General features: G+C 48.5%; 1 protein-coding gene across 1 annotated transcript; it reads right to left on the bottom strand.

Moving 5' to 3' along the window:
- Positions 1-8,901: 8,901 nt before the first annotated feature.
- On the bottom strand, positions 8,902-48,962 carry MXRA8 (matrix remodeling associated 8). The gene is made up of 10 exons (XM_090024163.1): positions 48,738-48,962; positions 36,805-36,828; positions 35,613-35,921; positions 34,890-34,991; positions 33,008-33,460; positions 23,985-24,143; positions 23,349-23,379; positions 21,881-21,957; positions 20,203-20,280; positions 8,902-17,419 (listed from the first exon to the last, which is right to left on the bottom strand). Exons 1-10 carry the CDS (start codon positions 48,784-48,786, stop codon positions 17,394-17,396), a joined length of 1,308 nt encoding a protein of 435 aa, XP_089880289.1. The 5' UTR covers positions 48,787-48,962; the 3' UTR covers positions 8,902-17,393.
- Between the last annotated feature and the right edge of the window lie 20,666 nt (positions 48,963-69,628).

The following is a 69,628-nucleotide window of genomic DNA, read 5'->3' as shown; positions in this document are numbered from 1 at the left end:
CTGTTAATATTATTACTATTTATTATTTTGAAAGGAAAGGGATGGACTTTCCCAAAATGTTAGCATTATGGGGGAGATTTGCAAAAGCACGACCTGACTGCATTTCAGTGGTTGAATTGACATAACAAGGTTTTAGGCAAGTTTGATTTTTACAGCAAATCAGCAGCGTTTTGGCTTCCCCCTTTATTTTTAATTGTTGCAAGCAATTAATAACTAGATGCTCTTGTGCACAGTGTTCCAGAATGTAAGTTGTACATGGGCGGACTGGCACATATTTCAGTAGGGCTCACCATCCCATCAACTTTCACTGAGAACTGGGGCACCTAATTCCCTTAAGTGTTTTTGCAAATTCAACGTATAGGTCACATTGACACCGCACTTTTCACGTTGCTGTGTTTTAACCAACTAAGCACCTCATTCTTCAGATGCCACCTAACGTAAGACTTTCAGTTTTGATCAGCGGCAAATGTTTCTAGGGTCGGGCTCTGTCTCTATATCATCAAGCACAGAAATGAAGCTATCACTGGAAAGGAGAAGGGAGCCAAATAGCACACCGCGCAACAGCTTTTCAGAAGGGACAATGTTTAATGAAGCATTTCTGGGTGCACCTGTCAAAACTGGGCCAAAGTTTCTCAAAAGTTTGCAGATCAGTTAATGGTTGTTTCCAGCTTAACTGCCCATGTTCCTATTCAAAAAGAAGCCATCCCAGCAGAAAGTATCCTAAGTATCTTCTGTCACTAATGCACAGATCCTGAACGTCACTTGAGCATGTGGTGAATGAATGTGCTTCTGTGATTCAGTTTAGTAACACTTAGCATCATTATAACATGTACTGGGGAACCAAAACAACACCCCCAGCCTTCTGCTGGCATTCCTCATCGCCCAGAGTCATTATAAAATTGCATTCATTCATTTTCCATGCATCTGTTGGCATTTATATCACTCTTGCCACCATCAAACCTGAACCTTTTTTAAATCATACAACCAGATGTAGCAAAAGAAAAGTGTGGCCTGCCTTTCCAAACCTGATCGGCCACTTGCTGGTGTCTCCATTTTGAGATGTCCAGTTTGGCACACTGAAGGGGGAAGGTGGCATTTTCAGGGGAGGGCTGGGCCTTCTGACAATCCCATTTCTTTAAGGGCATCTTCTGTTGAGCATCCCCTATGCCCATCACTAGTCATTTTACAAAGTTTAGGCTGGTGTTTCCATTCTCCTAATATTGGCCTTGCTACACAAGAAGTCATAAACTAGTGAAGATTTCCAAAAGATTGCATCAATTGCTTCTCTCCTCCCCTCCTCCTCGCACAGACGCATGTGCATGCACACACAAGCTGGTTCTGAGGATACTGCTTGTACAGGAGATATGCCACAGATGCAGCAGTTCGACCACATATTAAAAGAAAAGGAGTAAAAGCAATTCCTTCTGGCAGGATGATGAGATGGCTCTAGCCCAAGCTGTAGCTTTCAGAGATATCGAGAGTCTTATACAGTCTTTGTAATAAAAAACCGCAGCAAACAAAATAATGACATTTCATGGCCTTGGTCTCTTCAGTGGGTACTTAATGACCTGCTGGATTGCGCAGAGCCTCAGGTGGTGCCAACACACAAAGAGCAGATCTGCAGTGAACTCTGTTCCTGCTCTACCAGCTTTGCTTTCACTTTTGACAACACAAAATGTAATGAGTTGTATAACTGTCAGGTGACTACGCCAGCCCAGATATGATGAGGTCGGCTTTGTGACTCACAAAAAGATTCCTGTTCCTGCCCACAATGCGTCTCCTCCTTGATGTGGCCCAGTTTTACATTACAATTAAGCCATAAACTAATTCAATTTCAGAATGGGTTTGGTACATAATTAGGAATGTAGAATATGCCATACTAGGTACCCACAGCGCCATCTGGGCTAATACCCTACTCCTTGCTGAGTACAATACCTGATACTTCAGAGGAAAGTAAAAATAAGGCATAATAGGCCTCGCTATTAGTTCAGTGCTGCACACAGTGGTAAAATAAGCCTTGCCAACCCCTGCAGAGGACCAGATAATGTCCTAGAGCATACGCATTGATTATTACTCCTGCCTTACCCTGTGGAACGGCATGCTTCATAACCGAATTATGCTGCCCTTTACAAAAATCTGACTTTCTAGAATAGCAAATGCTGCCTGCTTACTGCACTTCTATTCCTGCTAAACATTTGCACTTTGCAGCTCAGAACCAGTCCAAGCCAACCTGGGTATTTTTAAAAAGCCTCAGCAAGGGTATTTTTGCACAGAAAAAAAGCTTCTCCCCTCACGCTGCTGGAACGGGAAGCCAAGGGCAGGGATGCTTTTAGTCTTCAACTGTTGGAGGCTTCATTGAGGGTCTGTACAGAGCTGCGCACAGTGAAGCTCTGCTCCTTAACTGGGGTCATTTTATAATCAAGCATTAATAATGCTTGATAATTTTGCACCCTTGGCATCAGACTCCTGCCATTTAGAAATCTGTCCAGATTCAGCAAGTTTCCCTTGTTCTATACCAAGAAAACCGCTTTTTAATCTCTCAGCAGATCACACCTGTCATTCTGTCCCCACGTAAGGTCGGAGAATCACAAGGGAAGATGAACAGAACGCCCACTCAAATGACACCCCAGGCAAATGCCTTGCAAGAGCCGCACTGGGAACTCAGGAGGATTGATTTGTAAGGTAAAACCAACATCTTTCTTCCCTGAGGGCCAGTCAACAGCAGTTCTGTCGCTGAAATCAATGGCTCTGGGGTCTGACAATATGAACTTCTGTGTTGTTTCTCAGCCATGGGAAATTAAGACTTCTGCCTAGCAAGGGAATGGGAACAGCATGGGCAGAGTCAGTGCAAGCCTCCTCACCTCCAGAATCAATGCAGCCTGTCAGTGCTCTTACATACCTTGACCTGGACAGACAAAACTCTGTCCTGACTTGGTTCTTTGGCAGTCTCAGAGGATAAGTTAACAAGAGAGACAGTAAAAAAAAATACTTCACATCTATGGCTGCTTCTCCATTCATAACTGAGAGGAGACCACCAGTGGGCCAGCAGAGACTCTGTCCTGATTTAAGTCGTATTAATGCCGAGAGACAAAAGCCCCAAATGCACCGGGCTGTTGAATCTTGCCAGTATGACTAATCTTTAATATTCAGTCATTTAATGGACTGTTTTTATGTAAATAAATATTCACATGAGTCACTACTGGCACAAAAGAAAAGCAGAGATGGATTATGGCCATTTCCTTTGCAATGATTTATTAGAAGTTTGGGACTGGCCACCTGTACATGCCTGTGAACCAAACGAGCCATCCCTCCTCTTCATAGGTTATAAGTTACCCCATATAAATCTGTCTAATTGTACTGGGCATTGCAAATGGATTTCAGCTTGCCTTGGGGTTTCAGATTGAAGATATTCTGATATACAGACACTCTTTCCACCTCAGGAAGAAGCCAGTTCATAAAGCTGGGAAATGTTTCCATGAATGTAGAATGGGAGATGGCAGCTAGCCATGAAAAGTATCCTCAGAGATTTTTAAAAAGGAAATACAAGCCATGTATTAACCTTGCATCTACAGGATACAACTTGGATTTGTCTAAAATTAAGCAGCAGTGGCCAACTCCTAAGACGGTACAAATTAGCATGATGCCATTGATGTTAGTTTGCACCTCCTGCAGATTTGGCCCAGTGCATATTTGCTCCCCTGCCTCCTTTCTTTATGATTGACCTTGTGCAAAGCCAGGTCATTGTCGAATTCAGCTCTCCGCCGGTTCTGGTGGAAACAGCAACATCAGCCGCTAGAGGGAAGCAAAGGCATTGCGGTTCAGCAAGACAGCTCTTCAACCTCCCGGCAAGGATCCCTGCTGCTTTCTGCGGCCCAGGATTAGACAATAAATACTCTGGGGTGCATTATGATGCCAGGCATGTTGAAAGGCTTGTTGGAAGTAGTTCCTAACTGAGGAACGTGCGCTCGGTGCAGAGATACTTACCTTGTGGGTCCTTCCAGCTCCCAGTTAGGAGCTCTCTGTGAGGTCTGCAGGAGTGAGAGAAAATGTATTTTCCATGGAGAAGAAAATGAGGATTGATCCCACACCCTGGGATCCTCTGGAGCCTTTGAAGAGCAACAAGAGGCTTCTAATGGGAAAAATTATCAAACTTTGTTCATGCAAGCACGTGGTTCATACAAATGTTAATACAAATCATTGGAATGAAATGGCATCTCCAGCATCACATTCCTTTAGTTGAAGACTAGCCCAGCTCTGGAGTTGTTACTGTTTAGCCCAGGGATAGGATAACTGCTGTATAGTGGCTCCCATCTACAGCATGTCTGGTGGGTCTCGGTTCCCAGCAGACAGAGAAACCAGTACTGTAGTAGGTGCTATGTCCTGCTGGTCAGGGAACGAACAGACTGAGCCTGAGCTGCCCCCATGGCAAACCCAACCAGAAAAAACCCAGATAGTTTTGTAGACTTGTGGAAAAGTAGGACTGGACGAGTCCTCAGGAGGTTATCTAGTTGCACCCCTGCATGAGGCAGGAGCAACTCTGTCCAGCCTTTCATAGCATATGACGACGATAACTCAGGTTGAACACACACACTGTCTAGCTAATTTATAAGGTACAGGTCTACCCTGCCTTAAGCTGTCCCAGACAAGTGTTTGTCTAACCTGATTTTGAAGACTTTGTGACAAATATTCCACCACATCTTTAAATAACCTTCTCCAGTGCTTAACCATCCTCATGGTTAGACAGGTCTTCCTTGTACCCAACCTACCAGTAAATCTCTCCTGGCACAATTTCAGCCCATTAATTCTTCTCCTATCACTGTGGACACAGAAATCAGTTGACTGCTATCCTCGGTAAAATAGTCTCTTTTTTTGCATTTGAAGACTTATCAAATCTAGCTCCTTCCCCCCCGCCCCACACACACACATACACACCTGCTGAACCTTCTCTTCTCCAGGCCAAATAATCCCAATTCTTCCAAACTGTTCTCATAATGATATGCTTTTGCAGGCTCCCTCTTTCCATTACTGAAATGCAGACACATCTAAGGCAGAACCTGGCAGCTGGCAAACAGCTCATAGCAACAATACAAACAATTTAGAGGAGATGAAGAAGAAGCCTATATTGAACTGAGGCTGCAGGACATAATTTGGGTTGGCATAAAGTAAGCATGGAGTTTAGCCAGAGCCCTGGATGGAATCCCCTGCCTGTTCCAAAAGGTAGTATAGGATCCTTAATGACCTGATGAACAAAAATGCCTGGGGCCCCACTTTTCATTTCATCTGAGGCTAGGCGGTGCTTCTGAGCATTTCTACTGCATACATCACCATATGAAATTGCCATTTCCAGCCGGATAGCCGCCTGAGTGATGAAGCCCAACTCGGAAAGGATGTAATTTTGAGTTTTACAAGCCAGATGAATTGGAAACAGTGAGAGCATCAGGAAAACCCAACCCACCCCGATCCCTTAGCTGTGCATATGGCTGAACCAGCAGTTGTCATACAGAAAAGGCTCCTCTTGAAGTTGAGTCGCTTCAAGGCAGAGCTTTGGGAGAACACAGGTCATTCTCATTGTGGCTTTTTACCACCTCTTGCTTGTCATAATTGGGATCTCAAAACAGAAGGGTCAAATTGAAATCCTTTGCCTCCACAATGGAGTGGAGAGTTTGTCGAAAGAGGCAAGGATCTGTGGGACGTGGATACTACCACTCGCAATGTCAGGGTGACGTCAGAGCTGTCCTCTACCAGCACACCCACCCCGTCTACATTAAGAACCGCTTTGCTCATCCTCATCCCCCACTGCCCAGCAATAGCTCAGCTCACTCCTAGAAGCTCTGGCAATCCTTCATGCCCTCTCCTAATGCCACCCTCTTCTGCAGCATACCTCAAACCCACCTGCTCCATGAAGGTTGCAAGCAGAGGAAGTCAGCCAGCAGCAATCCTGTAACTCCCCATTTCTGATCCCAGGCTCTTCTGCACATCTTATCTCAATTGCCTGTAACTGGAGCCAAGCCACAGGAGAAACAAGATGTGATTGGACTGATTCCCAGAGGGCCCCCACTTGAGGAACAGGAAGCGTCCTGCAACTTGTGCAGCCTCCAAGAAATACGGTATATGTACAAAGATGGGCAGCTCACATGGCTCAGGCTACTTGAGGGATTCCTTAGAGTCAATCCCAAACACTAGTGTTGACATGTCTTCTCATTTCAAGTCAAAGTACAGTTTGGCACCCAGAACACTGGGGACTTGAACTCGGGTCCTCCAGGCCCAGGACCTGAGGCCTCTGCCAGCTGGCATGAAGGAGGCCTCCACCAGGGAAGTAAGCATGTTGTAAATAATCTCATGCACCCTCAGCTAGGCCAAGACAAGGGCTTTCCCACGGTCTCACTGAGGAAGGATGGCTGTCTCAGCTGTGAGATTGCTGGGACCCTTCTCTGTATGTATTCACCGTTACTCAATCCATCTCATGTTCAGCATCTCCTGGTTCTCCGCTACTCTGGATCATGCATCACCCCTCTGGCAGCTGCAGTGTTTGCTTAAACAAAAAAGTAAGGCTCGGAAAAATTCCCTGCATTTGTCCTAGTTCTAATCCGCTTAATCCACTGTGCTCCAGTGGGCTGCGTCCTATTTGGGAGCCTGGCCCGAAGAACTGGGTCTCGTTTGTTTAGGAAAGATAACCGCGTGATCTGGGCTGTCCTCTTTCACCTCCCTCTTCAGCTTCTCCCCGTCTTTCTTCACTGTTCACCCTCCTCCTCCTCTCTCTGTACAGGGTCTCTCCTCCAGGCATTTCTTCTCCCAATAAGTGGCAGCTCCGACCTCATTGGCAAAAACGACCCCTCCAGATCTTTCCTGTTTCCTTCCCTCCTCCCAATCCAGGCTTAACCGAAACCCAGCTGAAGACAACAGAAATATTTTCCTTGATTTCACTGGGCTTTGGATCAAACCCTGCAGCTGCTCCGCTGGCTTTCCCTAGTTCCTGGCTGCTTTTATGGGTCAGCAATGAACAGCCTCATCGCCTGTAGAAACAGAGAAACCTGGAGGAGAGGCCAATACCTCCAACCAGCAACGTGCTTGAGAACCTGGTGCTATGGGAGCAGGAACGGGCCCGACTCAACGTAGGGCCGTGATCTTACAGGAACTTTGCAATAACAGCTTCCCTCATTTGTGTATGGAGAACTTCCACGGCGGGGCTTCAGGTGAAGCTGTGGATACTGCATATACAAAGGAGAGCTTCAAGTGCGTGCAAAAGGGCACGCCTGCAAGCACTGCCGATGCATTTTTGGAGGCCTTCGGAAAACACGGTTTTGGCTCCGCGTCTCGTCAAGAAGGCAGAAATACAGAAATCCAATCTGTCACATGTCATCTCGGCCCAACAAATTGCTGGTTTCTTTGGCTTCCAGCCTCACCAGTCTAATCTGAAAGTATTTTCTCTTGCTGTGCTTTGCTTGAGGTGGCGGTGGGGGTTGCCAGGGGACCAGCGTTACATCTACAAATCTGCTGTCCAGCCCGATGCCTTCCCAGAGGGGCTGGGGCTGCTTCCAGGATGATCTCGGCTCCCCAGAGCCTCTCTCACTTTCCTTCCCTGCAGGCCCTGCAGTAAAAAACACGTGCTGCCACTAAACACCTGGTCTGGCCAGCACAGACCCACTGTGAGCCCAGGCAGCAGCAGCTACCTGCTTCCATGAGGCCCCTGGCTACACCACGTCATTAAAGCAAACTGAAGGTACCAGACATTCGTACAACCTGGTGCTGTCTTCTTTGGGGTACTCTAACCATCATCCCTTGATGGAGAAACTGGGCAGGAGGTAACTCTCTTCAAGGCAAGGCAGTTGTCCCAACCCTCCTCCCAGACTGCTGGCACCAAGGGGGTTTAGGGCGCTGCTCCAGCTCAACGCTGACCCCCTTTTTAACTTGGATTTATTCTGGCCAACTGGGAGAGGAAGGAAGGAGCCAGCACAGGCTCGTCCTGGAGAGGTGGCACAGGATGGCAAGGGACTGTTCTAATCCAAAGTCTGCGCAAGTGAGATGCCAGGCGTAGCCCCGAGCTGTCTGGGCTCCTCAAATGGCTCGGCCCGTGCACCGCTGCCTGTTCATTCAGCCTGCCCTCCTCCGATTCTCCCTCTTTCTTTGCCAGGGCCTGGACTGCCTATCCAAGGGGGAATGCAAGCTGTTTCCGGCCCGTCCTTGGAAGAACTATGTCACGCCAACCGGCAGATCACTCAGCTCTTGGTAGCTCTCCAAGAGCAGCACAGACTTTGGGACCTTGGCAATGTTATCTGGCAGCTGTGTCAGTGCAGCAGGGATTCTGGGAGGTGGGGAAGGGAACACAGACGTACCGAACAACCTTTAGAGAACTGCACTAAAACTCATGCAGCAGGTGGGTGGGAAAGGGCAAGGGCAGGCTCCTGACCCCTCCTCCCCATCTACAAGTGCTAGAAACCTTAGAAGTATGGTTAGCAATGCAGCCATGCAGTCACCCTAGCCTACCAACTTGGTCCCTCCCCAGCAGTTCCAATGGGAAACAGTAACTTCATTTCCTGGCCCACAGCACTGTGTGTTGCTTCATATACTGTGTTTCCCCTCCATGGTAAATGCAGTGATTTGGATATATGGTAGGAGGCCAGACCCTACAATCCTTATACAAACCTTCCCAGCAAGTCAAAGATTTAAGACTCCAGGAGTTCAAATTTAAAGACTTAATTCCCATATGGAAAAATTGCCAAAGCTGATGGGAGTCTCACCCCCACCCACAACTTGAAGGATCAGGGCCAGAGCCTACTGAGTAGTTTTGGGACACTGAGATGAAAGGTGCTGCCTGAGTATTAGGAGCACGATGCTGCTGCTAGACAGCTCCCGATATGGCATCTCAAAGAGCAAGGAATACAATCAAACTGCACTGGCAAGTCACTTACAGTCTCCTTTATTTCTTAAATGTAAGGAGAGGTACACAGTGGGTTGATAAATGAGGACAATTAAGCAACAATGATAGTATGGAAATGAATTATATTACAACAAAAAGTAAAGCCAGCTTTGTAGACCAAATTCTCTTCTCAGTCTGGAGGGGTGATGTGCTTAGCAGTCACACTGAGAAGCCAAAAATCTGGATTTTCACCCGATATGCCACTGATTTGCTTTGTCCTTTGGGCAAGTCAGCACAGCGCTGCACGACTCACCTGCCCCATCAAAAAGGGAAGAACATCCTACTCACACGTGTGCTTGAAAAACTTTGAGATGTCATGGGTGAAAGGCTTTCACCCACTGTTGAGTAGTGTCACTATAAGGAGTCACAGGAGTAACTAAGAGAAAAATGTGGCCCCATACATAGTTTTGGAGGCATTTACTATCGTGCTTATTGCTCTAGGCTTATTACAGTAACAGGTTTTTCTGGTTGATTAAACCATGTTTGACTTAAACGACGATGGTTTCCTATGAAGAATAAAAAAAATAATAAAAAATATGTGCAAAACCAACTCCACAAGAAGCTGAACACTGCACTATATGACCCCAAGGACGGGGGAGATGCCTAGTGGAAAAGTCACAGACTCCAAAGGCAGAAGAGACCATCCTCGGATGTCGATTTTCCTACACAACCCATGCCAGACAATGCTGCCTCTCACTCTTGTCTGAGTGAGAGCACTGCTTTAAAAGAAAATATCCAGTCTTGATGTAGAGAGCTGGTGTGATAGAGACTCCTCCATGTCTACAGGTAATTTGTCTAATGCTTAATTATTCAGCTTATCTCATAAACCAAGCCTTGGGCTTGTCACTTCTAATGCCTTTTGTGTTTTAGATTAAAATCTTAAAAGACACTTCCCTAACTTGCAGTTTCTCTCATATGATCAGGCTTCTCTTCTTTATTTTTTTTTAATAAAACCCCCTAAACATTGTAAATTAGATCTCAAAACAATCAAAGAGCATGAAGAAATTCAAAATAAACACATCGCTTTTCTCATGCTGACCATATTTTTTTTCCCCCTTACAGAATATCTCTAGTGTTGCATTTCTCTAGAGGGAAATACATCAGACAAACTCTAATTATTCTTTTTAAAGGGAAGGCAGTTTATAAATTACTTTGGTTTCAGATCTCTAGCACCGATTCACCTTGCTTTGGATTGCAGCTCCACACCTGATACTATAACGAGCAATGTCGTTAACTTAGGGCTTACCAAACTCACATTGAAGTAAATAGAAAGGCTTCAGTGGGAGTTAGCTCAAATCTTTCAGGTTTAGTCAAACATAGCTCTTGCGTAGGCTTTTATATGCCACACATTTCAGGAGTGTCGGTTGTAGCTGTGTTGGTCTAAGGACATAGGCAGACAAGGTTCTTTGGGTACATCCGATATCTTTTATTAGACCAGCTCACAAATTGAGTTGATCTAATAAAAGATATTGGATTTACCCAAAGAACCATGTCTGCATAAGCCAAGCATGGAATTTTTCCTCTCCCCGAAGTAATGAACAGTGCAGATGCAGCACCTCATTTCCGTGCACAAAAACACTGTGGGCCATATATTCAGCTGGCACAGATCGGCACTGAAATACAGGCAGCTTTGCTCCTTTATGCCAGCTGAGAAACTAGCTTCAGGTTCCTCCATGTTCTAGCAGCACGTTGCCTCCACCCGTCTGAATACTAACACATACTAAGAGAACTGAGGAACGAACACTGCCTGCCTTTGTGGGAAGACGATCCACATTTCACTGGTAGCCTCCTACCTGCTGAAAGCCACCTGGGCAAGACCTACATTACGGAGGAGTTTTATCATCCCACCTGTTAGGGTCTAGATGAGAACAGATCTCTGACATGGGACTCATCACCGGAGCAGCACCATTAATAGAAACATCCTAATCTACAGTTACACCAGGCAGCACATCTCAGCCACAAGAGTCAACTATGTAATTCCTGGTGAAAAATGTTAAGTTATAAATGAATCCAAACCCTGTTGTTTTAGCACCTGTAGAAGGACTGCTCAGCTGCTTCAGATTACTCCTTCTTGGAAGCGCCTATTCATGTTAAATTTGGCAACTCTTCAATTAAGATCTCACCAGCTCGTGCAAAAGTTAATCTCCCCTCCCACAAGAGCTTTTCTAGTCTCTTTCCCCCCCTTTCCAAATCACTGATCTCACCAGGTGCCTTATTCTTTTATCTGTATTCACTCTCCTTCCTATAGAAGAGACTCCCTGCTTTTTATGTCCAATTAAGATCATGACAATGTCATCTTCATTAGGCTAATCCCAGGATTTGTTCTCTCTTTCTCTGGTGCCAAATGACTATGCAGTGCTAGAAATAAAGAAAGAGAAGTCATTATAGGTCCCATAGCCTATAGAACCGTTAACAATAACAATCAGTCATTTATGAACACATTTCATAGGAGAAAATGCACTTGGGAGTAACAAGGGCAAAAGGACTCAATCAGCATGAATATTTGTGAACTAAAATACCCTTTATGGCAGCTTTCTTATCCAGGTGGAGATCATAAATCATGGGGGAAAGATTGTGCTTTCCCTGCTCCGAATGCAAAACTGCAAACAGCAGAAAACACGGATTCCAGGAATCAAAAATACAAGTCCTGTTTTTTGCATGAAGCCCTCTGGAAAATTCTTGCTTCCAAAAAATGGAGTCAATCTGGGACCAGCTGGCATTTACCATGACCCTTCTTTAAGGTCGCTGCTGTAAACTGCTTCTTTGTTTGGAAACAAAAGCTTACAGTCCATAAAAATTCTAATTACCCTAGCAGGGACTTCCATTTCTCTGCCACCAGATGACTGGAGAACTGGGAAGCATTCAGTATAAAAATATTAGGGTTATTATTATAACGAACTCAATGAGACATGCATTTCTCAGGATGCCAAGGGAATTGTAGGAGTGCAAAGCTTATCAAGGGTCTCTGAATCAAGGGGGAAACAGGTCCACTAAAGCTTCAATTCAGCATCTATTTAGTATAGTCCTGCCAGCACTTTGCATTCGTTCATGCCTGCAACACGCATTTAAGGATCAGTGAATTGTTATCCTGGGATGCAGAGACAACTACAGGGTCTGAGGTCAGACCTGGAGTCTGCAGCAAAGCTAGGAACACAACTTAGCTCTCCTGACACCCGGTCCAGTGTCTTAGTCACAACTTAGGATGTGATGAACTTAGGATGTGATGAGTCCTGTGTCAGAGAACCACTCTCCTGCCCTTGAAAAGTCACAATAACTTAAATTGCTCTCTTCCATTTCCAGCTACTGCCTTTCTGCAGAGTGTTTCATGTGCAAGAGCCAATGCATACACTTCATCGGGCCACTGACAGACAAAAGTGAATATGCAAAGGAGCTAAAGCAGCTAATGAGTTCCTCACTGGTGCCCAAGAGGAGAATGCCCTCGCGTGACTCCTGCTGCTGAAACCAGCACAAGAATGACCCCCGCCCCCACTGCCTATGGGGTGTAGATATGGCTATTTTTAATAGCACTTTGGCGACATTAAACAGGCTGTCCCACCTGGGTCTCTTTCTCTCTGGCCTTTGACTCAGTAAAAGCCACACCTGATGTGTGCTCTTGTAGCAGGACAGCAATACATGGCCCCATGGGCCCAGCTTTCTCACTGAATACAAATAAAGCTACCTTTCAGTCAACAGACATGCTGGATTTTAATGCTCCCCTTTCAGTCTCCTCCACCGTAGGGAGACGGCCTTGAGGAGAGGCTCATTATGAAGGTCTTCTGCTCTGCCAGCACTGGGGAACCTTTTTAGCGTTATTCAGTTCAACCGTGTGCTATGTTCAAGACCACGTACCGCTTCTGCCCCGAGATGCTGGTGGATCAAACATCACAGGAACAGGTCCAGCTGGCCACAGTGCCGTTCAGACCCAATGCTTCTTTCGCTACCGGGCAAGGGAGAAACTAGTTGGGAGCAGCACATCTCAGGAAAGCTCCTAGGACCAACAGATCCCCACATGGCAGTCCAGGCAGAGAGGAGAAACGTCCCTCCCTGTGCAGCCCTGCACAAGTCACTGAGGGTTTATTCCTTCCTCAGACGCATCAGGTGCCCACTAATGCCTGAGCTTGAGTCCCAGGCAATGGTTTGATCCCTTGTGACAAAACCACTACTTCTATGCTGTCTCCCTAGACTTCCAATCTGGCCCTTCCTTTCATTTTCTTTGTCTTTAAATGGACTGGAGGAATGCATTTTGAAATGGGCTCAGCCTGATCTCTCAAACTGCAGAGCAAAACTCCGTGTGGCCATGTTTTTGTACAAGCTTTCTCAACCAACTCTGTCCAGGCTGAAAGACTTCATTGTTTGCCTCCCCCCCAGACACTAGGAGGGCTGAAAAATGCCCTTTGCTTTGGGCACCTGCACACGGGGAGACGCAGCTGAGACACAGAAAGCAAAATTCTGCAAACTGTACAGATGCTTTTGCAGACGTGATCCTGAGTGTCAGGGCAAACAGGCACCGATGCCTCTTCTGAATCCATGCCCCTCTGGTTTCTCCTGGGGCATAATATGAACCTGGCACCCCATGCTGACCTGCCTGGGGTTACACACACAACGTCTTTTTTGCTCAAATTCAGATTGGCGCTCAGAGGAAAGGTGGGGAGCCCACAATGTCTTTTCTAGTCCCCGTATCAGAGCACAGATTCATTTCTTTCTCCTTAAGCTGTTTTGCAGCCCAGAAGTCAAATGAAATATTTAAGCTCCTCTGGAGTTTAAGAGGAAGTCACCCCTGCTCACACATGGGTCTGTACAAGCTGCATTAAGCAATTTGGATTGGCAAGTAAAAGTCCCAGCCTTTGACTCACACACACATGGAAGAGAGGGAGAAAGACATTAGCTGTGATTGCCTGAGACTCTGCCATTGTGATTGAAAAACCAGTGCTTCCTCCTGCACCTGTGAGGATGTGGCTTGGGTTTCCAATCAAGCTCAGCCAAAGGCAAGCTGATAATGGCTGGCTGCTTTCCCAGGGGAACCAGAGGCTCTGTCCCCACAGGCCCCGGGGTCTGCACACACGGAGCAGGCTGCAGGAGCAGAGTTCGTGTGAAAATAAGGGCAGTCATCACAGGTCCTTCTATGAGGCCAGGATGGGCTCTGCACAGGGGGCCAGGATGACTGACTGGAAGGTTAGACACTGCCCTGCTACATCACATCAAGGTGCATCCCCTCCCCACTTCTGCCATTCAGTTAATGCTTCAACTAAGATGCTGCATTTATTTCCCTGGGGAAATTATTCTGCTGTAATGAGACTGCCACCAGCAAAGAGAGGTGCAAACACTTTGAGCTGGCCATTTTCCTTTCCACCCTTATTTAGGCCTGAAAAACTTCTCCATCCTTGCTTCGATATCAATGCTCCCCTGGCACTGAACAGGGACTGCCACACAGCCACGGGGTCAATGCTCTGGGTGTGCGATTGGGGACTGCTTGAGTTGCTGCTAAACAGCAGCTCAGCAATAGAAAGCGAAGTCATTTGGGGGTGGAGGTAAATGGGGAGGGGGGCTCTTGGGCCTGATGACACTCCTATTAAAGTCTAGGAGCTTTACCACAGACATCTGCAGGTGGCTTTAGATCAGCCCGCAGTTAAGGTGTGCTACCGAGCCAGGCTGGCCTCTCACAGTGCATGGTTTTGCATGGGGCAGGACTTCATCCTTGTCCTACCTCAGCTTTTTTCTGGTTTTCCCAGTGACCTGGCAGCCCCTGCAGGCCATGCTCCCGCACCCCGAATCTGCAGCCAGGCTGGTTCTAGAGAGGCAAGAGCTATGACAGCAAGGCAATACCACATCGTGGTGAGGCAATACCGTATCATGACTCACGCTCCAATTGTCCTTCTGCAAGACCAAGTGCATAGCCCGTGACCCCTACTCCCACATAACCGCCAGCCACAGGCTTCAGAACCTCATACTGCAACTTCCCAGGGAAAACGCAACACACCGCCTATTAACCACAACCCCAGCCATGAAGCAGAGGCCAGAAGCCACATTACCACTCTTCATGACTGCCCCACACAACCCTTTGCACAATTCCCTGTCCACAATCTGCTAGACTCTTAGATGCTTGGGTCAGAAGGGACCTCAGTAGATCATTAAGTCCGACCTCCTGTCCTGGGCAGGAAAGAGTGCTGGGGTAAATACCCTGGGGTAGATATCCCAGCTCTACCCCATTCAAGCTCCCAGTGCTAGTGACTACATACACAGCATGCAACTCAGACAGGCCCCAAGGCTCCCGGTACACTACTCAGCTCCCCTGCCCCTGTGATAAGCCAGTAGGGTCAGGGCAGGTTACCTCCTCATACCTGCAACAGGGGAAGCCTGTTTCACGTGACAAGTGTCACGGTGCACGCACTGCTAAGGGGCAGAGAAGCACAGCTGCCGAGGTGAGAATGTCTTTGCAACGCAGAGGGATGGGCACACGGATGGATGTGAAGCAAGGGCAGAATTGAGGCAGCCGCCTCTAACATTCGCTGACTTCCCTGCCCTCACTCGCTTGGGTTTTAACACTGAGCACTTGACTTCCAAATACCTGTTTGCATTTTTAAATTTTCCAACTCACAGGCTTTTTTAGTAACTCCAGGGTTCTAAGCTGATTGCTTGAAATCAATAGCTCTCCATTTATCACTTCCTATCTCAGCCAAGGCTTCCTCAGGGATCTTTGCCGTTGGCAATACCTGGGTACACCACAGCACATGAAGACAAACCAAGCACCAGACCCACTCAGTGTGAACCTACTTAGCCCATTCTGTACCAATCCTGTGGCATGAGTTCCCTGGGAAACTTCTGCCAAAAGTCGGACTAGATGATCTCCTGAGGTTCCTTCCTCTGTGATTTCTATGAAACACACCCAGGACAGCAGCTGTCAAGTGATCTCCACCATGCAACAAGACCCAGCTTGAAACCTGAAATCCCAACCCAACAAGCTGTTTATTTGAAAAGGGTTTCTCTGCCCATATCCTCTGCTGGCTCAGGCATCTGCTTCTGAATGTGGAGCCAAAGTCCACTTCAGCTCCCTCAACTCTCCCCATTCCTGGTAACCAGCACAAAGAAATGTGCTGTAGCCCACTTGGGAAAGTGGCTCCCTATGCCCTGGAGCCCTTCAGAATCTGATCCCCCACCTACAGGACTGCCCAGTCTTGCAGAAAAGTAAGAAAAGCCCCCACTGGAGCAACAGCTTGATAACAATTCAGCAGGTTGAAGTTGCAGAAGTCTAAGTAACTTTCCAGCATAAGTTGCACGGACTGTCACCAGACACCAGGCTTCTCAGTCACACTGGTGCTTTTGCAAATCCCACCCAGAGAGTCCAAGTTTGGCCTCAATTGTTCATATTAAGCTTAATTCAGCCTCCATTGCTGCCCCTCTTACACCCAGAGGTCATGCCTTGGCCTGGAGTTGGTATTTCTCCTCCCTGATCCATCCTGCAGAGGTGAGACCTACTGCACTGAGCTCACTCCAGGGGCCTACACAGCAAAACCGAGGTGCACAAACACATCCATGACAGCCAGCATCAGCCACAACAGCAGCCAAAACACTGGGTTGAGCCAAAGCTCAGACCACGAGCACTTCACTGCTTTCATTCCCCAAACAGAGAACTACACTGCAGATCCCAGAGGACTGGCCTAGTACACGACAAGCTTTCTGGTTTCGCTCTGACTCATGCTGACTTCAAGGATCTCCAACCCCACTGATTTCAAAAGAAGCCATATCTGCTCATACCAGGGCTGGATTTAGTCTGCAGTAAAATAAAAGGGTGGGAGAGTGAGTGTAGTGGGATAAGTAGGGGGTTAAGCACAGGAATGTCCAGGAGAAAATCCCAGCACTGCCACTTGTCCCCTTGAAGACCCTGGGAATTGGCTGAGCCTTGTGCCTTAGTTTCCCTGTTTGCAAAATGAGGAGAGTACTCATTTAACTCCTGTTAGCGATGCCAGGCTGACTCAGCTGTGCGTACTCCCCCTCCCTTGTATAGTGTTGAGTGTCTTTGTTGTTTCTCCTGGTTTACGCCAGCGTAAGGGAGAGCAGAGAGTAAGGGAGGCCACAATCAGGTCCTCGGTTATTTGCTGTGAAACACACTGCATGGAAAAGTACCTGATACAACGATGGCTCGGGGCCGTGGTGCAGGTTGGATTTATTGAAAGCTGCTACACGTCTGCTGATTCAGCTCGTAAAGCCATTGATGCAAAGGAACAAAGAAATCAGGAAGAAGGTAGGAAAAGAAAAGAGAAAAAAAAAAAAGCCACCCAAATCCACCCTACAATCACCTACAAAACATGGCCTAACTCTTTCTGCAAGCATCTGCAAATGACTCTGTGCCCAACAGGGAAAAGCCTATATAAAAGCCCAACGGTAACTGGAAGGAGGTTGTAATAAGAAAATGCATCTCTTGTCTAGTTCTTTATTTTTGATTGCAGCTTCTGGTCCAGCCAGCAGCTCTGGGGTATCTTCATTTACAGTATTCCTTCCGGAAATCTGTGAGCAAAGAGGCATGGAGGTTACTGTCTGCACAGGGGTTTAATATCCGTCAAATAAGCCCACTGTGACACATAATGCAGATGTACACAGCTGCTACATACCCCCCCCCGCTCTGTAAACATCTGTTATAAGGCCCAGCTGTTTCTGGGGTGTATTTGTGGGTTTAGGAGAAGGAGCCTCAGCTGAAAAGGTGGCCGAGGATTAAGCCCAGAACATAGAGGCCTGTCTCCTAAAGCTGCATATCAGATCTTCAAAAGGAAATAACATGGTTTCTCCCTATCGTGATAACCTGATGAGGGCAAACACACAGTAATGAACCCTCCAGTGATGGAGACGTATAAAATGTCTACATGCAGTGAGCCAGGCTTCAGCTCTTTGTGAAAAAAGCTCAGAGCCTTGTCCAGACCGAGGAGTGAATGGAGAGCCTTTCATCCAGCCCCTTTTGAGCTGGCTTCTCCCTCACAGTCTTACTAGCTCAGGTCAGCGACATGATCCGATTCCAGGTGAAATGGATGCAGGTCAACCCTGTAGGAAAAGCCTATCCTCAGACAGATAGCCCATTGTTCCAGATAATGTACAGAGCCTCTTGCTATATGGGACGCAAGGTAGCCTTTATTTCCTTGGGAACACCCAGTGACTTCTTATCTTGGTGATACTGATACAATCAATTGTTATGCTGGTGTGACTGGAGCGAGACATAGTCCTGGCTGGTCCCTGCAGAATCCAGGCAGATCTAGCCTGGTGGCTCCACCCAGAGCAAAGGCAACCTGTGTGATCTCCTAGGCCAGGGGTAAGCAATGTTTTTTGGCTGGAGTGCTGAAAAAACTGTAATGTCTCTCCTTGGAAGATGCCAGAGTGCCGGCTTGCCAGAAAAACAAAATGGGGAGGTGGCATATGGCAGGACACGCTGCATATTAGTATATTTAATAATCATAAATGTTGCCTTTGTTGTTGTGTATTCCTTTTTTGTTGAGCATGTTGGAATGAGAGAGAAAAAAAAGAGACAAATAAGAGAAAGAGGAGAGAGAGAAAGAAAAAGAAAAAGGAGAGCAGAGAGAGAACCAGACACACGCACAACCACACAGAGAACCAGAAGACACCCAGAACAGACACGTGCACACACACACATCTGGAACCAGAAACACGCGTGCGCACACAGACACACAGGACCAGACAGAGGCAGACAAATGCACAGAACCAGCTGCGTGGGCGCATGGAGCCAGGCTCCTGGGCCACTGGACAAAGTCCGACCCAACAGTGCCCTGGTCCCGCCAGAGCCCCCGTGCTTCCCTGGGGAGCCAGCCTTCAGGCCGGGGTCCCAGCCCAGAGCCTGCCCATCAGCCCAACCACCCACCCACCCTGCACAGCTAAGCCCGCAAAAGGAGCAGTACTCCTGGCAAGGGGCAGTGCCAGCCTCATCCTGCTGGGTCAGGGCTGAGCTCAGAGCAGGTGGGAGTCAGGCGGGCTCAGCTGCAAGCCCTGCTGCAAGCAGCCCGGGCTCCGTGGTTGGCAGCAGCTACCAGGGCCTGGGTCGGCTGCAGCCGGGAGCCTACAAAGAGCTGCTCCGGGCTCCGGCCTCCGCTCCATACCGGCAGGTGCACGCACTCCTCAGAGTGGACAGTGGGGATAGGGCCTGAGGAAGCACAGCCCCCCCGCCGTCTGAGGTGCACGTGTAGTCTCCACCAGCATGGAGCTGATGCTAGGGCTGTGGAGCCCAGTGCAGCTGTTTGCAGTGCCCACTGCCTGCTGCAGATGCCCCAGGCTGGGTACAAACAGCTGCGCTGGGCTCCGGAGCCCAGTCATCAGCTCTGTACCAGCAGTGGGGAAGAGGCCGGGGTTGCACTGCCTCAGGCCCCTCCCAGACCATCCGCTCCAAGGCACCCGTGCACTCCCGGGTATGGAGCTAATGCCAGAGCCCAGAGCAGATGTTTGCAGCCTCCTGGCTGCAACTGGCCCAGGCTCGGGGTAGCTGCTGCCAACTACGGAGCCCGGTCTGCTTGCAGCAGGGCTTGCAGCTTCCCAGCCGCCTGCTGGGAGCAACCCGTGCTTCACGGCTGACAGCAGCTGCCTAGAGCCCAGGCTGGTGGTGGTGTGCTGAGCAAAATGGCCTCAAGTGCCGTGCTCGGCACACGTGCCGGGGGTTGCTGACCCCTGCCCTAGGCTATCACCATCTGAATCCCATCTCCATGGCACAGATAAGGTTCAAACACCAAATTACAGGAGAGACAGGGCCTGTTTCCCTTCTCACTTAGTGCCAGTTTTTCATCTGCGTAACTCCACAAAGTCACTCTGGATTTATATTGACCTACATGTCAGGAGAGTCATGCTCACAGGGGGTTGTTTGCTTTCTTTGGATGATGCAGATGACGACCATAAATGAAACTATCCCCTTGTGCAAGAAGTGATTCATTCCTCACCGCTATGGGGGCATATTTCTGCTGGGGCATCTGTGCTCAGAGAAGCATTCATCTCCGAGCCACTGTGTGTTGGGGGAAAGGACACAAGAGAGAGGATTTCCATCTCCATTACATAGTCCCCTCCAGAAAAGAAAATTCTACTCATGTGCTGCCAAAAGCTTTTAAGGAGCCTAATCACCACTTCTAGCTTGTGGCTTTCTGATGAAAGAAACCAAGCAGAACCAGCTCCTCATTCCTGCTGCCCTATGTCAGGATGTTTAGACATTCTTTCTCCAGCTGTGGCTTGGTCTGCTGGCATTATGGTGTGATGCTCCCCTCTCCCTCCCTCCCACCAAGACCATCCAGCCTACAGGTCATTATTACCTTTGTCTAAGTCGATGTTCTTTGCTGGGAGGGTCCTGGCTTGCTCGGCCTTCTCCTTCAGTATGTTATTTTTGTAATCTGCACGAGGAAGGAGTGCAAGTCAGATCCTGGCTTCCACCAAGGAAATGGGAGAAAACTAAGCTCTGCAGGGGGGACCATAGCATGATTTCTGCCCTGAAGAGCATCCTGCCTGCCTCTCTGGACCTGTCGTACCAGGAAGTTACTCAGCTGCTGGGCAAGGAGAAATCAGATACCCCAGCTCAATTACAAGTACTTTGGTTTCCTGCCTTTAATAATTGCCCCAGATGCCTCTGTCTGCAGCAGAAGGCTCTGGACAAACCAAGTGGAGGCCTTCCCTGACAGAGATATTTAAGGTATTTTGTTCACAGGGGAAGTTTCATAAGATGTGCCCGCAGGAAAATGCTGTCACCGTCACTGGAAGCTGCCCAGGGTGACTTATCCCAGATCTGAACTCCCATCCCAGACCCTGCCTGCTGCAAGGAATTCAGCCCAGAGCCTATTCTTCGGAGCACCTCAGTTCTTTGCTACTGCATTTCGTGCACCCTTTTGTTTTGGGGTCTTGCAGCAGGATCTCTCTAGTTCAGGCTGTAAGGCTGGGCAGTTGGTGATCTTACAGGCCCCATCTCTCCCTCTTTAGATTGTTCTTCCCGAAAGGTGTTAGTGAGTTAACTGGCATCCAGAGAATCACACCAGGGGTGCACTTGATCTCTTTGTGTCCTTAGGAATGTCAGCTGAGAACCAACCCTCCCTGAATGTGAAAGGTGAGCAGGCCACCTGATTAATCACCCAAAGGATCAAAACAGGGCTACAATTTCAAGCATCCACCTCCAGGTCTGTTAAGAGCCCCAGGGCATACACATGCAACCACACAATCACCCTTTTGTAAACTACCACTGGGTCTTACTTGCTTCCCTTCATTTCAGCATCTTTTGAGTGACCTTGAGCTCCACTGCAGAGATTCTGAATCTTTCCCCATCTACGACCCTCCCACTCCCTCCTCATAGGATACACCCTGTGTCCTCTTCCTCCACTTCCAAATAAGCGCCCCAGGATCAGCACGATGGTGCGCAAGATTTCATCACAAGCGGCTGAGTAAAATTTCCTAGTGTGGAAGACTGGAGGCAGGGATTGGAACTAGCTCATGGCTCTCCTTCCTCCCAGTCAACAGCTCCTCACACAGTCCCCTGGGACAGGTGCGGAGGTGTTGTAGACAGAGCTGGGAACTGCTGAACCAGGATGGGATGTCCTTCTCAGTGTACCCTTGGAGAAGCTACTCGGTTGGTTTATATGGCTTTTTGCCAGTCTCTGACATGGGGGTGATATTTCCCGTGACATCAAAATGCTTTGAGATTCTTGGGTGGGAGACCCAATAAAGTAGGACCATCATACTTCCAAACCCAAGAGTGAAACCACAGAGCTTCACCTGGTTTCCACCAAAAACCATAAAACACTTAAAATCCCCATCATCTCGAGCCCCTACCCTCACCCAAGCTTGTGGGTTGAGATTCCCAAAGCTGCCAGAAGATTTTGGAAGTTCAACCCTCACTGAAGTGAAGAAGAAGCTGGTGCCCAACCCCTGGGGAAAGCTCAGTTGTGATGAGTTTTGGCTCACGGGTTGAAAGGTGTTGCTTGAGATGCTTCCTGACCCAACACTTACCCAGCCTTATGTCTTCACCCTTGTATCGGGTCAGGTCCGTTGTGTCAGCCATAAATTCTTTGAGATTCACATCTTTCCTGATAAAGTGAGCAAGAAAGAAATTGTCACATACTTTCTATGTCTGGTGCCATGGGCTCTGTTCATGTTTGCAGGTCGTTTTTCTCTTCCCATCATCCCTCTCCCATCACCTCTAATTCCCATCTTCCAGCCATTTACAATTCTCTGGTGACTGCAGAGGATTTTAGCTGTACTACCCATACTGAAGGTAATGGGAGATCTGTGGTTCAATCAGTCTTTGTAATTTCACCTTTTAAAAATGACTGTTTTAATAGTTCTGTCATCATCTTAACTTTAGATGTGACCCACATGGAAAAGTCCTAAGAAATTTAATGGAAATGCTGCTTAAAACTTGTTGATACTATAATATTATAGAGTTCATCTCAAAATGTTGTGGCTGCTGCAGGACAGGTGGGAGATGACATGTTCCAGTGGTCAGGAAGCTCCCATACCAATCCTGTCCTTGCCACAGGCTTGTTGCATGACCTTCTGCAAGTCACTTTACCACTTAGTGCCTCCATTTCCCCTCTTCCTTTGTCTGTATTGTCTATTTAGGCTGCAAGATCTTTACAGCAGGCACTGTTTCTCTCCATGTGTATGTACATCACCCAGCATGATCAGCCATGGCATTCAAATGGGACCTCACAGTGCTATTCTAATGCAGTTAATAATTGAGAATAATATTCCTGTTAAATTCTATAACATCTTCCAAGGAGAGGACAAGACACAAGGTAATGGGTTCTTGATGAAAGTGTGCACCCTCCTGCTGAAGTCATCATTTCCTTCTCTGAGACCAATGGATGAGCCACCAGCTTCTCCCATCCCATATCATCTAAATGTCTGTTTTCCTTTACAGAGGACAAATAGATAATCATAAGCCATGGAAATGGGTCAAAATACGAAGAAAACCCAAGGCTAGCTCTGGGGCATGGAGTCAGGCCTGATTCTAGGATAACCAGGGGAGTACTTGCAGCAGATGTAAACAGTTTTGCCTCTACTTCATTGCTAATGAAGCATTATTCCCTGGTGGATCAGGCCCTAGTGTGTTAGGGCAGAAGAAATCCAGTTGCCAAGCCTGCTTCAACACCTCCTTTTATGCTTTGGAAAGATCAAAGCTACTTGCCAGGATGCACCATTATTTTCTGTGCACGCAGCCCCAAGTACACAGTAACAGTAACAATTATGGGACATTGCAGGCAAGTCAACTAGGAGGTAGTAGCAGTCCTATCAAATGATATGCTTATTATGTGGCTGCGCACATCACAGTCACATCCTCTAGTGATGCCAAGCTCTTCCAAAGTGAGTAGAAGTACCCCCACTGCACAGCAGCTGATGCTGGGACCACGTTCTTTAAGATGCAACCTTTCACCCCATTCAGTATTTTAGTCCCTTAAAGCAGATCCCAACTTACTCTCCGTGTTTCTTCACATTGTACTCGTAGCCTAGAGGGGGGAAGAAATGCACACAATGAGCAATTTTATGCAATCCACCCATTCTCATCCACTCCTGGCGCTGGTGGGGATGAAGAAAAACAATGACATCTAGCCCTTATGCAGCACTCCTAATCACAGTGCTCCCAAGAGACCCACATCTATCCCATCCCAATCACATTCCCTTCCTGAACACATCCCAGCCTCATCACTCCCGCGCACCATCCAACTTCCCCCTCATCTCTAGGGCTCCCAGGATGAGTAATGACTAGTCTTCAAGACCCTTACTCATCTCTGGTATTTAGTCCATGCAAGGCTGTGGATGCTACTAACACTTTGATTAGTCCTAAACATGTCTACACCACATCCCTGGTACTCCCTGCTCTCAAGTGCCAGCTGGCTGCCCGGGAGCTTTACATCGGGATGAGCAAAAAGTGGAATCAGACCCTGATGGTTTTTATAGCCAAGTCAATGAAGAGTCTCTCAGAGCCAGGTACCACACAAGACCTTGTTGCCCCCAGCACTAGGCTCAGCACCAGGGTGGGTTTGCTTGCTGGGACCCTGACCGTGGAAACACTCCTGCAGCTCTCGCCACTCCTTGCCGGTGCCATGCTCACCTCTCCGCCGGCGCTTACGGGTGATGAAGACAACAATGATGAGGAGGATGATGAAGAGGAATAGTGTGGCCAGGATGTAGCCCAGCTGCTGGATGAAGTGTGCCCGGCTCTCGGGGATGATAACATTTATCACATTATGGCTCTTGATGATGTTGGGGTCTAGGATTGGAGAGAGAAAGCAGGATAGACTAAGGCAACAGCAGGCATCACATGGAGCAAAGCAAAGTACTGACAGGTCCTGTCTGACACCCTGTTCAAAGGCCATTTTTTAAGGAGCTAAGAGTGTATTCAATGAGAGGAGTTATTCTTCACACCCTCTGGTAGATCCTGAGGGGTGCAGAGTGGCTACCACTGAAGTAGCTGCATTTCAGGGAGGAAGGGGCAGGTGATCCTCATGTATTCTTGGGTGCCTTCAGACAAAGGCAGCCCCTATTTCAACACCCTCTCATTTGAGATCTGCTTCCAGAGCTGACATTTTGGTGGCTTGCCCCCTTGGTACAAAGGGACAAACTAAAACCCAGGACTCAGCCTCAAAGCCCAGTGGGACAGCAATTAATACTTCTCTGTTCGGCAACGCTGGGAGGCACCGACTGAGATCAGGCCTCACTCTGCTAGGAGCTGTACATACCCCCATCTCACCTCTTTGGGCAGTTCACAAATGCGAGGATCGTTCTCCCCATTTGGCAGGGAGGAGCTGAGTTACCGAGAGATAACCAGGTCAGCCAGAGGTTGGAGCTGGCCCCCAACCCTGTGAGATCCACACCAACACACGCACTGCGAGACCTTCATCCCTCTCTGCCACACCACGTTTCAACAACCCTCTCAACATCTCCATGTGTTTAAAATTCCTGGGATTGCACAGGGAAGCAGGCTGCAGCTTGTGCTGCTGACTCCTGCGTTTGGCGCGCTGCTCCGACCGAGCGCACGAGGGGAGCCCAGCACGGGGCCTGGCAAGGCAACCAGGTGTTGCTGGGTGAGGCCGCAGCTACCCCTCCCGCTCCCTGCAGACACACGCACGGCACCGCTCTAGCTCCAGACAGCGCGAGTATGAGCAGCCCAGTCCTGCCAAGTGGCATAACTTATGGAGTGGAAGAAATGTCTGATGCCAAAGAATGAATTTTCTTTTAAGGGAAATAAAATACATATTAAATAGAAGACCAAGCCAGGAGTCTGTCCCGGTGCTGGGCATAGCAGTTTCCCAGGTCAGATTTCTCTTTCTCCATGCAGAGAAGGGGAAAAAAAAAATTAAGCCTCTGTATGTGGAAGGAGCTATGGGGCCATGCTTTCAAAAATTAAGCCTTTGTCAGCCTGGAGCTATGGGGCCATGCTTTCGAAAACAGACATAAAAACTCAGAGCCAAGTCTGCTTGCAAGAGTAAGGGGCACAATAGATCCCGCCAGGTCCTCCCTGTGCCAGGGGAGAGACAGCAAAGCCCCCATGCCCAGCGAGCTGGGGAGGGGGAAACTTCCCTTGCAAGCAGAGCTCAAAGGGAGACTTTCTCGTGGAGACGGGGGAGCCCACACATCACCAGGCAGGCAACCTAATTTACAGGCCTCTCTGGAGTCACCTCCCCAGACAGTGCAAGAGGAGCAGGGAAAAGGAAGGGAGAAACCTCCATACAGTGACTGTGCCTTTTAGTCTATCCAGGCTGAGTTTGTTAAGGGCTGACACAGGGACTTAGGAGCCAGGAATCCTGGATTTACCTTGGAGGCTACTGCCGCTGCATGGCAAGCTCCCTGTCTGCATGCTTGATAATTAGCTCAGGATCAAATTCTGGTCACTGCTGCCCCCCACCCCTGTTGAGGAGGGTACGTGGGCTGCCTAGCTTGGCATAGATAGCATGAGTGAGAGCAGAACATGGCTCAGAGTTTCCTCGGTAAGTCTGCTTGCGTGTGTGTGAGAACAGGAGCTAAAGGCACAGACAAATGAGCTCCCGGGAGCCATGCACACTTCCCCCTGCCCAGGAAGAAACTCCATCCTTCTGCTGACGCTTGCGGCCTGCATCTGTCCGAAGCAGGGGCTGTGCCAGATCGGGCAGCAACTGTGTGGCCCAGACTAAATGGTTCCCAGGATGATGCTGAAGCCCCCCCCACCCCAATTTGTTTTACTTAATGCACAACCCCCCGGGATCTGACCCAAGCTGCCCCAGCTTTGCCAGCACAGGTTGATTGCCCTGATGCCTTCTCAGTCGTTCTGCCTTAAGTGGAGTGCTGCCCCCAGTGTCCCTGATGGGCCGAGATGATCGCCTGCAACAAAAATGTCACTGCGGAGCCTCGCCAGTGAGTTCATCATAACTCCAACAGCTGGTTTTGCTTTTCAGGCCGTTTGGGAATGCTCTGAACTATTCAGCTCCATTGCAAACACAGTCAAGGTCCAGAAACTCCATATCCCCTACAATTAACGAACCACCGAGAGCGCGGACTGTGCCTGGCTCTGTCCAGAACCCCAATTACAGCAGGCCTAATTTAAATAGCCCACTGAGTCAATCAGCCAAACTTTAATTAAACACTCGAGAGATCCAGGGCTTCTGGGGACTGAGATGCACTAAACCAGAGTAAAATGGAAAATTAAGGCAGTGAGGAATCAGGTAACCTTATAGTTGTCTTTGGGTTAGATCTTGGGGGAGGCAGGGAATAGGTAAGAGGAACTTCTCTGGTGTTTGCTTGGTGAGAAACTCCTACTAAGAAGGAAGAACTTGGTGAGGTGGGGCCAGGTCGAGCACTACTCTGCTTCCCTGAGCATCAATGCAGGGTGTTTGGGTGGTGCTCCTAATGATGGTGGTAAGTGCGACTGGCAGCCAGACATAGCCCTAGCCCGCAGGCTGTGTCCTGCCGCGGCTGCGGTACACAGGCTGGCGAGTTAGACTAATGGGATCAGTGGGTTGCAGGGGACCTCAAGGTCCTTTCCTCGGATGTTAGCTGTTTTCCTCTCATGATGCTCTACAGGTTGCGGAAGGGATGAAGCTCCCCATCTCCTCCTGCCAGACCAGCCTGCCCAAGGTCAGATTCAGCCTTCATTTTCATCTTCTTGTCACAAGGCAAAAATCATTACGATCTGGGAAATAAATTGTGACTAATGTGTTGCTGAAAGTGGCAAAACGTTTTGGTACCTAGAGCAGGGGTTCCCAACCCTTCTCCCCAGAGAAGGGTTGGCTGCTGACTAGAAGTCCAGAAGTGACTGGCATACTGAGGACCGGCAGCCTTTTTTTTTTTTTATACCAAGTATAAAAGTATAATTATTTTATACTGAGTATAAAAAAGGGTTGGCTGCCTGCCTGCAGTATGCTGGTCACTTCTGGTCCACAGTTTGCCGGTCCGCAGCATAAAAAGTTTGGGATTCTGGGAACCCATGATCTAAGCAGGGCAAATTGGACAGACTCACAAGCACTTGTTAGTCTTCATTAAACTTTGTGAAAGAAATGTGGTTAGATGTGGGCCTAAAATTGTATATCCTGGACCTGCATGCACCTGAACCTCCCAGGAGAGATTCAGCTCCAAACTTCCTAAGACGGGCCTCTCGTTTCAGTGGGTCGGACCAGAGCAACAGATACCCTCCAGCTGCAGACAAGGTCAGCTCTGGTCCTCAACAAGGAATTCACTCTCGTGACAACTTTAGACACGGGGGACGGGTCTTCCATTCTTTTCATTCCTGGGAGAGGAGACACGCGGAGAAAGGACCTTTCAAATCATCTAAGACAAATATCATCTTTAAGCTGTTGTGCGTCTCAGTTTCCACAGTTCAAGGTGGGGGGGATGGCTAATTTTCTCTATAACTGCAAAGAATGTTACTTGAATACTGTGAAGCCCTAGCAAGCCTGGCATGAGAGGCACTGCTGAGATGCAGGCGGCTCTTGGCTATGGGACACGGGAGTTTGTTTTGTTTGTAAAAAAAGGAAAGAGAAGAAACATATTGTGGTAGATGGGGCCAAAAAGCTGCAAGCCAAACCTGGGCCTTGCTGATGCCAGCAGCAAGACTGGAAAAGCAAGAGGCTCAGCAAGTGCTGTCTGGTCGGATCGGCTTGCCCTTCCCTCTTTTACTGCTGTTGCTCGATGCTGCGCTGGCAGCTGCTGGCTGGCACTGCCGGGGATGGACTGAGTAGCTTTTGTCACCACAGTCAGGCCAAAAATAAAACACTTGCTTGAAGAGCTGTAAACATGCTAAACAGCAGTTGGGCTGTAACAAATCTTGGGATTATTAAAGGCTGCCGTAGCTGCTGTGCAGAGGCAGCAACCGTGTGGGCAGATGTTGGAGCCAGGTGCCAGCCTTTGTAAATGCGGCTGCCCTTGCCTTCCCATGCTGTCGCCCACTGGACAGGGGAGGGCTTCAGTTGTTGTCAACTCCAGGAATTGCAACCACCTAGCGAGTGATGGAGCCTCTCTGAAAGGGCTTTGGGCTTCCTGTGGTTTATATTATGAGGCTATACTAATTCCCATAGGTTATGCAGCACTTTTCTTCAACAGACTCAAAGCATTTTTCAGCAGGGAAACTGAGGCTGGCCAAGGTCACTTGGAAGCCCAGTGACAGAGCCAGGAACACGTCTCTATCTAGTTTCTAGTACATTTTCTTCTGTTGCTTAGTTTTGCACCTAGGTGTAAGCTTTGGTGATACAACTTTCTGCTAGGAGCAAGACCCAAACTTGCTGCAATATACAATCCAGTTCGTCATTCCCAAGCTCCCCAAAACATTCTGCACAGTTCATCCAAACAAGCCAATGCCAACGTAGCCAGCAGGGAAAGAGTCGCTAAGCTGGTGCTCTCACAAGTCAGACTAACTGATGGCGACACACGAGGCTCCAAACCCTGCCGTCCGATCCCTGTCGATGGATCCTTAACACATGTACAGCATATGACACACCGCTGATGTCCACTGGGAGTTTCATAAACCCAAGTTAAAGGACTTGGGGCCAGCCATGAATGTAACCTAGCATCCGTATCCAAAATGAAGTATCTGATGTCTACCGAATAATCTGCTTTAGCTGTTCCCCCACCCCAGAATTAACCTTTCTACTCTGTTTCAGCTGCTACCATCTCATAGCCATTTTGCCCAATGGATGTGGCTCTCCTTGCTGAAGTTCAGAGCACCACTCTGGACAAAAGAGTCTCACGATGGCTGTTAGCTTTTGTGCTCATTTCTCGGGGCTGCTATGGGGAGCTCTCAGCACTGATTTACCATGTGCTGAGTTTATGCTGATAAAAGGATGCATTTGAGTGTACTCCCAGAAACAAAACTCAGCATTTCTTGTCCCTCAGCAGTAGAGAAGTAACAGGAGGGAGAAAGAAGGATCCTTTTCCTTCCTTTGCTGTTGATTTGTTTAAACAACGCAGTATCCTGCCCCAAAATTACATTCTTCAACAGAAAACTTACGCAAACCCTGATGGGAACAGAAGAATTTCAAGGCAGCTTTTACAATTTCAATGAAAACAGCTTGTTACATGTAGTTCAACATCCCACATATACCCACAGGGAAAACTGAAACCGGAGGTTTTGCTCTCTCCAAAGGCAGAATATTCTTACTGGGCAAATTCCACAGCAGTCAGAATGGATAATCAGAAAGGTCCCTTCCAGCCTTCAAATCAGTGAAGCTGGCTGCTGCCGACTGCACTTTTCTAGCCTACTTACCTCAAAGTGAGGGTTAACAGAGAACTGATTTTAGCTGATAGCTGAATTCCTCTCTCTCCTGGAAATGGGATAAATGTTTAGGTTCAGATTAAAAGATGAGAGCCATCACTTGGCAAATCCCAAGCCAAGATGTGTGCCATAAGGGAATCGTCTGGTGATCCCAACTGAGCCAATTATTTTAGTATGGAACTGATGTGTAGAAACATGGGATCCAGATGCTTTTACTGCATGCAAACTTTGACCCCCTACTCTGCGATACTGAAGTACACATATAGATTTACCCATTCCAGCGTTTCCACTTGGAGGCACCTAATGTGATTAAAGTTCGGCAACTTATCATGGTAACTATCTGCAAGTTTAGGTTCTGAAGTCAACACTGCTACACCAAAGTGCAGCAGTTGAGGATCTGGCCTGATATTTCCAAATGCCAGAAGGGGAATGAGCATGAATCTGTGAACTATTCTGCAATGAGCAACAGAGATAAAAGACCCTGATTCTTCGCTCAGTTACATCAATGTAAATCCAGTGTTACACCACTGAAATTAATAGGCTTGCTCCAGACTTACACAAGTGTGACCCAGAGCAGAAGAGAGCCCAAGTTTATATTTAATAGGAAGATGAAGTTTGCTGCCTGGAAATGGCTCCAGGCCTTGGAGCAATGCCTGGGACCAGAGCTGTTCAATGAGAAAGATTACTGCTCTGGGTTTGTTATCTCCTAACGTTTAGGCTTATTTTGGGTCTCTTTTATTCCTCTGGCCCATCACAGAGCAGGGCTTTGGCGATGGCCTTTCCCTCTGCTCTGGAAGCAGGAGCAGCTCCGGCAAGCTGCTTAGCTGGAAAGGGCTTGGACCAGGCACATGAAACGTTTCAGCTTCCTTCAAATTCCCATGGACTCAGCAGAGACTCAGTGCAGCGCTGTCAGGCCGGATAAGCACTCCCTCCCAGGGGGCCCAAGCCCTTCTCACACAGCTCCCGCTCACCCCAGCCCAGGACAAACCCTACCGTAGGCAGTGGTCTTTGGATCAGGGCCTGTACACAAAGAAGCCATCAGGGAGCCTCCTCAGAGAGATGCTAAGCAAGGGCGCTGCACTAAGAACCTGCATTTACATGCTCTTATAATGGAGAGGAGGAACGGCACAATCTTAGGCCCGATTCTCCTTCTGCCGCAGTCACTGGGAATGGAGTGGGTTCAATCTGCTCTTTCTGGCACTGACCAGAACAGCCCAATGAATGAGTCAGGACCAATGTCTTCAAAAAGCTAGATGCCTCCTTCACCTGAGCCCTTGTCTGCTATTTCTCTGGGTCATGCTGCACACCCTTTACCTGAGATGTCAAAGTGCTTCAGGAGTATTAGCCAGCGAAAGATCACATTGCTTCTGCAAGGCAAGGAAATATTGCCTTCATTCCACACCGGCCCAGGGAAATCACCCCTGTCCCACAAGAGCAAGGGCTGCAAGGGTGACCCGAGTGATCTGTTTCAAGTGACAAAGCAAGTCGCTGTGGCATGGCCAGTAACAGAGCCCAGGTATCCTGATCCCCAGCTCCAAAGCTTAGACATCATTGCCGCTCGCATGACTGAAGTGCACTATAAGACCTATGAGCCCATCCCTCCATCTGGCTGCAGCCACCTGACATCATTCAAAACAAGGGAAGAAGAGCAGCTCTTTTGTATTCAGTGCCATGCACAGTAACAACACCTACAAGTGTCCTAAGAAAAAGCTCTGGTGATCCTATTTGCTGAAGTGAAATGAAAATCCATTTAACACTGGGCAGAAAGACAGTTTGTTGCTCCAGTCTGAATTAGGGCCTCTGTCTGTCTCCCCTTGGAATCATTCATTCATTCATGCTTCTTGCCCATCACAAACCCAAAAGTGGGGTTTCTTACCAATGCTATCGATACTACCTTGCGTACATGTAGCACCTTTCAGCCCGAAGTACATAACAGACTTACACTGAAATGCAAACTCTGCAGATACTACTTTACCAGCCTCTAGTGCTGGGGTGAGACCAGCAGCCACTGGACGGCATGCAGCAACGCTAAAGCAAGAGCTCGGAGGAACCGGAGCAGAAGATGCATTTGGTGTGACCACAGGACAGCAAAAGGAAGCATAATGTGATTACCCAGAGTCAGTCAGCAATTACACGTACTGGAATTACCATCAGGACAGCCAAGCCATCAACCAGTGCAATGTAATGAACACAGCTGGCCAAGGCACTGGTGATGAGCTTGCTGCTAGGGCCATGTTGGATCCCTGATGCAAGATGCAGGACTAGTGAGAGAGTCCTTCCACATGAAACAGGTTTTATCCACTCTCAAGGTTTCTCAAACACTTGCCCAGGCAGACCCTGTTCAGTACCAGACTAGTGCAAGTAACTACAGGAACACACCTTACTTCTTGTTGGACAGTCCCTCAGACTGATATCAGCTGGATGTGGCTCCCTGTGCCAAGAGATGGCAGCTTAAAGGGCACAGACAGAGAGACTGATGTATGAATGCCCAGCCTCTCTGTAAGCTGTGTCCCCCCAGCCATCTCTAGTTGATATGCCTGCATTTTCTGGACACTGGCCTGTGTCCCTGTGGAAAGGCTCAAGCCTTGGCAACTGGGGAAAGCCTATTGCTAATGCAGACTAGACCTGTTTAAAAATGGATGAAGCATGTTTAAATTCAGTATTAAGCAGCCAATAAATATTCAACCGTGATGAATATTTTACACTGTTAATAAGGAACTATACCCAGAAGGCTCAAATGTTATTAAACTCTGAGGTTGTATTGCTGGGGGGGAGAAAGAGGGAGGATTACCAGTGATGAGAGGGTTGGTTTGGGGGCTGGGAAAGCTGTCACATGGTGACTTGCTCCAGACAAACACATGGAAGTGCAAAAATGGTAAATGTGCTGAAGCAGGCATACCACAGCTCCCCAGGGTTTGCTGTAGTCTCTGCTCTGTGCAGAAGTGTCTTCCTCAAGCAGCAATGTTTGCCACCCACCAACATCAGGACATAGGGAGGGTTCTTCTCTGAAGCCAGGCATTGATAGAAGAGTGATAGTTTGAGCCTCACCTGCAAGGGCCTGCAGCCCCTGGTTCAGTCTGAGGAAGCCCTAAGGGATACATTAGGGGACACTTACGGGCCTTTTGCAGAGATGCTAAATTATGAGGGCAGAGATGTGCATTGGTCATACCCCTCCCTGTCTCTGGCCTGCCCAGGGAGGACCAAGGACTGCTGTGGGAGCAGAGACGACTTGGCAGAGTTATTTCTATGGCTGGTACAGAGTTATTTCTGTGGCTGTCCCTTTGAGCTGAAGGTACGCTGGGCCTTGCCTTCCCTTTTAGCTACCCTCACTGAATTCATGGCTTGTACAGTAGTCATGCCTGTGCAGAGGAACCTCCCCTTCCAAGGCCACCTACCTAGAGCTGGGGCTGTGTTGTGGTTAGTGAGGTTCACCACCTTCTTCACCGGCTCGCTCACAGAGACCCGGAAGATCCTGCGTTCGTGCAGGCCACAGTAGTGATGGTGGAGGTGGCAGGAGTACGTGCCCTCGTCCGCATTCTCCAGGGCTGAGATCCTCAGCGAGAAGTCGCCCAGGGCAAAGGCAGTCTCGGTGATGTTCATCCTCTGTTGGATGAAGAGTGGCCCATAGGAACGGCCCTCGCCGGAGGCGTACAGGTCAATGAGGCGGTCGGCTCGGTCATGTGGGACCCCCGGGGGCTGCCTGTCCCAGTGGACAACCTGCTGCTCCTCCTCGCTGTGTCGCTCGGTCCAGATATGGTCCCGGTTGACGCAGGAGAGCACCACTGTGCTGCCCCGCAGGGCCACAAGCACCTCCTTCTCACCATCCCAATAATTCTTCACTGCCTTGGCTGCAGGAACAACATAGGGGGCAGCCAGGTGAATACACTGCAGCTCTACTTCACCTACACGCAGCCCTGCATGTGCGCCCTCACTTTCATTTTATCCCCCTGCCCCCAGTAATACGGCAGCCTCCCTGTCATCCAGTGCACTCTTATAGCACCTTCCCACCAAGGATCTCAATGGGCTTCACAAGCTCAGAGGCAAAATGACTCTCTCAAAGTCAGACCAGGTTGGGTGTGGGTGTGGAAGTGCTAGGAGCTGAAGCCAGGTTGCCTACTAGGCCAGTGGACTATCCTCGGGGCCATCCTACCTCCCTTGTAGCTAGCAATCCATGCCTAGCTCTACAAAGACAGAGGGCTGTTCTCCCTCCAGAGACCAAGCATGGGTTAAGAATAATAGCCTTCAGCCTCAATGTGCTGCATCCCAATTCTCCAAATGCCTTATGCAGTTTCCTTCCAGGAAATGCTTTGCTGCCCACAAATGCCCTAATTACTGGAGAAGCTGCAGGATCACTGCTTTGTGCTCTGTTCTTACTGATAAGCAGATGGGGGCTCATGGAGGCAGACTGAAATCAAGAAAAACTTGGGTACTGAACATAAGAAATGATGCAACCCCTTCTGTATCCCATCCCCTTGCCTCTTGTAAGGTTGATAAAAGCACTAAGTGCTTTGCTGCCTCCTTATCATAGGCAGGTTCATCTTTCCTGCTGCTCTATCCTGACAAGGTAGAGGCTAGCAGGAAAGGAGGGTGGGCATCTCCATCTCAACCACTGAGGTCAAGCAAGGTCCTGTCAGCGACCGCTCCCAGGAACTTTGCTGTCTAGCCTGGATGCAAGGCACGCTCGCTAGCGGGGGGTTCCCTCGTCACAGCGGAGTGGTAACTTTGGAGACCATGGTGCCAGACAGGTCTTTTGGGCCAGACTTGCTGTTGCTGAGGAGGTTTCTCTAATGGTGGGTTGGGGCAGAAACAGGCCAGGGAGTTAATCCGGGGTGGGGTGGGCAGCAGGCAGGGGGTCCATCATAAGCATTTAATATAATAGGTTACTTTCATGGTTTGGTGTGAGCCCAGTAAGCCAGGAGATGGGCTCATGGATAAATGCTTCTAATAAAATGGAAGGCTGGGACATAGGAAGATGCTGCAGTGAGCAAGGATGGCTCCTGATGTACAGCAATATGTTCACTTGCTGCAAGGATGTCCCAATCCAGCAGGGCCTGCCACATGGGTAGAACCCTGCCTCTTGTGTGGATCCCTGCTCCTCATGTCAATGACACAGCAGCAGGAGCAGAGATCCCCCTGCCCAAAGTGCTGGGCTGGACTGGTACTAAGTGGGCAATACACATGGCATAGGCCTCTTGGTACCCAGAGTTTTTGCCGGACCAAGGCCCCCTGCAGCAAGGAAACAAAACCCGTCTCCTACATCAGTATATGCACCTTTACCTTTCTTGGTGATGTCCAGCTGGATTTTCACAGTCTTATACAGGTGGCAGTAGTGATGGTGGAGGTTGCAGGAGTAGATGCCTTTGTCACTCTCAGCGAGATCTAGCACAGAAGGATGGGAAAACAACTGTTACCGTCAAGCTGACAGTTGGTTTAGGTTGTTTATGCACACTAACTTAAATTAGGTTAAACAGGGTCTGGTACAATGAACTGTTCTTGTCAGGCGCACTAACGGTCACCTGTATTTGAGTGACAATTGTGGAGGAAGTGGTACAGAGTGACTAAGGCCTCATACTGCAGCTCCAGAGGCCTGAAAGCCCCTGCAAGAAACCAAGTGCACGTGGTAGCATAGATGGGCCAACTGGTACTGTCAGTCCACAAAGCTAGTTAGCTCACTGGAATGGTACAGACTAAACTGCCCTGCTTTGGTTCAGGATTAGTGCATGTGGTGCAGCACGGCAGGTTTGAGGGCCTCACTGCCAGGCAGGGAAAGTCTGCAGAGTGCACGTAGCCTAAGACTCTCAGAGCGGTTGCAAGAGGAGTTTCTGTTTTAAAATCCTTCACGTGTGGTCTAGAAACCTATGTCTCAAATGATATCATCAGGCTGACATCCCTATTGGAGAGGCTCAGCGAAACAACAGCTCTCATGGACAGACCCATTCGCTCATGGAGCTGAGCTCTTGCAGAAGCAAAAGGGAAAGAGATGGCTTTGGTTCCTGGTACCTTTGATCACCAGTGAGAAGTTGCCATCTGTGAACGCGTTCTCAGGCATGAATATCCTCCCTTTGTTGTAGGAGCTGTACACTCGCTGCTCCCCAGCTGAGTACATATCACACAGCCTCTCTGACTTGTAATCTCCATAATAGTTGCTGTACAGGTCCCAGTGGACCACGCGCTGGCGGTCGTTCAGACGGTCCTGGGTCCAGACCATGCGGTAACTCTTGCAAGGCAGGACAGTCTGGGACCCCGCTGGGGCACTGATGTTTGTCACAGAGACCACAACGCTTTCTGGGTTTGATAAGTCAGCCGGGACTGTGAGGCAGGATAGGAGAAAGAGAAAGAGGTGTGATAGGATCATAGGAAAGCAGGGCTGGAAGGGACCTCACAAGGTCACATAGTTCCCCCTACTCAAGGCAGGATCATCCCTTACGGGGTATTTGTTTTAGGGTGGGGAAGCAGGATGTCCTTTACAGATTTTAAGGCAACATCAGTCTTAGCAAAGTAGGCTTCTGATGCACTGAGGTGCTTCTAAAGCCCCTCCTGACTCCATATTTGCCTCTCCCCTATTCCCTTGTTTGTTCTAATTCTCTCTTTGCCGACTTAACTTCCCTGCTTGTTATCTTCAGTAAGCAGGGCCCTCTTCCACCACAGCCTGCCATACAGCTTAACATCAGGCCCACGGTCTGAAGAACTGCATGCTTACATTTGTGCCTGCTAATTCCCACTTGAGTGCTTCAACAAAGGCCCCGACTTTCGGAAGTGCTGAGCATTTGCAGATCTTCCCCATTCCCTTCCTCCTCCCCCACTGGAAGGCATGATTTTCAAATGGCGTCTAAATTTAGCCCAAAGCATTCTGCCAGCTTCCCAATACCAGAAGGTTCAGAGATCCTTAATGAGAACTGTCTGAACAACATCTAAATGAATCGCAGTAAAAATCAAGCCCCGGTCTGGTCCCCCGTTGTAGGGAAGCACAGATGCTTCACAGAGAGAACTCTAGCCCACGGTTTACACCTATGACTTATCTGATTTCTCTGCCCTTCTTACTCCTAACCTCCAGTTGTACAAAGTGGCCTTTCCTCTGCATGGGGCTGAGATCCTGCTCCCGATGAAGTCCACAGTAAAACCCCAATGCAGAGTTGGTCCCAACACTTCTAATGATCAAAACCATAAGGCGGAATAGAAGGATGTCACTTACCGGAGTACAAATGAACAACCGACCCTGTTTAAAAGAGAAGAAAAACTGTTATTCACAAAACAAATAGCTGAAACGTCTTATCCAGAAGCCATCACTCCTCCTTATTACAACCTCCCTTCATTTCTTCTTCATTCGTACTGTAAAGTAATGCGTGGCACCAAAGCTCTCCCAGCCAGGCTGGGCCACCCTGTGCCGTGTGCTATACACGTGAATCGATGACAGTCCTGGACCCAAAAGAACTAAGACAAGACAAGAGCAACAAAAGAATCAGCAAGTTGCAGTAAATGCATGAGACAAGATCACAACGATGAGAGAATTTGGCCTTGATTTTCCCAAATAACAGGACACGCCAGAGTAAACGAGGAGGGAGTTTACCATATTCCTACACTTTGCTCATAGCACATGAAGCCCCAGCAATCTCCTGCCTTCCCATCTTGTTCATTTCCTGTATGCCCTTTTGTTCAATATACCCATCCCCTGGTCTCTGTGCTAGTCAAAAGGAATAAAATAAACTGGAAGTGTACTACCGACCTGCTCACCTGGTTTGTGGCCACACTGTTCCCACCAGATGCCCGCTAGGCCATTTGCTCAGTAGAAGAGAAACAGGGATTGATTCCTGTTCATTCATTCACCTCTTAAAGCCCACCCTTCATAATCCAGCTAACTCTTCCCCTTGAACAGTCGTACAGAAAGAGGTACTCACTTACCTGCATACCTTAATTCTGTAGATTAAAAAAGAAATCTAATCAGGAAGACACACAATCATTATTAATTACAGCAGGTTACTTTGGATCACCCTGAACCGATGCAACTGTTCCATCTGCTCACTTCTTTACAGTATTAGTGGAGCTAAACGGCTGAAACGTTGTACCTTTTCTTCCAGCAGTTACACCAGCTCAACTCTATTCGCACTGGCATAGGAATGGACAGACAAAACACATCCATTCAGCGGATGCAGGCTACTAAGCAGTAAGTCATAGACCCCGACCCTTCTAAAATGCTCTGTTGGTATATTTGTTCACAGCCCATATAAGCAGTGAACCAATGCATCTCAAAGGGAATCAACAGGTGCAGCGCAGCCGCTGAGGTCTAATCCTCTGAGGTGAAGGCACTGGGATGAGAGAACATTCATGATCAGGCCCTAAATGTGCATCTAAGTTAGGGTGAAGTTACGCGTTACACTTAGATCATATTAAATCTGTGAAACGTGAAGCAGTGGTAAAATTAGTCTGTGCTACAAGCAGCTCCATGTTAAGGGTTATTCCTGTTTCTTGCCTTCACTGTTCTGACTTGCCACTACGGGGGAGGGCAAGGGTGTGGGTAGGAGCCAAGACACCTGGGCTCTACCCCTGCTCTGGGTATAGGGAGCCCTGGGAACAGTGCATTCTGGGATGCTGGAGGACTGCAGATTGCTTGTTTTATCTCTATGGAGCTGACCCTAACACGAGCAGGGTAGCATGGCCCAGAGTTAACCCTCCCCTCAAGTGGCATAACTCTGAGATACTCAGAGGGTGCTAAGCATGAGTTAATGAGCTTCCATGTGCAGATGTTTGCATTTTTAATGCCCTTGGTATGGCCTAGGTGTAATGGGGAACTTCATCCTTCCTTACTTCTATTTCTGCAACTTAGAGAAAAGATATGACTTCAGAGATGACCTGCAGTGATTCTCCTTTAGCTCAAAAGATGGAGACCAAGGTGTTCAGAGTGGAATGGCTAGGGATCGTGATCTCACAGGATCATCGGCTTTTCTGAAGCATTTACTAGGCCTTGCATCCTGGGGCAGCCGCAGGCGCCCTTTCAGCTGTAGTCTGCTCAAGTGTTGTTTCCCAGCTGTAGATTTACATAATGAAAGCCTCACAGCTCAGGGCTATAATCAGTCCCTTCCTGGGACTATCCCCTGGGCCCTCACACCACAAAGAACTGCTTTAGACAGCAGAAAAAGACCATCCCCTGAAAAAGTTCCTCTACTGGTACCAAGACAGCAGCTCCATCACCAAAAGCAGTGGCAGGAAAACCAGCAAAGGCAAGCTGCTGGTAGTTGCTGGCATAGCTGTCAGTGCAGTGCACAGACCTGCTCTGCACAGGGTTAGACAAGACAGCAGTTGAAAGCTCCCACCGATGGGAGGTCTCAGGAAAAGGTGCCAGGAGAAGGCATGTCCAAGGCATGTCTGGCAAGAGAGGGATCATAACAGAACTGGAATACGACTACCAGCTGGGGATTTCTCCACTCGTTCCAGATGTTTAGGGTACTCTGCAGTGCCACACTCGCTATGTAATAGATAATGAGGCCTTTGGTTATGGTAAGAATGTAGTCTGCTTGGGTGCGGCCCTTGCGGCCGATCATTTGGAGCTGGAGAGGTCCCTGGGATCACACATGAGGCACCCAATGTCCTCATTGGTCTCAATGTCCTTACTGATCCCCATTCTCTGATGTGAGGGGGAAAAGTCCCACCCTTCTCACAAGCGGTCAGTAGGAGTGTGCGACTCAACCATGGCCCTATGGGCCAGGTTCAGCAAGGGGCTCCACTGGAAAAGTGGATTAGCAAAGGCATTTAGCAGCCAGGAGGTGCTGGGTGGCTCGTGGAATTAGCAGTAGAGTATGGAGCCTTTGCTTCCTAGGACACCAGTTTAAATCCTTCTCAGGACTGTGCTCTTTGCTGGCTGTGTGAAAAGTTCGATAATTTCACATTTATTCCTTCCTAGCAGGCCCCCCACTTTGTTCTCCCAGCTGAGACGCATGAACTTGGACACTCAACTCCCATCCCGTTTCCTTCAGGTCAGAGTTGATCCAGGGAAGGCTGCATAGCCACCGTACTGGGCACGGGGTCAAAAGATGCCTGGCCTCCCAGACTATGAATCTGGCCCCTCTCAGGAGAGCTAGCAGCACCAGTGCTCGAGTCGACTCGATTAGACGACTCCTGTGAGTCCACAGAAGGCAAAGCTGATATTAAGGAGAGCAAGGATCCTCTGGACAAGCACCATATCCATAGTGCAGACACCTGTCCCACTTCAGACTTAGTGGCTGCCACCATTCAGGGAACAAACCTTCCCAAATTGGGAGCATGCCCTTGAAAATCTCCACCCCCTCCCCCTTGTATATCCAGTACTGATGCAGCACAGACTTTCAGAGCATGGGCAGCCTTCTCAGCCCACACGACTCAGACCCACAGGATCTGAGATATGAACTTCTTGAGATATGAACGCATGCTTTGCTGACGGGCCCAAAACCTCCTGCCTTTTACGTAGGATGGCCCAGGGAGGTCTACAGACATTGTAAATTGAAAGTAGGATTCAGGCTGAGAACACAATATCATTCTTTGTAACCATCTGTTAATCATTCAACCCCAGAATGGGTTACAGCAAAAAAATCGCTTGCTTTGTCCTACTCATGCCATGGGCACAATACCCACCGGACAAAAGCTGCATTTTTCTCTTCAGCCCTGGAATTTACTCTTTGCAACAGGGAATACATTAATTCCAAAATGACACTTTTTTAATCACGCCCACAGAATATATGTTTATTAAAATAAACCGCTCTTACGCCTTCCATCATCCAACAAAGGACTGGCAATGATATCATGGCAGAAAAATGGTCAGATGTTTGCATGGCAACTGTTGACTCGGAAAGTCTCCAAGTGGAAGTCATCCTGCTACACTTACAGCTGCAGTTTTACAGAGAGGACAAACCCCTTGGAAAAGTGTTGGTGTATCCTGACGCACTAGAAAAGAAAAGGACACCACATTCCCAAAAAGAAAGAGCAGCCCCTTCACTGGAGGCCCAAAGCCATGGATTATGAAGCACCTGATGATACCCAAGATAAGACTATGGCTCTTCATTTTGGGCAGCCAGGGCACAAACACAGCTTAAGGCAAGAACTATATGACACTTCAGAGCACCTTCTGCCTGAGCTTCTCAACTTGCTCTCAAGACATGGATAAAGTAAACCTCATTCTCCCTGCAAGGATCATTTTCACCAAACTGAGGCACAAAGGTTAAATCCTCAATCCACGTTCACTCTGTGGACTGGGCAAATCTCTTAAGCCCTAGGTCTATGCTGCATGACTGGACCACACTCTAATTAGTGTGACGGTCCTAAATTTACATCACAACCTCACCATAAGTCTGGGTGAACTGACGGGCTGAACAGAAGTTAGACCTAGATAGACTTCAGCCATGCACTGCAACGGCCACCATTGATCTTGGTCCTTGTGAGAGAGACCGGGTGCAGCACTGGGAGAGACCAGTGCTCCCAGAGTTGCGATGAGTGGCCAGCCATTGAAGCCAACAGGGTTGACATATAACATGCAATGGGGCAACTGGGTTCTGCCACAGCAGGTGCGAGGGGGCATCATGGCATCCCACTGTGTCACGAGGTGATACTCTCAGGTACTGGGGGGCACTGCAAGGCTGGTGTATCGGGATGCACTGCTGCTCACACCACGGCAAGAGAAGTGACCTCACGCCAGGGCGGCGCAGGAATGCGTGTCTCTGGGGAGAAGGGCTACAAGTTGGCTCGCTGTGTAACCAGGGCTTTTCGCACCTCATTTTACTGCTCATTAACTGGGATTGATTGGGTGCCGCAGGAATATCCTTTCATGGCCGAGCAACAGGAATGCATTTACTTTTCCCTTTTCCTCTTTCAACTTAATGTAAAAAACATGGAGGCCAAATGCAGCTCTATAAATCTGACAGCTGACAAAGACATCCAGCTAAGCTTTCCAAACCAGGAAAACCTCCCTGTGCTCCAGCCAGTGGCCTGCCCCATGCCTGAGCTAAGAATAGCGCAGCCCCCCAGCTCTGGATTATTTTATTATGCCGGGTTTACCTACTGGCATGATAAGGACCACCCAAGCCCTGACTCTCAGCTCTATCCACAAGGGCCTTTTGCCAGGACGGGCTCTTAGTCTTGTCAGCAGGCCACGTGCATTTCTGCAGCACGCTTCAGAACGTGGCTGTTCTGTGAAACAAGGCTGCGGTGTCCTGGTGTCTGTAATGCGAGAGCAACAGCTTCTGGGGGAAAAGTCCCCATCAGCTTCCCTTTAGTTCCCCTACTAAAGCCCCTTAGGAGCACTCCTTAGAGGGAAGGCAGCAGCCAGGGCTAGTGCTTGCATAGGACTCCCCGGTCCACTCCCCAGCTCTATCACTCACGCACTCAAGTCATTTCACCTCTGTGCCTCAGTTTCCCCATCTGCAAAGCAGACACTCGTGCCTTGGTAGCATCACTTTTAACCTTATTTATACTGATTTGCTGGGAGGGGGGACCACTGACACCAAGTTCCAGCCACTGAGTACAGATGCAGTCAAAGACATTAGGCTAAATTAAGGTACCTGTGCTGAGCTCAGCACCAGATATAGGACAGAAAAAGAGAAGGGTGACTTCATGCCAGCTTTGCATTCCCAGTCTGATTTTGGGGGGTGGTTCTGGACTGCCCTCACCACGTGAAAAGCTAGAGCAGCACGAGTGTCTTCCTTAACCAATCCCTGGTGCCAGGCAGCCATTGAGACAGGTGACAATCACTGAAGAACATCTGGGGAAATGGGGAATACAGAGCTTTTACTTTAGCTTTATGGTGAGCCAGTCCCCAGGGACTAGTGACGGCTACAGTGCAACCCCTTTCCACTGAGAGAGTTTGCATGCTGGAGGCCACTGTCCTGTGACATCCAGGGCCAAGCTGGCTACTGACTCCGGGAGATGGAAGAGCAGAGCCGATTGCACTGGCTTCCCTCGATGCCTTGCGGACCTAACACAGACATCAAGTTATTGTCGAGCACAAATGTAGAGGAGGCTCAGCTGTAAACCAGAGTTTGGCTTAGAAACCCACAGAATCTGGAAAGTCTCTGGACCATCATTTGTCAGGAAGAGACAAGAATTCAAGCAACTGAGCTCCAAGCGTCCTGGACACAAATTGGCAGTTAAAGGGAGGAAAAAAACCCAGCCCTTTTCTCTCCTCTGGGTCTTCTGCCTCCAGACCTCGCTCTGCTGTGTGTGACCTCAATTGCACTCAGCAAATGGGCTCTCTCCCCAAATCCTGCTTTCTCCAGTTATTGTTTATTTAGCACAGAAGATGTCAAGTACAATCTGGTAAATCACGGCACGGGTGAAGCCAGCAGCCCTTGGAATCAGACAGGCTACAGACTCAGGACATTTACACACATTCAGGGAGCCTGCTCTGACACACCATGTTGGAGCAGATTCAATTAACTGAGTCTGCAGGAGCACACAAATTGTCACGCTCCGGCAGCCTCGTGCATCACGTGTATCCGTGGCGCAGCGCATCTCTGCACTGAGAAAATGGCAGCGGTGAGCTCTGAAATAAAACATGTTTGATGTGCTTCAGTTCAAAGCGCCCCACCACCATTTTATCAGAACGGGGATGCGCTGCACTGCTGGTACGCATGACACATGAGCACTTTTAATTAGCGTGGCTTGCTAATTAAAAGTGCTCAGTGCCGCATCGGGACCACATGTAAAAATGCCCAGCCTAGGAACGCAAGCCAGGCCAGCAAAGGGCAGAGCCCAGTGTGTAGGCATGCCCTGTCTTTAGAAAACAAAGATTTCCCAAGCTGGCCTGGGGCACAAGCCACAATATCCAGAGCCCCAGGAGAGATCAGGGGTGTTTGGATTTCAGTATAATCCATTTGCAAAGTGCAGGCTGGGATGGAGTTGTGGACCCTGATGCTTTCCATCCTTTCCAAAAAGACAAACAATACAGAGTTGATTTTTCTTTTAGTCTCTAGTATTTAGCAATGATTTGAAAGAGGCTTTTTTACACAGTAATGAAGAGTTCTAGGTCCCAGATCCAGGTTGAGAGGGCAGTGTGAAAGGAGGCAGGAAGCCAAAAACAGGAGGAAACTAGAACAGGCAGTGAGGACAGACATGTGGGCAGGATACAATGAGAACAGCAAGGCCAAATGAGACAAGGGTGTAAGCAAGAACAGCGCTGTTCTTCATGGTACAGCACCCCCTACCCAAGGTAGTCCAAAATCATGAGCCACACTCTTGAAAGTCATGAGATTGTCTTAGAGTCAGGGGTTTTGGGGATGGGGGGTAGTATTTTGCCTTGTACCTTCTGACCCCTTAGGGAGCATTTAGGTTACCTTTACCAGCTCTTTCCTAAAGCCATGGAAGCCAGAAACTTACTTTTAAAACATGAAAGCTGAGACTTATCGTGAGTCCTATCGTATGAACCTCAAGGAGCTGGGGCTCTAAGGACACCACTAAATATCGTGAGTGTTGGTAACCTACACGAGAGCAACAGAAGCTGGAACTTAATGAGGTTTGTTTAGCAATTCTGGAAAGCAGAGATATTCTGCAAGTACAGCCTGCTAATCCAGCATCACCCACTCCAGCCATCCAACTCGCACGAGAAAGGCGCACACATTTATGAAGCTGGCTTCTAAACAAGCAAAATAATAAATGTACAGGTCTTTATACTCACTCTGGCTTGAAGGGGTCATGTTTCCCAGCTTTGCTCTGTAACTGTGGGTCTAGAAACATGTTTTCCTTTTGGAACATTAATATTCTGCTATAAATGCAGGACTCCAGAAGCTAAGGGCCGAAGCCACGCAGCGTGAGAATAGGCAACAGTGGATATACTACAGTCTGCAATTTGGAATCTGACCTTTCACGAATGAGGGCAACCCCTGGGACCCCTGCAGCTATACCTCGTGTCCTAACATAACAGGGGCAGTCCCAAAAATGAGGGGCAACTGGCTGGGAGGCCTATATGGTGCTTCTACTCTTAGGCCAAGAAGAAACCGGGCAAACAAGGAGCAAGAGGCTAAGTCTCTGAAACACATGCCTTGCCCTCTTCTCTTTTGCGGGGGGGTAAGTAAGGTTGCTATTGTTTCACCTACCTGATTGCATAAAGAAGCTTAATAGTTTCTCTAAATCTTTACTGAAAGCATGGGGCAGTTATAGGTTGGTTTAATAAGAATATTAAACCAATCTGTAACAAGACAGGCGACATTTAGGTTGGAGATTAGGAAGACCTTTCTGACTATGAGACTGGTCAAGCAGCTGAACAGGCGACCTAGAGTAGTTTTGGAATCTCCCCCCCCGGAAATGGCCAAGGGCAGGTTAGACAGACATTTGCCTGGGATGGTAGAGAAGTAGTCAGCTGTGTTAGTCTAAAGTCAGTCAAAAGGCACCTTTATAGACTACCTAAGATATGCATATAAATAGAGAGTGCGCTAGCTTTCATGAACCCAAGTTCACTTCCACAGACGCTGTCTGGAATGGTTTAGTCAGGAACCGTCCTGCCTTGAGCAGGGAGCTGGACTAGATAGCCGCGTGGCGTCCCCTCTTCCAGCCCTACTTTCCTATGACCCCACCTCCCCACGGCTCACTCAGCTCTGCCCTCTGAGCAGCCAAAATAGGAGACCATCCTTCTCGCCTCCCCTCATTGAACGGCATCTCGGTGCATGCTGAAGGTGACTGCAATGCTGAGAAGGGGACGCTGCCCTGACTGAGAGCCTGTCTCAAAGCTCATCAGCACACCAGGGGCTCTTCTGCATCAGAGACTAACAACAGGGGATAAAAGACACTGGCAGGCGGTATTAGAGCGACACAAGAAACCTGGCTAGCAGCAGGGTGTGTAGTCTTCGCAAGGGGGTTTGCCGGCAAACAGATGTATATCCATGACCTGTCACAACAAGCGAGGACATGGTTCTGCCTTCTCTATTCACACTGCTTCTGAGCCTGTTCCACCGAGGTCCACAGAAACTTTGCCAGTGACCCCAGGAGGTGAAGGATGAGGCATACAGCCTTGTACAGCCAGCGGCACCACCGTTCTGCCAGAGAAACCCAGCTCCCATCAGCTCAGCCTCCAGCTCCCAGCTGCTCCTACTTTCCTCCAGTCCCTTTCTCCTTGACCATCTCACTGCCCATTTTCCAGGCCACAGAGCTGGGTCCTGGGTAGCGTAACTATCTGAATGCCACGGCAGCCCAGCCAATGAACAAGGGACACAGGAATACGCATGATCTACTGCACAGGGCTTTACCGCTTCAAAGCACAGTGCAACGCCCTTGGGAATGAAGTGTTGATCAGAGCCACACAGATGTTAAGGCCCAGGCTTCTGGAAACAGATACTGATTTTAGCTGCCTCGTCGTGGGGTGTCCAACTTGGAACCCCCCCCGGGCACGATTAGCAAAGGAGATGGCCCCAGGGCTTGCCGTGATTTCACCCCAGGCTCTGAAGAAAACCTCAGCATGGGTGACATGCCCAGGATGACACAGGTGACAGCACAGCCAGGACCAAAACCTGGGAGCCTCCCTTCCTGGTCTCTGCTTTAACCATCCCCGCATGCCCCTTCTGAGCACTGCTTGCTAGACACCTGTGCACGGACCCACTGTGAACCCTCTGCCCTAAGCCTTTAAGCCCCTTTCCAAAATGGAGACTGCATCTTCCTTGTGTCAGGGAGGGAGAGTTACAGTCCGGCAGGTGCTGAAAGAAACTAGTGGAAACCCCAAATTCCTCACTTTCCTCATCACGGCCCCCCACCAAGCCTTTAAAGAGGCTCTTTAGGGCTGTTACAAAGTCAGTGCAAAAGGCAGATACTGCTGCTGAGTTAATCTCATGCTTCCCTGGAAAACAGTAGCAGCTTCGCGCTGGCTCTGCTGGGACCTGACAGGGTGTCAGCAGGGCTACTATGGGTTATGGCACTGTGGGAGCAATTGCAACACCAGTGAGCTCAGCTCAGGTTGGGCAAGAGCTCTATTAACCAGCTGACGCAGCAGAGGGAAGTGACTTTTGCCCGTGTTTTAGGACAGCCAGTTGGGGTCAACAGTGAGCGATGCAAAATGCTGGATCCCTGAAGCCAAAGCAAGCATCATCCGCTCGGCTCCTTTCTCTGAATGGCCTGGAGTGCAAGCGCTAGACTGGCTCTCGGATTAAGATCCTCCATGCATTGACGCTTGATGTCAAACCAGGGCTTGGTCTGGTGCTCTGAAGTCTCCAACTGAGAGGGCCTCTTCCCTTCCCTAAATAGCTCCTGGATTCTAATTTCTCAAGAGCAGGTTTTGCTCCTGCTTTTGGAGAGCGAGTTTGGGACTCCTGAAGCCTTCCCCACCCATCCGCCTCTAACTTCCAGCACCTTCCCGCAAGCGGGAATGTGCCTGCCCATCGGAGAGAGACAAAAATGTGCAGCCTCGGCAGAACGTGGAAGCTCTTCGCCGGCCCAGGGAGCCGGCCAAGCCCTTGCCAATGGCCATCTTGGCTGCGCTGCGCGCCGGATCCCTCGCAGACGTAGAGGGGCTTCTCGCACGCAGCTCAGATACTCGCTTTGCTTTGTAAACACTCCTCAGCCCTCTGCGCTTTACACTGGCAAGCAGCCCGGGGAACGCTGCGCGGAGCCGTGCCGGATGGGGCTCGCCTTTCCCCGTGCGAGATTAACACTTGAGGGTGGAGTTCCTCTTCGGAGCCTCATCTCACAAACCGAAGGAAGGGGCTGCATTCCCCGCTGCTTCTTCAATGAGGCTTTAATGGGAGCTTGGTGGTTATGGCCTCCTGAAGGGGAACTAGCTGTGGAGGCAGCCTGGCTGGCCCCCCGCACGGGCACCTCTCCAAGCTGCATCCACACACCGCTGCCAGAGCCCCTCCATCCTGACCGGTGGCCCTGTTCCCCCAGGGCTGAGCCCCCGCACAGCTCTGCCGGCGAGGAACAGCAGTGCGACCTGCTATTGCCTCAGGCTTTGCCAGTGCACCTGAATCTCCTGGCTAGCAATGCGGCTGGTTCACCCTCCTCAGACATACCTCTGCCCTTCCTGCTCACCAGCACCTCAGGCCTGATCTGCCCCGCACCCTTTCATGCCTGTGCTGAATCCACTGCAGCTCTGCTCATGCCCTGATGTTCTCGCCCACCTACAGCCTTTCCATTTGTTCCAGTCCTGAGGTGCTGCAAACTAGGGATGACTTGCCGAGATTGAAAGCCATCCTCCAGGGGTTGAGCTGAGAACAATCCAACCCATTGCATCTGTGACTTGAGGGACATAGTAATATCTGGTCTGGTTAACCACAGGCACTGTGTAATGGGCTCTATGGGGGGTTGTGAATAGCAAGGGGGTGCTCTGGTCCTGAAAGATCTTGTACTCATCCTTTCCAGGTGCCAGGTGCTGTCTGGCAGTAACTGAGTGCTTCTGTGCTTTCCTCAAAGAGATGACCAATGCTCACTCACGCCTGGCTTTTCTCAGCCCGAAGTGTTGCTAGTGCCAGTCTGGGCTCTGGGGTATGAGGCCCTGCTATTTCCCCGTGAGCCATTTCACATCAGTATGACCGTACTGGGGTTTCCCAACTGCCCAGGCTCTTAGAGAGCACTGGGGCAGCTCATGCCCTCTCCGGAAAAATACTTTGAGGGAAGGCACGAAGAATTTAGCGCATCTCCCCGTGACCCTCATCATTCATCTTCGCCTATTTCCTGCAAAGCAAATCCTTAGCGAACCACTCTTACCTGCACAGAGCACGCACTGTTTTCATATTGCTCTGCTGAGCACCCAAAATTACCACTGGATTGCTCCTGCCTTACCCAGGAAGTACAATGCTGCCTCGGAGCAAACAATTCTAACTCCTTTCAAGCCCCAGAGCAAAACCCTGGAGGTTTTCTTTTTAATTCACTGCCCTTTCCTCCACAGGTCAGGACATTTGGTTGTAAAACAAACTTCAGAGGGAGTGACCCTGGACAGTCCCTCAATAGTACTTAGATAACTCTGGCCTCCCCTCCCAGCAAACATTTCTCCCCACAAAAGCCAGGAGCAATCCCTCTACCCCATCTGAGCCTTCCCCTGCCCTGCACCCCAGAAACAGAGAACAAGATAAGTCTGAACCAAACCACTGACTTGACAGTTTGAGCTCTCCCAAGTAAACTCCAACCCCCTGTCCTCTCCAGGTGCAATAAAAGACAAGCAAGAAAGATGCTGAGCACCTATACACCTACTTTGCAGAAGCAAAAGCTGCCACAGGAGGAGTTTTGCAAGTTGCTCCATTCTTCAGCCTCTGCGCGTTTCTCTCTCTCCCGAAAACAAGTCGTCAAAGTCTTCTTTTTTCTTTCTTTTTTTTTTTTTTTTGCTAACTTGAAAACACTATGACCTCATCAGTTTACAGCCACGGACCCAAGGACAGCAGCTCGTATTCCACAGAATTACTCCACCTACAACTTACAACTCCCACCTCCTCCTACATCCCCCCCCCACTCCACCTCCTTCCTCTCCCTAATGCTGGTTGCTCAATTCCTCCGAACACGCTCTCCACCCACTCCCCCCCCCCACTTCTCCTCTGAAGTCTTCTGCTCTGCTCCCTGACTTTGTTTGATGTACCAGTTTTATCTGGTGGTGTTAGCTGGTCCCACTCTGCTCTGAAAACAAGCCCCCACCGTCCCCGTCCTCCCTTCGGAGTCTGGAACTAATTTTCCTGGTGTTTTTACTGGATCCAGCTGTTCCTTCCTTTGTTTGACACTCATCCAGCAGTCTGCCTGCGATCTGATTCTTTCCTGCCCTCTGTGGGTTTTGATCCTTCCCTCCTCACATGGTTTTACTTTAAAAATCAAGTCTTAGAAGTTGACTTAGAAAACAAGGTTTACTTTCAGGCCCATGATTAGCAGGCAATCACTGAATAGCAGCAATCCTAGCAAGAGGATATTAATGTCAATGCTCTTGAACCACCATTAAGACACTTGATTTCCGGACAGTGTACACAAAAGAGCCCAGGCGATGATGATGTCCTAAACTAACAGACCACTCAGCAGTCTTTCTTGCAAGTCACCCTGCCTCAGATGCATTGATGGGAGAGACCTGAGAAGTCTAAACCTCCACATTCACATCCCCTGTATGAAAACAAACTTGAATGACCAGTGGGGGCCAAACTTTTTTGATAGGCATGCCAAAAATTTGGTAGGCATGCCATCTCCTCCTCAAGTGCCACTCTGATCCCCTCCTCCTGCCCAATCGGTTGCTCTGCTTTCTGCTCCATGCCTGATCTGCATTGCATGGAGCTGCCCAGTGCTCCCTGCCTGATCTGTGACTCTGCTTTCTACGTCCTACCTTACCTGTTGCTATATTCCCCATCTTCTCCCCAATCTGCTGCATGCCACATGCGGAGGATGCCCACGCCACAAGTTGGCCATCACTGAACTATGCTACGGACTCTCTGACTGCCATTCAGTGGAACAACAGGCACCTTACACAACTGACCTTGCAAGGTCCAATATTATATTCTCTATTTCCTTTCTCTGCTCCCAGGCTTTTAGAAATGAGACTAATAGTTGAATGCTTAATGGTGTTTCCTGTATCCACTGCTCTGGCAGTCGGTACAGAGCAAAAAAACCACGTACCTATGAAGAATCAGAATTCTCAAGGGCCCGGGGGCAGCGAGAAGGTAAATGCCACCGAAGACGAGTTACCGGAAGTAGCAGAGAAGCCTCCACAGAAAGACGAGTTGGGTCAAGAAGCGCTGATGCCAAAGAGAGAAACCCTACTGCCAGGGCCAGCATGCTTTATGAGCACCTGCCGGCTCCGACTGGCAGGGTGAAACTCAAGCAGCTAGATAAAAGCTGCTCAGGAGACCACAGGAGGGGGACCAGAAGTGAGTTCCTGGAGCCACGAAGAGCAGTGTCCTGGCATGAATTGCCCTGGCAGGAGCGATTGGTTGGAGCCAGTGCGGCAGCCCACAGATGTAGGCTCAGAGGAGCCTGTTTACTTACCGGGGGAACTTGCATGGAAGCCTCATTGCAATGAGTGGGTCCGGGACAACGAGGTTCCTGTGGAAAGAGGATAACTGAGCATTAGAAGTGTGAATAAAAATGGAATTAGCGAGCAATTATTGCCACCCCCCCAATCCCTCTCTTAAAGGGAATTCACGGACTATTCTGACACTGGGCAAGTGATAAGGAGTAAAGGACTGAGTGAGTAGCCCCAAGAATGTGACGGTATTTTTGGGGGGAAACTGTTGAAGACAATATTGCACTAGGGCCGTGAGCCTCTACTTACATGACTGTGACACTGGGTTGGCAGCAGGTGGGGTGCAGGGGAGGCAGAGCCCCAGGAGATAGTGCCTGATCTGGCCAAGTGTTTGTGCCGGGAGACTGAAGACCTTCCTCACATTCACAAGAAATTTTAAGATCAAGTCATGGCAGGTAAGAGAGCATTTGGCACTAGCAAAGTTAAGTCAACAGGCCGAACTGTCTACCTGTAAAGACACAGATGCAGGGAGCCGTGCTGAAAGAGGTAAGCGTCCAGCCAAGGAACAGCATGGACGGTTACAGGCCCCTACAAAAGAAGAAAAAGACTGATAAATTAATCTTGTTCTACACAAAACTGTACTACTATAGTTAAAAGTGTGATTTCATATCAGATTAGTTAAACCAAGGCATCTTGGTACATGGATGCTCTTACATTAGTTTAAGATGGGCTCATATTAGTTTAGCCTGCCTCAGTAAATGCACAGACACATGCTAAACCAATAAATAAAACTGATGTAACTTGTGTGTAGACAAGCCGTTATAGTCAATCGAGTGGAATATCTGGGAAATATCCACAGATAATTCTCTTTTCCTTCCAAGAAAAAAAAGCTGGCCACCAAATAACTCCCAAGTCCAACACCAATCTGAGTTTTCCTCCAGTTCAAACAGTTCTTGCTTTCAAAATCAGACAGACGTGTTTTCAGTTCCCAAAGTTTTTCACTCTCCAGAGGCGAATGTTACCCTGCAGAATACCAGCTCATTGTGCACCATAAACAGGAGCTTCAGAGCCAAGAAAGTCAAGGAGGTAGAGGGTACAGGAAACAGAAAGCAAGAGCTCCTGATCCTAGACAGGTTTCCTAACTCTCCCAGGAGGAAAATGAATGAAAACAGTCGGAAGTAACAGTAGAGTCTAGGTCTGAAATTTATAAGCCCTTCATTGTGAGCTGAGACTTTTGCTTCGTCTCCACTATGTTTCAGCCCACACCACATCCTGAAATAAATACTCAGTGCACCAAAGACAATTCCTGCTGCTATCAGTTTCTACACTGAGGAGATCATAAAAGAAGTAAGAGCAATTTGTTTTCAAACAAGAAAACAAATTATGGTGGGAGTTCCTCGAGGGAGTGATCCTGCAGGCACAAAGGGGTACCATCCCAGTACACACAAAGAGAAACAGAAAAGCCAAGAAACCCTCTTGGCTGGGCAGGGAAATCTAGGAAAGCCTACAAGGGAAAAGAGAGGCTTACAGGTGATGGAAGCAGGGAGCAGCCACCAAGGAGGAGTATACCTGCTTGGCTCACACTTGCAGGGAAGCAGTGAGGAAGGCCAAAGCAGAAACTCAGGCTGGCAACGAAGATTAAGGTTAACAAAAAGGTCTTCTTTAAGTATGTACGAAGCGAGAAGGTGGCGCAGGGTAGCATGGACTAGGGCAACTTGTAACAGATAGGATGGACAAAGCTGAGCTCTTAAACAATTTCTTTGCATCTGTATTCCTGGAAACAGATACAAACATACCTCCCAGAGAGACTAGTCTGGCTTGAGAGAGATACCAATCCACCAACAGTTAGCACTGACCTGGTGAAGGGGCACTTGGGGGGGTTGGATGTATTTAAGTTGGCAGGCCCCAATGATCTTCACCCAAGGGTACTAAAGGAATTAGCCAGTGTCATAAAACCACTTACACAACTGTTTGAGAGCACGTGGTGCTCAGGGCAGGTCCCAGATGACTAGAAAAAGGCCAACGTGGTCGCTATTTTCAAGAAGGGGAGGAAGGAGGCCCCAGATAATTATAGGCCAGTTAGCCTCACCTCTATTCTTGGCAAGATCTTAGAAAAATCATTTAAAAAACCCCACATTTGTGGGGGGCCAGCAGGCAATACAATGTTAAGGGGAAACCAGCATGGGTCGCACCCAATTCTTACTAGTAAACCAAGTAGCTGTGACGTGGATTTTTTCACAGGTGGGTGGAAAACTGGCTCACGGGATGCACCCAGAGTGGTGGTGGATGGGCTGGTTTCTACCTTGGAGATTTGGGCAGTGGTGTCCCCCAAGGCTCTGTCCTTGGCCAGTGCTGTTCAATATCTTCATCAACAATCTGGATGAGGGTGTAGAAAGCACTGCGTCGAAATTCGCAGACGACACCAAACTATGGGGTACAGTAAACACGCAAGAGGGTAGCGAATGAATTGGATAGAGATAGATTTGGATAGAGTGGGCAAGTGGGCAGATCAGAATAGAGTGCAGTTTAACAAAGGTAAGTGCCAAGTCCTACACCTGGGGAGAAGAATTCACCAATACACCTACAGACTGGGAAGTGCCATTCTATGCAGTAGGCCTGTGCAAAGCAGCTAGTATTTGCTTCAGATTCAGATTCGGCCGATTCGGGGGACAGTGATCAATTCAGTGATTCGAATCACTATCCCGATTTGATTTGGTCGAATCTGATTCAGAGATGTGGCTACAGTGGTAAGAGATCTTGGAGTCGTAGTCGATGCAAAAATGAACATGTGTAGCCAATGTGACAAGGTAATAGGTAAAGCCAACCACGCGCTGTCTCGCATTAGCAAATGCATCACGAGCAGGTCTAGGGAGGTGATGCTTACCCTCTATGCGGTATTATTGAGGCCCCAACTGGAGTACTGCATCCAGTTTTGGGTGCTGGATTTCAAGAGGGATGCGGATAACCTGGAAAGGTTTCAGAGGGCTACTCGTATGGTTGAGGGCCTGCAGGCAAGATCCTATGAAGACAGACTGAGGGATATGAATCTCTTCAGCCTCCACAAGAGAAGGCTGAGAGGTGATCTTGTGGCTGCCTACAAACTTATCGGTGGGGTCGGGTCAGGTCAGCAGGGAATAGGGGATACTCTGTTTTACCAGGGCGCCCCTCAGCGTTACTAGAAACAATGGCCATAAACTGAAGAAGCGTAGATTTAGATTGGTCATCGGGATGAAATTCTTTATGGTGAGGGTTGCCAAAATATGGAATAGACTTCCAAGGGAGGTGGTGCTTTCCCCTACCTTGGAGGTCTTCAAGAGGAGGTTAGACAAATGCCTGGCTGGGGTCACTTGACCCCAGTGCTCTTTCTTGCCCAGAGCAGGGGGTTGGACTCGATGATCTAATCCCTTCTGACCCTAGAAATCTATGGAGAAAAAGACTCCATGGCTCACACCAAACCAGCACACCAAACACTGGTGAAGTGGGTTTCTCTGCTCTGTATCAACCCATGTCTTGCTTCTTTCTCAGGTTATTCATAGCCTGATCTCCAAGTGGACAAGATGGAAGAAGGCATTTTGAGTCGGGATGCTTCGGTCTTTCTGGTTCAGGACTGATTTGCCACGTGGCCTGATGGCAACTCACTAAGAAGAGCTGGGCTTCTTCAACTCCCACAAACAGCAGCGCTGAAGTCAAGTCAGATCTCACTTGCCTCAGGCTAGTCGCATGTGACACTGCCATCACAACACTCACTCTTTCCATAGAGATACTGGGGGCTTCAATGCTTGTAAAACATTCGAGATCTTTGTATGAAAACTGAACCAAAACCTAGTTCTAGGCAGTCTGCAGCTCTGAAGGGGAGAAACAAGGAGAGGGAGAAGCAATATGGAAGTGTCATGTGCTGCAGAAGACAAGTCCTGCCCTAAGCAGCTTATGCTTTAAACAGACAAGACGGACAACAACATGTCCTCATTTCTCAGGTGAGGCACAGAGAGACGCCAGAGAAAATCAAAAGGGTCTAGGCTCCTATATCACTTAGGGGCTTCTGAAAACAATGCCTTTCTGTGGCTTCCCTGAGGCCCAAGAGGGAGCCTATGGAAGAGCCAGAAGATGAACCCAGATCTTGTGCATCATACTTTAATATTTGAACACAGACCAGAATCTGGGAGCTTTTTGTCCAGTGCTAGTGCCACAAAGTGCTACACTTAGATGAGATGTGAAGTTGAGCACATGCCTTGCACCTTCCTCCGCTGTCTGTTCCAGAGGAAGTTATAAAAACCCAGGGCTCACTGGTAGGTAGAAAAAGTCCTGACGATTGTGTCCTTTCTCTGGACCAGCTAGCACTTATGGTAGACTAGCTGTCACTGTTTTGAACAGCGCATGAAGTATGTTAGGATGGGGCCCAAGTTCTCAGTGGGCATAAAATGGCACCGATCCAGTAGAATTTGGCCTCGGGCTTTGGTCTTAAAGACTTGCTGGAGAACTGCTAGACTGTGCTGTAGGCTGGAAGAGTGAACTACATCCCACTACAGAGTTATACAGGCTCAGTGAAGTACCCAGTTGAAAGCAGATCATTTTCTAGCGATTGCTAATGGGCTCTTCTCCAAGGGCCCTGTAGTCTGACAGCATAGAGCCTAGCGGGGGGGAAGAGTAACAAAAGGTCTCCGGTCTCTTCTCTTGTCCCATGACGTGAAACCTGAAATGGGACCTTTCCAATAATCCTCTATGATCTGACCTGCCTGGAATAGTTCTCTCACCGGACAAGTATTTGGGAGACTGCTTTCTCCAAGTGGTTTCAATTTACTCAGCAGAGAATGCAGTCCTTGAGGTTTTGCTGCCATCACAGTCCCTCCCACTGCCCGATGCCCACCCTCTATTCCAGCCCCTTCAGGACGCTCCTTTGCCCAGTCCTGAGCCCATGCTGAGCCGTGAAGCTCACCAAACACCTTGAAGTGGCTCTAACCCCTTTGCCAGGTGGAACTTGCTATCGGGACCCGTTGCCAGCTTTGTGCAGCCATCCTGTTTGGTAGTTTGTCATGCAGCACCAAAGGAATGGAAATCTTTAGCAGCTGGCAGCCTTTACCACTTTGTGGGCAGACACATTGTTATTCAGTCATTAACCCTCCCATCTTCATAAGAGAAGAGTTTCAGACTCTGCTGCTCAATGCACAGCAGCAGGACAAGCCCCACTCCTCTGACACTGGCAGCCACCTACGGACCAGCAAGAGAGCTTGGTGGCCACCTTTGACACACCTGAATTTCCTAACCCCATCTATTAAGCCCTGGCAGAGTTGCCTTGTCCTTCCAAGAGAAATAAATACATAGCCCTTGAAACTAAAAATGACAATTGTGGAGACCTGCCAGATGCAACCTTAAAAACAGAAAAAGAAAGAAGGGTGGGGAGTGTTTCTGTAAGAAAAAATGTGCGTCCCTTGTCATAGTACTGAGCAGCGCCTCGTGTGCTAGGTGACAGGCATCTCTATCCCACTGCCTTCCTCCACCATCTTGCTGCATTTCAACGAAGCTTTAGGTATCTAGCCAGGCAAATGCTTCACAAAGCAAAGTGCATGATAAATATAATCCTTCATTGGAGAGGCTTAATGCCAGTGTATGCTGTTGCTGCAGATTCCGCAATAAGTGTGAACTCAAGGACAGCCTGGCCAGAGGCTACTGAGTCCAGCGCCTGTCTCCCTCAGTGACCAGAACCAGATGCTGCAAGAGAAGCTGCTAGGAATTCCAACAATTATTCAATAATCTGTCCACCAGCAAAGTTTCCTGTTAACTCTCTCAGCCCTGACAGCCTCCACGCCAGCCTGCTGGAAACAAGAGCCATAATGTTCTGGATTAACTAGGTTGGTTCCAATAAGAACCCACTGAAGGTTTCCCCCAAACCTGATGGGAATCATGTTGCAGGAGTAGGAAGGATTGGGGGTAACCGTGTGAGCTCACTTTGCTTCTTTTGATTGTTTTCTTGCTTCTCTGCTCTTGCCAGGATCTGAGACACCAGGCAGTGCTGATCTCAGTCTTATGACAACCAGGAAAGAGTAGCGCTCTTCCAAGTACACCACGGGGGAGCCAGAGAAGAGAGCATTTGTTCTGAGAAGCACTGCACGGTTTGCCTCTCGCTTGCTCTGACCTGGTCTCTGCAACAATAAGGCGATGACCCTCTTCGCAGGGCTGGCACCAAACAATGCAGGGCACCATGCAGAGTAGGCCTGAGCTCGTAAGCAGAGTGAAGGACGTGGTATATGGATTCTGGTTAATGTATCAACAATTCATTGGGCAAGCATGAAATTCTTACTTCTTTCGGTGCCTCCATTTCCCCCCAATAAGAAACAACCTAAGATCTAACTCAGTCACTCCGCCAAGCACTTGGAGACCCTCAGATAGAAAGGGTTAGAGGAATGGTTCACAACCTTTTCAGACTCAAGACACTCCTTGATAGAATCAGGCGTGCCTTGGAAAATGCCATCTCTTCATTTTCACTCTTTTTTGACCACAGAAAAACAATAAAGCAATTCGTCTTTGCAAAGAACTGAGAAAGACCACAGCAGGATAGTGTTTTTGACACTCTGGCTTCCTATTCGAAATCCCTAGGTTTATCTTGTGAATCATGTGCGCACACCTCAGTGCTAACCTTGCCTTGAAAGGACCAAAGCAATGCGGCACCTTGACTGAGAAATCACTGGGCTAGATGGAGGCAACGTTCATAATCCAGCTCCTTGACCTTCCACCCGTAATGATCACTTCTCCATCTCTTGCTGCCCCAGAAGCTGACCCCTGACAGCCAGAATCATAGGTGATGTAGATAAGCACGACCCCACAAACAACGCTTGTCTACAGTACCTGAGGATCCGACCAATTACGTGTGTGAAGGAGAGAAGGGACCTTTCCTGTTTTACCGTGTTGCAAGATGAAATCAGCAAGATGAAAAAGCTCTGAACTGATAAGCCACTGCTCAGCCATGTCATCAGATGGGACTGCCAGGAAAACACTGGACTAAGGGCCTGGAAACCCATGCCAGTGCCACCCTTGTGCAGATACCTCAACACTATCTCCTCTCCCTTCTCCTTTCCTTCATTCTCACCTACAGCGTGAGCCAGGCCTTCTAGGCTTTAGCTGCAGGTTGTTTTTCCACCCCATTCCCTGCTGGCCTGGCATCACAGAGGTTACTGGCTGTGCCTTGCATGACTTGTGGGGATGGCTGTGGATTTCTGTGGTTGCTGTTGTAATGAAGCGGCTATTTCCTGACTGCAAGGAGCCAAATCCAGGCAGGAGCCAACAAGGTCTTGAAAAGAAAATAACTAAGCTGGAGAGAAGAACAGCAGACTCTGGGGCTCAGGCAGGGAGAAGGAGAGTGAGGAAAGGATCCAAGGTATTCATATAGGATCCCTCTCTGAGCAGGTGGTCTCACAGGCCCTCCTCATGCCATACGTCCACCTTCCTTTCCTCACTTTCCCCTCTTTATTTCCCCATCTCATGCTCTTACAGCCTCAGCACTGCTCTGACCTGCCTTTCCAGCCCACTGAGAGTGCTCTTGGATTACAGTTGGACTGACTAGACCCTGGAGGTGAGCCTGCACGTACCTCCTGCCAGGCTGGGATAGAGGGATGAGCTTGCCACCTGAAATTCAATCCCCAGCACAGATCAGCTAGGCCAAGCTTCCTCAGTCCTCTCGTCTCCTCCCCTCTACTGGTATTTTGAGTATTGACTCTCACAACAAAAAGCACTGCTCTGTTGCCCAAAATGGCACATCCAGCAGCCTGCTCTGACCACACGGCCAACCAAAGGAAAGCATCTTCCCCCTCACAGGGGAAAGACCTCTTCTTCACCGCTTCTGACACGCAGGCACATGCTTCTGGCCAGCAGGGCTCCCTACCTGCGGTCTGCAAAACACAGTAGTAGCAGCATAGAGGGAAGATGCCCCCCTGCTATCAGAAGAGATGGATCTAGTCTTGGTTTCACTAGGATTGAAGGTGCTCCTGAAGGAACTGGTTCCTCAGGGGAAAGGTGATACCCATGTAACTCACTTTGGTTACACCCTGCAGTATGGGGTTTTTTGGTGCCAGAACAACCATCTAGCTAGAGTGCTGATAGCAAATACCAGCCCCTTCTGAAGATTTAAAGACACTGTACACACCTATATTCTCACTGGGAGGGCCAGCAAACCAGCATCTGTGCAGCTTTTACAGCTGTATGTGCAGAGGCAGTAGCAAAAAACACCAGGATTCATTCCCATTGGGGGTTCTCCTGTATGAGGATGCAAAAAAATTAATAAAAATTAATCACAGCACAAAATGCTAAGCAAAGGATATTACAACGATGCAGGTTCAAATGACCAATGATCCCTGCAGGTCTCCTCTAACAGAGGACTGGGTGACATCTCTTCACCATGTGCTTGGAGCAATCGGAAGAACATTTCCAACCAACAGCAGAACGGAGGCAGCAGGGAGTGCTGCTGGTTGGGAGTGAAGGGCCTGAGCAGGTGCACTGGCAAAGCAGTGGGGGTGCTCTGAGTCAGGAGCATTGCTGGAGCCTGCCTGGGAAGCCACAAGCTGCCATAGCAGGGGGTGCTACGGCTCAGGATTAAAGTACATTGACATAATTCTTTTGCAGCAGGAGAGCACAGCTTGCAAACAGCTCGCATAGCTCTCATTATCCCACCAGTGCTAGCCATCTGTCACCTTCGGGAGGATGGAGATTTCATCCACATGCCTTTCCCCTTTTCTCAGGAAAATTTGAGTTAGGGGAAAAAGAAAAGCCTCCAGTGCTGTCTCTTACTGATGGAAGAGAACAATGTAATGCAATAGCCTACGAGTCACTGGAGGGCATACATTTCCCAAGAGGCTTCATTTGGTTGCAAAGCTTTTCCCATTAAAATAAATCTTTCAACTACAATGAATCCCATAAGCAAGACTGAAATAACACAACATGCATTTGGTACTGTGAACTCAGAGGACAAAACTGAAATCCAGCCACAATGACAGGGTTGCCCCACAAAGCCTATCATTATCCCAGTGACCCAACGAGCAGCGCCATCTCTTATGGACCCTCTGTTACAATTGTTCTTCTGTGCTCTAATCGCAAAGCTGAAATCCCAGGTTTAACTATCATATTTAAAAGATGGAGATCCTGTCCCAGCGTTTCTCTGTCTAGTCCAGTCTCACTGCAGAACCCCTATTGAGCACCTTGGGTTTGTACATCCTCTAAGCTGAATCGCCTTCTGGGCAAAAGTGTAAGCCCAGTGTGAAAGGGTAAACAATCATCTACTGCAATGGCCACATCTCAACCCTCATGCAAAATCGCAGCAAATGTGATTTTATCTATCAATGCCCAGTCATGCTGCAGTGATGGATCAGTGGGCAAGAAAGGAGAGCTCCAAGAGAGAGGTCTGGATGAAGTTACTGAGACATCCGATGCCATTGAACCTGCTGCTATGTGGACAAATCAGAGGCAGGGTGGTCCAGACAGGTTGCTAACTAAGACCTTGGGAGACGTGCATTCAAGTTGTTGCTCTACCACCAAGCCTTGGTAAGTCATTTTGGGCTTGTCTACCCAGCAAAGCTATTGCAAAATAAACTAGGGTGTGAAATTAAAGGCACAAAAGCTCTTCTGCACCAGCTCCCAGGCTGAGAACTCCTGTCCCGCCCAAAGGGGCCTTTCTCCAGCCCAGCCTGATCCTCTTTGAAGTACGCTCAGCTGTATCACACAAAAACTCCCCTAGTGCATACAGAAGAGTTTATGGGAGAGTTAGTGTTTTACTGGACTGGGTCCCCAAGCAGACAACTCCTTAGTCACTCGGTGTGTCTCAGTTCTCCATCTGGAGCACGGTACTTTTCTACCTCCCACGGCCGTTGTGAAGATGAGTACATGGAAGCTTGTGAGGCACCCAGATGCTATGTTAATGCAGGCCATACGAGTACCTAAGACACCCAGTCAGACAGAATTCAGGGACATTGCCTGATCTTGTAGCAAATGCAGTGAACTCGGCAGTTGGGCTCACAAAGAGCTGCATGCAAAGGAGGAATTAACCTAGTTCCACTATCTAAAGGGACTGTCACCTTTCAGAGCCACATACAAATCGCGTTATTTCAGCATGTGTTGTTCAGCGAGCAGGTTAGAGAGATGTGTGTGCAACTTCTGCCAAGAAACTTATTTGAGGCTCTGTGCAGCTGTAGCTCCAGTCACTGTAAGATCTTGGGATGGCACTATATTTAAACACTGTTTTTCTCTGGAAAGGGCTCAAATCTGAATTCCTGGGATTCATCTCAAACCATTAATAGAAACCATTTAGAAAAACAGAAGGATTGTTCAGCAAACCAAAGATTTTTCCAGACTTTAGCCTGAAGATTATTTTTCCAAGATAAAATGCATTTGGGGGACTTCTTTATAACATGATACCATCTTCCAGAAACCTGATCTCAAATTGGCAGCAAGAAAATCTGGATGGATGGATTTGTGAGCCTGAAAATGATGAGATTGGGGCAGGTTCTCAAAGAGAGAGGAGCTATCCAACTAAGAGTCTTCCCCATAAACTCTTGTTTTCCACAGACCATTTCACACTAATATAGTAATGATAGAAAAGACCTGCTAGATCAGTGAATCCTACTTAAGGATTCTCCAGGTAATTTATAAAATCTGTGGGTGACACCAGCTGAGAGGGGTTGTAAGCATGCTGGAGGAGATAATTAGATTTCAAAGTGGTCTTGAGTGATGGGAGAAGTCATCCAAAAATCAACAAGATGCAATTAAAAAAAAGAAAACAAGTGCAAAATACTACACTTAGGAAGGAGTACAAACAGGGGACTGAATGGCTACACTGCAGTGTGAGGGAAAAGAGTTTGGGGGAAATATTGATCAGAAAGTTAATATGAGTTACCAGCGTGATGCTGTTGTAGAAAAAGGAGAATGATATTCTGCAGCATACTAACAGGAATATCTAAAATAAGATTCAAGAGAAAAGTATTTCATTCTTTTCAGCATTGGAGATGCCTCAGCTGAGGCAGTGGATCCAGTTTGGTCACACTGCTTTAAGACGTAGAAAAATAACAAGAGTCCACATAAAAGCAACAGAAATATGAGGTTTGGAAACATGACCTAAAGGGAGCTGGGTTTGTCAGCCTAGAACAAAGACTGAAGGTAACTAGATAACAGTCTTCCAACACGTAACAGGTTATGAAGAGGACAGTGGTCAGTCGTTCTCCATGGCCACCAGCAGCAGGATGACAAGTGATCAGCAAAATATGCAGCAAAGAAGAATCAATAGTAGGAAAAATGTGTTTGGATTATAAGGGTATTACTGGTACAGACTGCCCAAAAGGCTGTGTAGTCTCCATGGTTGGAGGTATTTAAGAACAGGGTAAACTCTGCCAGGGACAGTCCAGTAATACTTACTGTGCTTTAAAGTTGGGAGAATAATCTAAATGATAACTTGAGGTCTCTTTCAGCTCTTCTATTCTCCGACTCCAATAATGTCACAAGCCTATGCTCTGTAGTGCCAAAAAGGAGTCTATCCTGGATAGCCACAATAATCTCTGCATCTCCTTTGCCACTGTATGCTAGCTAGGTCATACTGGGATAGGAACCAGAGCCACCCACTACAAACCTGGCAGCCCTGGGAACCGGTCAGTATCAAACCTTTCTGGAGGGTCAAAAAGAGGAGCAGGACATAAAAAGACAGCTTTTATTGAGAAATATGCGTAAGGTTAAGAGGTCTGGCAAATTCAGAGTAATAGGCAAACCTCTAGGTCCTTATCCAACCCCCTGACTTGCTTTGAAGTTCACCCATCACTATTTACCATGTCATACAGTATGAACTGACTTGGTAAAAAATGTGAAGTACCCTGGCAACGGCTTAGCAAATTATTCAGGAGGCAAGTTATCCATTGGTTGTAGCCATTTTATGTTTTCAACAGGACATGGGTTCTGCATACATTGTTTTATATATGTAGGTATTCAATACATGTACAAGCATGGTTTACTTTAATGGTTCCTTGTAGACGTTGGCTGTGAATATTCAAGCTAAGTGACTGGTCACCTAAATCACATGGCATTTCTTCTGTTCTGGAACTGGAAGATGAATATTATAAACAGAAGAAAGGCCTGAATAAGTCACTGTAAATGGGAAATGTTACAAAGAAAGAGCAGGAAATAAGCATACATGCAAGAAGGCAAGCCTTGTAGCTAAGGGAGTGGACTTGGAAACAGGAGATTTGAGTTCAGCCTAGGGCTCTGCCTTAACCCCCTGTAAAACTGCACTTCAGTCCCTCAACCATAAACTACAGATTGTAAAACTCCCTTCTTCTCACCTGTTGTTGCCATGTCCGTGTCCATTTACAATGAAAGCTCTTCAGGGTCCTTAGAATAAAGGGGTCCTTTGTCCTGGCTGGGGTATCTCGGTGGTAATGCAATCCAAATTAATAATAGTTAATTAGCCACAGCAGCAATTCAGAATGAAGTGAGAACATTTTACACACACACACGCAAAATCAACCATTGGTTTCGTCCTGAACCCAGAAAGAGAAGCCAAGTCTAGTGAGAAAATATTTCTGCTGCACACAAATATGCCTGGTGAGAAAATATTTCTGCTGCACACAAATATGCCATCTGGTCGAGTAGCACAAAGGTGCCTTTTCTCCAAACATATGCATATGAACAAACCCTCATCTACAGAGATGCTCCTGAACACAAGAATGAGATGAGGACATCAGGGTGCAGGAACAGCTCAATCAAATTAGCATCGGATGGAAAATCTTTTCCCCTTTCAAACCAGTTCTAGGGAAGCGTTTGTCCCATGAGAGCACCAAGGAACAAGGAGGTTGTCCCCACATCCTCCAGAAAAGGTAACCATGAGCCATTTCTGCTGTACAATGCTCAATCCTACAGGCACAGCTCAGGTAAATCCATCACCACTTGACTTCCATGCATCTCTGACCTTGCTCAAATCTCTATGACTGGACCCTGCTTGCAAATTACCAGCATTTCATTGTAGCATTTTTCTGGTTCAGGGCTTTCTCATTTGGAATCTGAATTCAATGGCTTTGCTTTAAGCATTTGACCAGGCAAAATTTCACTTGAGATCTTGGTATTTTTGTGTTTGCACTGCACTTGAAATACCTTTCAGCCTCGGGACGCTTACGACAACCTTACACTTGCTTTCTGCGGCTGGCCCCATGTAAACTCTCCCTTATTAGCTGCCTTTTGCATAGACACTGAATACATTTGCCAGGTGATGAGACACTTTGGAATGTAGTTCAGATCACCTAGAAATGGTCCCCAGGAGAAAATGAATTCCAACTTTTCTTTTTGAATTTAAAAACCCCACCTTTAAGAATCAGCACTATAATGTAAGTGATCTCTCTCAAATAAGCATATGACTTAGATGAATCAGGCAATTATTTAGGCTAATTAAATCCCAGCTGATTAATATATTTCTTTTACAGAGATTTTTTTTAAATTTCGTTTAATTAAAGCACAAAGCAAAAAAAAAAAAAGTCTCAGCAGACAAAGACTTTGCTTAAAGCAACAGACTGAAGGAGCTCCTGAGGTTCAGTCTACATTTCTTGTTGCTTCCTTTGAATGAACCCCTGGCTTTTATCTCATGGGTTATCACCATGGATGTCTCCAATTCAAGCTAAAGGAAGAAGTCCATGTGATGCTAGGAGTAGTAGATTATTATCCCCTTTACACAGGCTAGCTACAAGGTGATGACCCCACACATGCTAGTAGATTTATATTCCACTAGTACCTGTGGCACTTTGCTGATAGTGGTATCACAGCTCCTTTGGACTGGGTGCTGTCTCTAGAGTTGAGAAAATCTTTGCTCCAAAGGGCTTACAATGGAAGCGGAGGAGGCAGACAAGAGTCTAGAAGGGGAACAGGAGCACAGCACATCCAATCATTTAAAAAAATGTGCACCTCAATCACATCCCATTGCTTTACTACATACTGCTCTTTTGTGCATGCAATTCTAGGTGCCCATTTAGCAAGGACACCATCAAAGAATCCCTTTCAAACATGGTGTCTTGACTTTGCTAAATATTTCTTTTTCCAAAAGCAAGCCACATTGTGCATTTTTTCTGCTTTCTGCTCTGGTTTGTAGAAGCCTTTTTATTATCATTTATTACGGTCATTGTACATTATCCTGGCACATGTCCATGAGGGGCCAGCAGAACAGATTGTGCTTAGAGGCAACGAACACAGATTCATTAGAGGCAGGTCCTGTCAGACCAACCTGGTGGCCTTCTACAACCAGGTCACCAAATCCTTGGATGCAGGGGCAGCAGTGGACATAGTCTTTCTGGACTTCTGGAAAGCCTTCGACACTGTCTCTCACCCCGTTCTCATTAAGAAACTGGGGGGCTGTGGTGTCGACACCCACACAGTCTGATGGGCTGCCAACTGGTTGGAGGGCTGCACCCAGAAAGTGGTGGTGGACGGGTCATTTTTGGCCTGGAGGGACATGGGCAGTGGGGTCCCCCAGGGCTCGGTCCTCAGGCCCGCACTGTTCAACATCTTCATCAGTGACTTGGACGAGGGGGTGAAAAGCACCCTGTTCAAATTTGCTGATGACACTAAGATGTGGGGGGATGTGGGCACGCTAGAAGGGAGGAATAGGCTGCAATCAGACCTAGACAGGTCACAGGGGTGGGCAGATGAGAACAAGATGGGATTCAACACTGACAAGTGCAAAGTGATGCATCTGGGGGGGAAGAGCCAGCACCATCCCTACAGGCTGGGGAACTCCCTTCTCGTCAGTGCAGAGGCAGAAAAGGATTTTGGAGTCATCATTGATGCCAAGATGAACATGGGCCGGCAGTGTGGGAAGGCAGTCAGGAAGGCCAACCGCACCTTGTTCTGCATCCACAGATGCATCTCGAGCAGGGCCAGGGAGGTGATCCTTCCCCTCCATGCGGCACTGGTCAGGCCGCAGCTGGAGTCCTGCGTCCAGTTCTGGGCGCCGCACTTCAGGAGAGATGTGGACAGCATGGAGAGGGTCCAGAGGAGGCCACTTGCATGATCCGGGGGCAGCAGGGCAGGCCCTATGAGGAGAGGCGACGGGACCTGAACCTGTTCAGCCTCCACAAGAGAAGGCTGAGGGGGGACCTGGTGGCCTGTTACAAACTAGTCAGGGGGGACCAGCAGGCATTGGGGGAGTCCCTGTTCCCCCGAGCACTGCCAGGAGTGACCAGGAATAACAGCCACAAGCTGGCAGAGGGTAGATTTAGGCTAGACATCAGGAGGCGCGACTTCACGGTCAGGGCGGCTAGGATCTGGAACCAACTTCCAAGAGAAGTGGTGCTGGCTTCTACCCTGGGGGGCTTTAAGACAAAGCTTGACAATCACCTTGCTGGGGTCGTTTGACCCCAGTACTCTTTCCTGCCATGGCAGGGGGTCGGACTTGATGATCTGCTCAGGTCCCTTCCAACCCTAGAAACTATGAAATGTCGCCAGAGACCCCAGCTAAAGTCTGGGCCCTGGTTCTGGGCACCATGCACTAAGCATGGCTTCTGGAGCAAAAAGCTTGCAGACCAAATGGGCACTCCATACAGGGGAGTGGCTCGTGGTCACACAGCAAAACCCAAAACCCAGACTTTCAGCCAGTACCTCATCCCTGGGCCACTCTGCATCAGTCTTTTCCCAAAAACTGGAACCAAGGCCCTGACTCCTAGCAGCTATATTCATGTTGGAGGGAACTCCCCCAGAGCTCCACTAAACTGCCCACACCAGTGAGCCTGCCCACACCAGTGCATTTGTGAGACTGGTACTTAACTGCTGGGTAGGAGAAGAAGGGAAGCATAGCTGTAGCAACTCACAGTGCTGCCAAATGGGCAAGGGAAAATCGCCTGAATCAAAGAAAGCTAGATAATGCTTCCTCTCTCCCTTCCTTTAACTCTGGCTATGCCAACTGACATCTATAACTCCAGCAGGTAAACCCAGGATGTGATTTTCATGCTGACAGTGCCCTGTAAGATGCTCTATACCCCAGGTAAAGTTCTTTTACTCTCCCAGATCACCTACGCAGAGCAAGATCCTTGGCATTTTTGCTTCTCACTTCCCCGGGGATGTCATTAAAAAGTACATTGGTAGCTCCCTTACTGACTCAAAGAACCAGACTGGCACTCAACACAGAATATTAAAACAAGTGAGCAGAGGTGAAAGTAGTGATGGGGTCCATTGGGTTGGGCCTGGAAAAACCCAGAAATGTGATACTAAATCTTCAAGCGAATGGGAGTTGCCTCAGTAATGATGTTAGCATTTGGCTCTGTAAACACGCATGAATCAGTTCACCCTTCTCCAAGGTCTAAAGTAGCAGCCAAGCAGGCAACCAGCACATGGCACATTACTGGGGAGAGGGGAGATTTGGGCCAAGGCTCCCAATCCAGCACTACACCAAGATGGGGGCCATCACATATGCTAGGTCCAGGCAGACAATAGTGTCTATGGTCCTAGTAGAATAGGATCTGCGTGGGATGCAGCACAAGGGGCTGAGTCACTCCCACTGGGAGATGTGGTTCTATAAAGCTTGAGTTTTCAAACCTACGTTCGTCTGCCCCCTTTGGCACAGGCAACCGGGCCTTGGCTGCTAGCTCTGCAGATCACAGACAGTACTAAGGACCAGGAGGAAATGACAAAGGGTGCGAATCAGCACTCAGAGGATTTATTCAGCTGCTCTGTTCATCTCAGAAAAGCTAAACAAGCCAGCAGTCTCAGACTGTGACATTCTACTCATCGCTTCTCATCCGCTCTGTTCCCGATTAGAAAATGATGCTTTCACATCAGAAAGACCAAGAGGGAAAGAGTGTGTGTGTGTGTATGTGTGTGTGTGTGTGTACGAGTGGGGTGGGGGAGGAATAAGGGGTCACTCACTGCAAGACACTCACTGGTCCTGTCTTCATTGCTGTGGGTCTCAGTTGGAAACTACCATTTCCAAAAATGAAAACTAATGCTTGCTCATGGCACGTGTGAATTCAGTTCTGCCGAAGAGCAGGGAACAGCACACTGGGCTTCTCCGCAGGTCCCAGCCACAAGCATCCCATGGTGTTTCTACAAGAAACCAAAACAGATGGGCCTTGAAGGTACTGAGGGAGTGGACATATTCAGCAGAAAGGTACCATTTCCAGAGTCCCCATGTCTAACCATCAGCACTCAGCTTCAAACCACATAATTCAGTCGTTCTGCACATGGTCACTGTGTTCTGGTACAACTAGTTTTTGAAGGAGAACCGTTTCCCACAGTAATTGCAACCCATCTGCAGGGCCTGGCTATAATAATTAGGCAGCAGCATTCCAAGCACAGCATCTTATTTTGAGATTGCAAATGACTGAGAGAAAGAGAAAAAGGGGGTAGAAAAATTAATAGCTTTGTTCTGAAAAGGGTGCTTGGAAGTTGCCTCCCAAAAGGTTGTACTATTTACCGAGGGTTTCCAGACGACCTCATTTAGAAGAGACTGGATGGAGGCTGCTTTCCAACCATGCAACATAATCCCATTGCCAAATTTAGATGTGTAAAAATGGAGCGTGGTCAGTTCTTCAGATCCCGGGGCTGGGCTGTTGGGTCAGATCACAAGGATGATGCACACGCTCTGGGCCTGGTTTCCAAAAGAGCTGGGCATTCCCAGAGATCACGTGGAGCTGCTGTCCTTCCTCACAACTGGAGAGTAGATCGCCTGTGCACCTCTGCTTAGAAAGCCAAGTTCTCCTACCTTTTACATTGCCTTCCAGCCAGCCATCTCATGACCCTGCCACCACAAATGAATTTAGCCTCATGCTACCCCCATGAGACATATAAAGACTACAATGGTCTCTGTACGGAAGAGCTGAGTCACATTGATTAAGTAGCTTGCCAAAGCCCACACAACTAATCAGTGCCAGAGCTGAGGACTTCCAGGCTCCTAGTCTCTTACTCAAACCTAATCTTGCTAGAACCAGGATATTATGGTGATAATGCAATAGCTCTAGTTAAACTAGTGCTTTAACATGGAATCAATCAGTGGTCTCCAATGGCCTTGAGGATTTATTAGTCTAATAAGCTTCATTATAATCAGTTTCATTCCTGAAATCAGCTTGTATCTCTAGGGTAATTTCTACCTGCTCATTATCCAGGAAGGCCCACTGAGAGCAGCCAGCCATTAACAGAGAAATTAACAATAGTCATTGTGAGTCATTCCAGCCCCCTAAAAGAGCAGTTTCTAAAAGCAGGGTTGGAAACCACAGATCTTCTCCTAATTTTTGTTTCACAGGTTGAGTACACTCCAAGTGGCCCTTGGGGGCTCCTGAAAGAACAAAAATCCCCTGGCAGATGATTTGGGTAATATTAACTCCAAGAACATGCAAGTCCAGGGGCAACGGTTTGGATTTAGAGGAATATATTATCAATATAGAGAAAGTTAGCTTTTTACACCAGGAAGAATGGGCTTCCTTCCAAAGACTATGGTGGGGAAGGGGGGAAAGACATTCTTTGAGTCCTGGTCATTTCTGGGGGGAACAGGACATTGGTTGTGGAAGGGGAGATACCAACTACAGCATTTGATCTGCTGCACAGATTCCTCCCAAGCAAAATGAAAAGGGAGATCAACCAGTGTTACTTAGGGAACAATGTCCAAGAAAACCCTGATTTCACAGAGTAGTGGAGACCAACCTTCCTGGCAGGTATGCCCCAAATTAGCCCTGCAGCCTCCCTTAGTGCCACTCAGATCCCCCTCCTCTGCCCGATTTGCTGCTCTGCTTTCTGCTCCAGCTACTCCTGTGCAGCCTGTTTCCTGCTTGCTCCCTATGCCACACACAAAAACTGCTTATGCCACTTGTGGCATGCATGCTGCAGGTTGGCTACCCCATCCTAGACCATTACATAGCAGCTTCATCCCAAAGTAAAATCTTTCACCCACTGCTGAAATGCAACCACTTCTGGGGTGTGATGCAGCAGCTGCTTAACAGCACACAAGACCAACAGGCAAACCAAACTGCAGGGAAGCTCAGGCAAGTGGAGTTACCCAAGCCAGACTCTGATCAACACATTGAGGCCAACTCCTCAATTCTTGCAGGAACGTGCAGTGAAATCACGAAGACTCCCTAGGGTGCAGGAACGCAGCTTTACCTCTCAGCAGAACTCAATGCCACTACAAGCCCGGGGCCTTCTGACCCACTTGCGGAAAAGCCCC

Source organism: Crocodylus siamensis, chromosome 12 (assembly GCF_052110815.1).
Source record: "Crocodylus siamensis isolate JL-2025a chromosome 12, ASM5211081v1, whole genome shotgun sequence".
Taxonomy (NCBI): domain Eukaryota; kingdom Metazoa; phylum Chordata; order Crocodylia; family Crocodylidae; genus Crocodylus; species Crocodylus siamensis.
This window is presented reverse-complemented; position numbering and strand designations above follow the sequence as displayed.

Bases quoted from the DNA above. Each gene is read 5' to 3' on its own strand.
- MXRA8 (XM_090024163.1), bottom strand. From the start codon at position 48,786: ATGGAGCAACTTGCAAAACTCCTCCTGTGGCAGCTTTTGCTTCTGCAA. The intron at 23,380-23,984 runs GTGAGCATGGCA...TCCCCCCTCTAG, and splicing joins CCGTAAGCGCCGGCGGAGAG to GCTACGAGTACAATGTGAAG. The intron at 17,420-20,202 runs GTAATAATGACC...CTTTGCTCACAG, and splicing joins GAACATCGACTTAGACAAAG to ATTTCCGGAAGGAATACTGT.